The 72,089-nt window shown below is 40.2% G+C and overlaps 3 protein-coding genes across 7 annotated transcripts; 2 read left to right on the top strand and 1 right to left on the bottom strand.

Moving 5' to 3' along the window:
- Window positions 1-1,335: 1,335 nt before the first annotated feature.
- Window positions 1,336-7,322, top strand: LOC117243348 (solute carrier family 28 member 3-like). Of its 4 annotated transcripts, XM_033510741.1 has the most exons (12): window positions 2,995-3,024; window positions 3,292-3,354; window positions 3,614-3,776; window positions 3,843-4,002; window positions 4,096-4,261; window positions 4,874-5,068; window positions 5,138-5,299; window positions 5,364-5,457; window positions 5,520-5,679; window positions 5,759-5,927; window positions 5,998-6,337; window positions 6,400-7,322. In XM_033510741.1, the coding sequence occupies exons 1-12, from the start codon at window positions 2,995-2,997 to the stop codon at window positions 6,426-6,428; spliced, it is 1,731 nt and encodes a 576-aa protein (XP_033366632.1). In that variant the 3' UTR covers window positions 6,429-7,322. The 4 variants fall into 4 exon arrangements, with proteins under 4 accessions (XP_033366635.1, XP_033366634.1, XP_033366632.1 ...); XM_033510744.1 differs by lacking the exons at window positions 2,995-3,024; window positions 3,292-3,354 and adding an exon at window positions 1,336-1,779; XM_033510743.1 differs by lacking the exon at window positions 3,292-3,354 and having other exon boundaries at window positions 2,936-3,024.
- On the bottom strand, window positions 6,577-8,157 carry LOC117243376 (ceramide-1-phosphate transfer protein). Its single transcript, XM_033510808.1, has 4 exons — window positions 7,846-8,157; window positions 7,378-7,586; window positions 7,129-7,304; window positions 6,577-7,056 (listed from the first exon to the last, which is right to left on the bottom strand). Exons 1-4 carry the CDS (start codon window positions 7,971-7,973, stop codon window positions 6,934-6,936), a joined length of 636 nt encoding a protein of 211 aa, XP_033366699.1. The 5' UTR covers window positions 7,974-8,157; the 3' UTR covers window positions 6,577-6,933.
- Window positions 8,158-21,722: 13,565 nt separating this feature from the next.
- Window positions 21,723-56,198, top strand: LOC117243345. Of its 2 annotated transcripts, none has more exons than XM_033510735.1 (8): window positions 21,723-22,068; window positions 25,035-27,908; window positions 28,252-28,482; window positions 41,589-41,702; window positions 42,604-42,690; window positions 52,990-53,190; window positions 53,906-54,091; window positions 54,751-56,198. In XM_033510735.1, exons 2-8 carry the CDS (start codon window positions 27,599-27,601, stop codon window positions 55,455-55,457), a joined length of 1,836 nt encoding a protein of 611 aa, XP_033366626.1. In that variant the 5' UTR covers window positions 21,723-22,068; window positions 25,035-27,598; the 3' UTR covers window positions 55,458-56,198. The 2 variants fall into 2 exon arrangements, with proteins under 2 accessions (XP_033366626.1, XP_033366627.1); XM_033510736.1 differs by lacking the exon at window positions 21,723-22,068 and adding an exon at window positions 22,234-22,332.
- The last annotated feature ends 15,891 nt before the right edge of the window (window positions 56,199-72,089 follow it).

Below are 72,089 nucleotides of genomic sequence, written 5' to 3' on the forward strand. Positions count from 1 at the left end.
TTGGTAGTTCTAGTGTTAACAAATAGCCGTGATTAACAGATCACTTAGATCTTGAGTAATTGGATTTTTTTGTCAACTAAGGGCTTTCTTTAGCATATTCCTGTCTTCTTGCGAATCGATCTGAAATCGCATCTGAAATCAATTCTGAAGGTTTTCGAAGTTATATTATTCGTGAACCGATCTTTTTTTTTTGGAAAGACCTTCGATCGGTCCACGTGCGCTTAAGAAATCCGCCTCTCCCATTATTCGGGTACGCGGACAAATAAGCCTCGTTATATAATTTGATCGAAATCTCAGGCAAAGAAAAAAGGGACGATTGAAATCGATGGCATTCCGACTTACGCTCCAGGCGACATATTCATCGTAACCTTTCCCTAAATAAATGGGTGAAAGCTTCAACGTGCAGGAGTGACTAATTATCTAGTGGCAACATACTCGCAATCCTCTCGGAGGTCGCCGATAAAGCGTTTGTTTGCGCGAGTGAATATTTAACGCGCTGAAGTTCCGTAATACCCGTGTTTTTCAAATTTTACATAGATTAGTGAGCAATTAAAGGAACAATATTATTCTTAGAAGGTATTTGCAAATTACTTTTGTAATTTTCCACAATTACATAATACTTTAATTTTAGTATTAGAAGCTATGTAAAAAATATATGAAGATCACAGGAGAAAATATAATATTCTTCTTGTTGAATTTCTAATCCTAATATCGCCTTCTGGTTAAATAGAAGAATTTTAATACGACATAATTGAAAACTGATAGAAGCTGCTGCGTACAAGGATGTAAGTCTTTTGAAAATAATGGATAATTATAATCATTATCATTATTAACACAAACGATATTTCAATATTACGGAGAGCAATATTTTTAAAGTTTATGAGGAAGACGCATATTTCAGCTCCGTGATCAAATACAAATATAGAAAATCATTGAAATTACGAAAAATGCATCATTGTAAATCTGTAAAATTTCTGTTTAAAAATTACGAATTGATAACTTTATAAACTCTGATAATTCTAAAGTTAATATAGGATTTTAAGATGTTTCTCAGAAATTCGCTATTGTCCAACGATCTCATTACCTTGTACCATCAAAGAACGCAAAATCTCAAGAACGATTCTTGAAATCGACGTAACTCGCAGTGAATTCCCCTAATTCCTTCTCAATTATTCGCGCGTCCGTCATTAGGTGATTACGGCGAAGGTGATTTCCTTTTTCAAGGTATACGCCGTACGATTAACGCAATACTTCTCGCGCACGATAATTATTTTTATCGTCTAGGAAGCGCGTCTCGCAATTTCCTCCCGGTCAGTCATTACACGGAATGTCGTAGAATCGTCATGATCCTCGTGATTCTCGCCTGAAATCTGAATTGCGAGCAGATATCGTCGATTACGAGCACGGTTTTCCGGTTTGCTGGTGCACGCGGAGGCCGCCAACGACTTGTGCGTGGCTAAACACGGCGGAAGAATTTTGATGGACCACGCAAGAGAAAGTATCGACAGCCGTCGCGACGTTCACCCTGTTAAATTGCGTTTCGCGTCCGCCTTCACCCACGATCCGTTACAACGACGCGTCGTCACGTGACCGACAGCTACGTACCAGACTCGTGTGAAAAAGAGCCAGGAATTTTTTTCGACCTGTCGCCGATACAATTGCCCTGTCTCCTCGAAATTCACGGGTTCTTTTCGAATTCAGGGCTCGTAGGGCTCGCTGGATGAACGAGGCATTCGAATCGACTCCTCAGGATTGTCGCCCTTTTCTGTTATTGCGCAGGTAATTTTCGAACCACCGAAAATTCGTGGCTGTCGGAAGAAATTCGCCTCAAGGTATTCTCTCGTTTAGGTAATTTTCGAGCCATCGAGAGAGAATTCATAGTCTGTCGAATTAACAGACTACTGAAAACTCGTATCCATTAAAAAAAATTCAAGTTGAAAGAAATCTATTTCAAAATACTTGCATATAGCGGTGGCCATCTGTGTACGTAAGACCGCTTCGTAATTTTACAAAATAAACAAGATTAACGTTTCCTACAGATCACTTTTCACAGATCAAACTCGATGGTAATAGTATCGTGTGGCTCTATAGTGTAATTTTATTTTATTTTTGAATCTATTACGGTTAAAAATGAAAAATAAAAATGATTCAAAAATTGCTTCGGCTACAATGATGGACTATGTATCGGTAGTCAATTTTAACAAGCATGTATAATATATAACATATAACGTAACAACATGTACGATAAGCGTGATACTCCATTGTCTTATCGCGCTGCAGGTGGAAATCTACAATAATTAGCGCGCTTAACCCGTGTCCCCTATGCGACACGAGGCCGATCGTATGAAACGAGGTCAATTGTAAAATCTTGTACTCGAAATTCATTGTTTCCCCTACTATCCATTGATGGTAATGATTAATAGTCATATCATCTTCAGTGATACAAGAGGCTTATCTGAGTGCACGCGTCCGAAGATATCGATGCCGTAGCATTTCTGATCCGTCGAGCGTTAGTATAGTAGAATTCTTTTCTTTGCCCAAGACGGATCGTGACTAAGAACTTTTGCTTACTTAACGTTCTATAATTTTACATTCAATTATTATTAAATTTGTGCGTTACGTATCGTAAAGGCTGTGATCGAATACGTGATATAATTTGATCGGTATAATTAGTGTTGATAAAAAGAACAGTTTACTCTTCTTTTTCTTATATATATATTTTTTTTCTTTTTTGTGTTTGGGTAAAAGTTATTTTTTGAAAATTAAACCATGTTTTGTGCGAAATTCGGCAATTAGTGGACTTACTCTTATCAGAGTTATCTGGTATCGAAATAAGCAATTATTGTACCACTTATCAGTTGCTCGTACGAGTAAGGTAACCCTGCTTCTGCAGAAATAATTGCCTTTTTTTCTCGATCACAATGCGTTAGTTATCTTTATGCCAGTTAGTTAACAAACTGCGCCTGACAAAGAGAGCACATTTCTGTTGGAAATATGTCTGGGACCCTAAATCCCGGGTTTGAGGTATTTTATATTTAGTTTATTCTGTTGAATCATTTCGAGTATTTCAGATATTTTATACTTCATTTCTTCTATACAATTTCCTATTATTCTCCATAATTTTTTCCCTAAAAATATTTCCTCTTACTTTAATTAGTTAATTTCTGAAAAGTATTATCGTAAAACGTTATTTCCGTATTATATAAAATATTCTATTGCGTCGAGATTTCAACTGAGAGTGATTAGTATTCCTCAAGCGATTATTTTTAGCAAGTTTCTCCGTTTTTACAGAGTAACGAGTTTAACACATTCGAGATTGAACATCTGACAAGCGAGGAAATGACAAGAAACGTGGTATGCGGCGCGTTTGTGTCTCTTCGTTTGTAATGACAATGATAAAAGATTATTAAAAGAATGCTATTGTTCAGTGAGATAAATTATTACATAAAAGTTTCGTCAAGTATTTATCAATGATAGTCATGTTTCTCGTTATCTAGAGTACTAGCGAAAACTGTGCAGAATTTTTTATATTCATATTTAGCGCAATATTATTTTCGTTATCACTTTGACTATAAAATAGACTTATATTTTCAACTTCTGTTTCCTTTTTCAGGAAATGGCAGAAAATTCATCTGGTTATTTGCGTGCAGGACACGATGCCTTGAACAATTTTTATTCAAAACATCAGCTACTGTTCAAGTGTCTGTATTTGATTATAGTAAATGCTGTGGTAGTAATTTATCTTGTTTCTGCCACATTATACTGGAAAAAAAACAGTGAGTAATCACGATTCTGAAAATTCGATTATTTCGTTATTTTTATTTAATCCAGACTTTTATCAGATGACGAGAATTACTTCAATTGGTGCGATGGTTACGGACTGCTAATCATCTTATTAGCGATCGCTTATGGCGGACTTTTTTATCATTACTTAGGGCACATAATTCTCAGATATTGTTGCCGACCATTCAACAACGTCGTCAAAAATCTCAACAAAACAAGGTAAAAATCTACTCGATTTAATAAATGCATGATCGGCCATGTTATCAATGATTCAATTGATTATACCGAATGTTCCATTTCTATTTTTGGTAGATATGGAAGCATTATTATTCAGACGGTACTTTATACCTGTTTCTTAATTGGAATCATAGTATTTCTCATTATTGACACTGCTAATTCGAGGGAGAGATTAAGGAGTGGACTTGGGATCATTATATTGCTCGCTATCGGATACATATTCTCAAAACATCCTGGTCGCGTGAGTAAATCGCATGTCAGATATTACAAAATTACAATTTAATACACACATTATCAATTCGATATACTACCGAAATTTTTCATCAAATTTTATTTTACCTTCACTCTGAGTAGATTATCGAACGGATATCTCGAGATATAATGACGAGCGTATAAATAGGATACTTATTTCTAAATTCAACGAGTTGTATTATGGAAGTTCCATTTTTATTTTTTCCCTGTAATGTAGGATTTAAAAGTACGCTTTTCATATTCTAAAGCGCTTTAAATATAGAACGGCTTTTTATCTTAAATAATGACAATATTGTAATGGTGTAGATATGTATTTAAAGAATATGTAAATGTGTAACCATACATAGAATGTACATGAAATGCAAAAACGTACGAAACATTCCAAGTAAAGTATTCATTATAGTATCTGATAGGTGAAACAAATTTTTATTTAGCTTCCGATTCTTTATTTGTATTCATAAAGGTATGAATTTGCACAGAACCCTTCCCATTTATATGCTCGCCGCTATTAAAACAAACGCTTAACATTACATGTTCTATTTTACATAAAAATCGGAAAAGTTTGACCAAGGATTGATATTTATTATCTTTACAAATTCAGGTCAAATGGAGGCCAGTTTTGTCTGGATTGATTCTACAATTTCTCTTTGGTCTCTTCTTAATTCGATGGCCCTTGGGTCGATCTATTTTCCAATGCCTCGCTAACAAAGTAGAGGGGTTCTTGAACTTCGCCAAGAGCGGTGCAAGCTTCATTTACTCCGACAAATTAGTCACCGATGGTGTCTTCGCTTTCAGCGTCAGTGAATTCCCTCTTTTAGCCCACAAAATAAATTATCCTCGCTAACTAAAATACTTTATATTTCAGGTGCTGCCTGTGATCTTTTACTTCAGCTTCTTCATCCAGATTTTCTACTATTTAGGTACCATGCAATGGTTCATTTTCAATTTAGGTAGAATACTACAGAGTGTCGTGGGAACTTCGATTTGCGAATCAGTAACATGTGCTGGAAACATTTTTCTTGGAATGGTATGAAGGTAGACCGGTATTTTTTTTTTTTTTTTGGATATTGTGACTGTATATTTATTTTCAGACGGAATCACCGTTAATGATCAAACCTTATTTGAACAAACTGACTACCTCGGAATTGCACACCATTATGTGTTCGGGTTTTGCCACGGTGTCAGGTGACTAAACAAAATGTTCGATTATTTCCCTTTATCGAGAAGATGCTAATTATAATTTTTAGGAACCGTTTTCGCCGCGTACATAAAGTTTGGTGCAAATCCTGCTCATCTGATAACCTCCACTTTGATGGCAGCACCAGGAACTCTCTGTTACTCCAAGTTATTTTACCCGGAAACCGAAAAGGTCATAGTCACTTCTCATAATGTTAAATTGGAAAAATCGTGAGTTTCTTTGCAATATAGCGTACTACGGTGATAGTACTTCAACGAAATGTTATTTATCATAGAAAATTTGTTTTAGGAAGGACTCTAGTTTAGTCGATGCTGCGAGCAAAGGAGCTGTGGCAGCGATTCCTCTGATTTTAGGCATAATCGCTAACATCGTCGCGTTCGTGTCCTTTATGGCGTTGGTCAACTCTCTGCTCTCTTGGATAGGGTCATTGGTTGGTTACGAAGAATTGAGCTTGGAAGTGAGGAAACATTAAAATACTCAGAATAATTTCATTCTTTCTGTTTTGTTGAAAGGTCATTCTTTTCTAGTTGATCCTATCGAAAGTATTCATGCCACTTAGTTGGATCATGGGAGTGCCCTGGGATCAATGTGACGACGTGGCTACTCTCATAGGTCTGAAGACTGTGGTTAACGAGTTTGTGGCCTACGAAACTCTAGGAAAGTATAAGGAACAAGGTCGAATTTTTGGTAGAACCGAGGCCATAGCTACTTTTGCGATTTGTGGATTTGCGAATCCTAGCTCAGTGGGAATCACCATGAGCATGATGAATTCTCTAGCTCCTGATAAGAAGGAGTCTGTGGCCAATGCTGTCATGAGAGCATTCGTGGGTGGCAGCATTATCTGTTTCATCACTGCCAGCATTGCTGGTAAGATTTGGAAGATCATTTTCCAGTTAAGATTTTCTCTACTGACGAACTTTCATTTTCAGGAATGCTGATATCCGATGACTATTACTAACAATGAGTGATCATATTGCCATGGACCGTGACTGACAGTCTAGTGATCACCACAATATCTATTGATTACCCAATTATCAGAAAACGCCATTGGTTTACCGTTTTGTAAAATATTATTGTAAATAGGTAGGTCAATAAGGAAGACTTAGTTTCCTCGACAGACTTAACTGATATTATTGCACAATATTATATTATAACATAAATATTAAAATCGACAAATAACTCCCGGCGGCTACATCGAGTTCTTTAAATCACTCTAAGTAAGTTTTGAAAAAAGTACGAGTAACATGGAAATCTAAGCTAGTGCATTTTGTACATTTTCGGTGATCATAAATGCGATCGTGTATAATAATAAGTAAAGAAATATCACAAAAGACATCGATATAGGTGCTATTCAATGTATGGGATTGGCAATGTATCACATCTTGGATGTGGAATGTTTGTGTTGTGTACTTTCTCGAACAACAAGAAGTGGGTGCAATATTATACGTATCCTAAATGCATTTTTATGGTAGACTGTGAAGTTGATGGACATCGTAGAGATTGTGTGTTCGATTGAATACATCAGTGGTTACCTCCAACATTTTTGGCAAAACATCGACGTTTCTTTGAACGTCTGTACCACAGACCTAAAAAAGAGATATGAAAAGAATGATTAAAATCCAGAATGGTCTATTATTTTTATATAAAAACATAAATACCTTTCTGAATAATAATTCTCTGGTAGGCATTGTATACATGGCAACCACCGCTGCCTTTCTGACTACCCATGGATGGTGCTTAGCTAATGTTTTATTGTAAGCATCCTGGCAACAGCTGGATGTCTTATCACTGTCCGACAATTCTCCCAATTGTCTTAAAAACTCTCTAATAAAATCTACAAATTCAGAAGATATTAGTGAATAGAACACAATACATCCTTGCAGAGAAACTTTCATACATTGTAATACCTAATCCTCTATGAAGTCTCAACAGCGTACGAGCACCATTTGAGTGATCTCCTTTGTCCAGAATCTTGTTTTCTTTCTCATATTCTATCATAGATTTTATCGTGGTATAATTCCGGTCATCTTTGTTCATTAAATCGTTCAATACCTGGATTTTTTCCTTCAAGTCAGAGGATACAAAACCAAAAACACTGCCCATCAATTGGAAAAATCTGCAAACAAGAAATAACATTACACATATGTCATTCTCAAATGTAAACAGATGGTAAGAAGTATTTAATGACAGGGATTTGTAAATTTAGATCAATAAAAGATATTACACGAATTGTGGACATTACGCATGTCATTGACATTACGACAATAATTCAGACTTAGGAGAAAGTTATGAATGACTATTAATTAGATGCAAAGTTTACTTCCAGCTGATTATAGGTTATAGTTAATAGAAAACACAATCTCTTGCCACCTTACTTGTAAAGTTCATTGTAGGCATCCAAATAGGCTCTGAGGTCAATATCGTCGTCTTGTAAGAGCGCTCGATCAAAATGGTCGTGAACTAGTCTAAGATCGAAATACAGCAGTTCGGAGCCTTCCGCCATTTTCGCGTTTCCGTATTAGGCACAGTAAATGACGACTAAACTCATTTGCCACTTGTTACTTGCCACGCAGGTAAAATTTAAATCATCTTATCTGATCAAAGATAACATACTAATTAAACGCAGTTCTGCTTTTATGCGTTCTGTTGTTCGTGCAAACTGAGATAACGAAACGAAGATGATAAACCGGACTGTAGAAGTCAATTTTATTCTGCTGTTAGACTGGATGGTAGTTAATTATCAATGTCGATAAATTTTAGTATTTATGTATATTGAACATTTTAGGAGATGAACTTCATTTATAAAAGTGTTATTTTGATAAACTTTATTTTCTAACCTAGTGATTATGGTATCACATTGCACATAAATTTTAGGTTTAATCCTTCAAACCGTAGAGGAAATAACAAAATATCTTTCTTCGTATCATCGAATATGAAATTTCTTTAGTTCTATCACAACCAAAATACAAAATAGATGTGACATGTAATGATTTATTGTATACAAGATTATCGATTCCTTAAGTAGTGGTAAAAGCAGAGAGATAGAACATGAATCGTTATAGAATCAAGCACACCCTACTAGTAAATTTTGTAATTAAAATTTGAAATTAAATCTTATTGAATCATTTTTTTGGCTGATACATTTCTTTGGTAACTCATACAATGAGATTTCAGAAGTACTTTAACCTTGATTATTGCTTCACTTTAACATAATTTGTTCTTTTTATATCATACCAACATATACCATAAAATATACCATTTATTGTTTTTTAGATAAGGGTAAGGAAGATAGAGAAGCGAGTTGCTCGGTAAGGTAGGAAATGTAACAAAAGTTGAACTCGTAAATGTAATTAAGTTATTAGTATTTTAATTTTAATACTCTACTATAAATTGATGGGTGCAATAATGTTGCGGTATATGAACGTAACTTGATTTTTAAATCGTTATCTATCAACACTGCAATCGGTAATTGATAAATAGTTTACCGATCGTAGTTTCTTCACAGGTTTCCAAACATCTCCAAGTGGGTCGCTGTACACTGTCCCTCTGTTTTCTCCTCTGCAATCTAATTCAATTGCAAACGAATGACCATTAAACATTTCAAACTTGCGCTACCGCATATTCATTCGCGTGAAAGCAAATGAATAGAAAACTCTGAAGGAACATGTACTTTGACAGAAAAATCTTCATCTCCCTTCTTTTCAATCTTCTCCTATCTTTTTGTAATATCAAGGAAGAATATTTTACAATTTTATCATTGCTACGTTTTATCAATTGAAATTGGCAATTCGCTAAAAATAATTAATTCGAAAATCGACCGTAATTTCCACGACCATGAACCTTAAGAAAAAAAGTCCACGACAGTAATTAGTATTGACCATTACGTAATCGGTTACGCATACGAACAATAGCGTACGAACAAAAGAGTTTGAGAATCTGACTGACACATAGATATACGTTGGTAACTGGTATCCCTGGGGGCGTTAAATAATTCACCGCAGCTGGGACTGAGGGTTAGGTAAGAGGCGAAGCTTGTGGGAGGGCGAAGGAGGCGAAGGTTGAAGGGCCGATCAAATATTCACGTCTACTTCAACGCGGATGGAGCTAAGCAGCGTCGAGTATGGAGAACGTAACCGAGAAAACAAGAAGCAGCAAAATCGAGATTGACCATCTCTCATATCCTTTTTCCTTTCGAAAACCTTCGCGCTGCTTACGAATCACCGAATTCAGAAATCCAAACATTCCGGTCTATGCCATATGTCTTAGCCTTTCTTTTTTTACGACGGTTACCCGTATTCAGTCAAGCGATCTCACGGGGGTTCAACTCGAACGACCAATCACGCAGAGGCGCATAAAAATGTGTCACTGGGGTGTTGTAACGTCCGCCGTCCAAGCTTGACAATAGCGATTTCACCAATCGTCTTGATAGTTGCCCGCGATGTGCCACGAATTTGGTCAGTTTCAGCGTTTTCCCCCCTTCTTTGTATATCATTCGAGTAAGTGGATAAGTGTTCCATTGTAAAGGAGACGACGAGGTTACTTTTGAAAATATTTGAATTCCTGACGGATCATCCATGATGTGTCATAAATCCGGTCAGTTTCAACCCTCTTCTTTTCGTAATTCATAGTACAGAATATTTTCTATTACAACAGGCACATTTTTAGAATGTTGTTTTATCGTCAACTCGATGATTGTTCTGTTCTTTACTTCTTCAACTCATCTATTCTTCGAAAAAGGCTCGTTCTTTGAACACACTCCATGTGTTTCAACGTTTCTCCTTCTTTGTAACTCATCCTGACTTTGATAACTATCCCGCTGTTTAGCCTTTCTCCCCATACAGCTGTTGTGTTCGTGCTTTGAAAAAAGCCCAATTTCTTACGTAACTCGTCTATGACGTGCCACTAATTCGATATTTCTTTTCTTAGTTGCAAATGCAGAGAAGTCCTCCGCTATAACATAGACACGCTGTGGATGTTGTTTTTATCGTCGACTCGATAATCGTCCCGTTATTTACTCTTTCACCCCATTCAGTTCCGGTGACCCTTTGTAAGAAAGCTGATCTTTCGAAGGCAACATCGTCCGGATGAAGGGCGCCAGAAAGAATTGGTCAACGAGGCGTACTCCGCTCCTAATCATCATTCTAATTATCCCGGTAACCCAATCCGGTGTTCGTGTCGCGCCTTGGCTTCTTGCCTCCATTCCCTCCTCAAATTCTCGATTCTCTCGTCCCAGTCCGCACCCTGTCTAACAAATTTTCTACCCTCCCAAGCCGAGTTGTCGGTCGTCTCCATCTTCGTCGATCGTCATCGTTCCCTCCTGCTCCAATATCTAGCTTCTTCTCTTTCCTTTCAAGCTGTCGGTTCCTTGCGCTCCTTGGTCCCGCGACGCGTCTCCTCTCTTTTCTTCCGTCTGGAAGTCTAGCTGCGGGATTGCCGACGACCGCCCATCTAAGTTTAACAATTAACGGCCGACTAGGGAAAAATAAATTAATTGCGAACTAGCGCCGCGTGTCAGAAACACGCGGCCTAATCTATTGGACAGACCAGAGGCATTTTCTCCACTTCTGTTAGAGAGACTTACGAAAGCCCACGCGTTGAAGATACGCCGCCGATGATAAAGCGTTTTGTTGCGCTTTACAAACTAGTGATCGATACTAAAAGGAAGAAGCAAGAAAATAGAGGAAATAGCCGGAGAAGAGACAATTACATGTGTTATCAAAATCAACGTTCTGAATAGTTTCACTTGTACGTATAACCATCGCCTTCCTCGGTTTTAGTTTCCCACGTATAAAGCTATTTTTGCGGGTTTTGGGTAGATTTAGATTAGATTGGTTAATTAACAAAAAGATAGTGGCAGTTTATATAGAACTTTGTGGAGTGTTCTTATTAGTATTAATCTAATCGAACTCCGGTCTAAAAGAACACAGTGTATATGCATAGTATCAAATATACTTTGTCGTCTGGCAAGTAATACTAAATGAAAATAAAATAATTACCTCCTCTGTTTCTATAACTCTTTATCTTATCCCTTTCTATTAAATTTTCTAGCCCAATTTTATAAAACTCCGATGCTGAGAATTCTCGTTGTTTCAGACTCGACTCTCAGACTGAACAACCGCATCGATTATAGAACCAATCGAAGAAAACTATGTATCAGCAGAGTAGCGTTTTCCCGAGTGGGAGAGCGACTGCTGAGAAGTAGAAGAAACACGAAGCCACGGTGGCTGGTCGACAGACACCCTTACGAATCTTTTCTTCCCTCACAGTCTCCTTTTGTTCCGGTTGTCAAGGCTGACAGAGAGTGCAAGCAGTCGAAGACGAGGTATTTGTCATACGTCGATAGGCGTCAGGATTGACATACTCCGCGAGCGTGAAACGGAAGCGACGTTTGGGGCGGCGACGATTGAAGGGTTCCGAGGGGAAGACAGATAAATATTTGAGGAATTTGTCGTCGCGGAAGACGTCGGCATCGGGAGACCTATCGCTTGTTTACCAGCTTCGTAAAAAAGGATTTCAGTCAATCCCCGTATGCAGAACGTACGAGGGTGAACTACGGCGGTAGGGGTTGCTAACGTAATTATCGTGAGGAAACACGATCTTTTCCAATCCTATGTTACGCGAACATTACGCTATTATACTAAGAGACGCCGTTTTATTGAGATTTTGCTTCCTTCTTAACCCTTACGCAGGCAATCAAAGTACTGCGAAGCGTAGAATGCGTAATAATGTTGTAAGTGTAAATCAAAGTGCAAATCAATGGTTCGTAAAAGTATCCGAATGCTTGTAGAATCTTTTCATGAATATATTATGCAAAACATTTTGAAGATGTACAGGCACAGAAGTTACAAGTAAAAGATACAAACGACTTACTTTTAGAAAGTGTGTAAAGGCAATAAAGGTAAGGCGATAAAGACAATGAGCGGTTTTATTATATTTTCGCTCGGAAACAAGATAATCGTAAAGAATTACCTACACTAGGGCGGAATAAATTTGGAACGGATCGATGAAGTATAAAAAGATAAATGAATCACTAGTTGGATCATTGCATCGATCGGATTTCACAGAAAACTGTGGACGCTATAGCACCTGCGATTCGAAGAGGCAGGAGGGAAACAGGTCGGCTCGTTTCACGTCTGTCGATCGAGGGATACAGTTCTACGGTACATGTACGTCGGATGTAACGGATCGAGCGCGAAAAGCCCAGGTAGCCGGCGTAAAACGAGCCCGGGAAGTTCATTAATGGATTAAGAGTGCTGGGATCGATACGATTAGCGTGGCGCGCGCGAGCTAGAGCGAAGCAACACGCATCGAAACTTAAAACCGGTTTCCCCGGTGCCGATCAATTTTTCGCGTCGCGGCGGTGGACTCTCGAGTCTCTTGATTTATGGAAAACACCGGAAGTCGCCATGCTCTCTGCAGTAGCTGATATTATCGGCAGAGATAGATAAATCTGGATTATCAAAGGATTCCCTTCGCGGGCGAAGACATACATTCGGGGGTGAGGGTAGGACACGGTAAACGAGAATCGTGCGCCTCGCCGTCCTGACAAAGGAAAAAGAACGAGCAAGGCGATCTGTCAAACAAAGTCTATGAATACGTTCGCTGATATACAGATGAAGCTTTTGAAAGTCTCTGTTTGGCTAGCGAACGAATTTAAAGTACCTCCTATCGTACAACGGCGTCCAGAAGTATTAGGACGCCTGCTGGTTGTGCACGAAACGGCGACGATTAATCCAAAATATCGTGGAAACGATTGATCGATCAGAATTTTGTACCCGTGCAAGGTTCCAGTATAAGAATTTGTTGAAGCTATTTGGAAAAATTATATTTGGTAATATAATAAATTACAGTGGTTACGTGTTGATGGTGGTTTGTATAGAAAATTGCAAGAAGTCTGTTCGAAGCTTCTGTTCTAAAGAATCTGTGTTCCAAAATCCTTTGCGTATAATTTCTTAATGTCCTATAGAAGCCACGATGATCGACTGTATAAAATGCAAATAAAAATGTCGTTTACAAACACTGCGGGTGAAATTTTATCTTGAAACTTGCAATTGTGTATATTACTTCCTTCTGACTAGTAAATTCCTGAAAAAAATTCTTTATTGTTTAAGATAAACGCTGGTTTTACACCTATGAATTTTATTATATAAAAATGTAGTTGATCAGTTCGGCTTCTAAAAGTATCGTTTATAGACTTGGGTGTACGTAAACCTATCAAACAGTTAGTGGTTAGCAGTTTCGTGGAAAGAAAGTAGCATTTAAATGATATCACTGTGTTATAGCGTTATGGTAATTGTTTCGGGATGTTTCAGGGATCCTTCTGAATCCATTAGGTGTAATTCACGGAGAATCGCCGATAATTCCACTACTAGCCAAGGATGGTTTTCTATTGATCCCTCGGTTTGATATGAGCACCGTGTAGCGTACGGCCCCTTAGACCTCGTATGGGGATTGAATTTTAAAACTACCCCCTGGAGAGAAACGGCAAAGTTGGCGTCAGTCCGTCTTTTTGAATCAGACTGCTACACGCCCGGTCTCGCTGTTGCGTGAAGAAATACAAATCCCATAGGGCCGTGTGTCGATACTTCTGTCAGCGTCGAATCGACACGCTATAATGTTCAACATATGAGCTATCTTTCACTTTTGCGACCTAAAACATATGCGTAGAAAAATGAATATGACGAGTCATAGGTAATTTATTAATTACTGTATAGGAATACATACAGGATTTGCATAGATTTTACATTATACTATACAAATTATAATAAATTATTTGATATAACACATTATCGGATGCAATATTGCATTATTGTATATTGTACATTTTATAATGCAAATATAGGATACATTTATTCAACTATACCATGCAACGACAAACTCATACACAATTATTCCGTATCCCAAATTGGGATTCTCGATAACACCGCGCTCTTACACACTGTACAGTCGTGGACAGAATTAAGCAGACACTCTTCAAATCAGAATAACTTTTTTAAGATTGGGCCAGTCGATTTTTTCGTATTTTCATCCTTTCGATGTCTCAAATCGATCCTATATAAATATCCTCTGCGCATATACAAAGCATATGCTTTACATGATATGTTTTTCGTACAATTTCAAGTTCTCATTCTTTTCTTCTTTTTTTTTTTTTTAACTAGAAACAATTATTCTTCTCCGAAGAAAGAGGCGAATATTAAATCTGGCTGAACACTCGGAATCTTTCGAACACAGTCTCGCGGAGGCTGTGCTCATTTGCTCGGGAGGATGGCAGTCGCCGTCGTTGCTTGGTGACCTCGTAGATTAAAGACGAGCGGCAAGTACGACGGTCCCAGGCGACCCTTTATGTCGAGCCACGTTTCTACGCTGCTTGAACTATATAGAAGAGAAGATGGTGAGGAGAGCGAGGGGCGAAAGGTAGCCGGGTTGAAGATAGGAAGGCGACGGCTGGGTGGAAGGAAGCAAGGTGGTAAGACTCACGGCAGGATGGCGGTTGGTTGGAGGTTTCAAGGTGGAGCCGGGGCTGCTGTCGTGGCTCTAATAAGCTACCCCCAACCACCGTTCCACCTTACGACCCTTACATCCCTTTAGGGGCAAGCCTGGCTGCCCTGCAATTTGATAAACTGTCACTAGCGGAAGGCCTCGCTATTCGAAACTACTCCTCCCTAGCCCTATCACGTTTCTTCGACACGATCCATTCGATTAATCGTCTAATTTTTGTACTGATATGGTAATTTTGTTTACCTGTCGTAGGAAAGATCTGAGTTGAAGATTTATTTATTTATATATTTATTTATTTATTTAGCAGGTTCAACTGGAACCTTTAGCGTATAATTTATTTATTAAAAAGTTAAACTGGTAACCGAAGTGTACAAGTACTTTCATTCTTTCCTTCGATAGACAATGTATGGCTGACAACGTATGACTGGTTTGCATGAAAGTAATTACCGTAGCGCAAGTACAACGAAAGCGTCGAGAAGAGAATGAGTTATTTTATCAATTGACCGATATTTAATTGATAATATTTCTAGTTGTCAGGTGTTTGTTACTTACTATAGGAGTGTGTTTGTACTAAGTAAGCAAGGAAAATTTCGTTTCTCGTACAGCAAGGGAAGTACCTTTTTTTGCCACAATTCATTCGGTAAATTGTCTAATTTTTGTATAATTAATATCGTATCTTCTATTTTAAGTTAGAAAGGTTCGAGTGAAAGGTGGCGAAGTGAAAAATGATTTAATAACTATTTATTAAAGCCATTCGGCGGGAGCATCGGAATACAAAACTCATCTTCTTGGCCTTATCACTTGAATTATCATTTGATCTCAATGTCACTTTACTAGATTAACTAAGAGAAACATTTTTACGCAAAATGGCTGAAGGTGGAAAGAACAATATTTTAACACCATGACAAATACCTTTCTTTAAATTATTAAAAAGATGGGAAAATGTTTTACCCAAAAATCAAATAGAAGCGCAATGTACCGAATGTTAAAACTGCCGTCCCGTAAAGAAAAAAAAAAGAAAAGTAGAAAATGTAACCTATACAGCGTTATTTCCTTATAATATTCACTTTCCTTTCAAGCAATCGATCTGTTTAACAATCTAATTTTTATATTAATATCGTAATCTTTTCCCAGGTACCGTGGAACAGGTTCGAGTTGAAGATGTTCGTGAAACGAGACATCCCATTTCCATGCAAATCGCCGGGCCATAATTCCAGTAGGTTGAATCTGGAAAAAATTACAGCATCTGTAGTTAGTTCCGGGCGGAAGATCGCATTTCAAGAACGTTCCACTTGCTTCTTTCTTTCTTCGTGGAGGATATCACGTGCGGAGGGAGGGGGGAGGGGGCAATTCCATTATCAACGACGACTTCTGTCGCGGATTGTGTTCCTCGTTGCGTGTATCGATCCGCACCTCGCAGCTGGACGGTATCGTACTCGATGGAGCGAAAGGGCAGCTGTGCCGCAGGACCTTGAAGACCAACGGACCCCAGCCTCTTGGGAAATGATACCACTTTGCAAGGAGCGAATGGAAATGACCATTGAATCGCCTCCGGCTCCGGCTCGCCACTCTCTTGGGTCGTTCTTGGTCAGAGACGATGACGATTCCGAGGGACAGGGTAACAGAACTACCCTGATTAAGGAGCGGTCGCGTTCCGGCTATCCTCTAACCCATATAATTCTCCACATACAGCGGTCGCATTCTTTGTAATTGCTGTGAGAAGCGCGCGTTAATTTCTGTACTGCAGAAATTATACGTCTATTATCAAGTTCGAGGGTTACTTGCCGCGAGATTAGTGGACGTGACTTATTTGACAATTTTATTTGACGAATCTGTTTACGGTAGGACTATCGGTATCGTACTAATTAATACTAGTAAATTCGGGGAATCAAATTTTGCGAATGTGAGAATGCTTTAAGCAGAGATGCAATTGGGGAAGAATACAGGACGCGGAAAGAAGGAAAGGAAGGAAAAGAAGGAAGGGTGAAAGAAGGCGAAGACAGGGTAAAAAGGAAAAAGACGAAGGATAACAAGGGAAGGTAGAGAAATGGAAGGAAGGTAGGAAAGATGACAAGTAAGAGAAGAGGAGGAAAGAAGGAAGGGTATGAACAACCTGGAATTTGAATCAATTAGATCGATAATGATTGTGGTATAGGTAAAGAAATACTTGAACGTATCAATGTAGGCTAAGGTAAATCTATAGAGTTAAAGATTATTATACACTTAAACAGATCATTCTTGTATTTAATTGCAATTTCAAGCGTAATTAGCAAGTTCAGAGGAAAGATAAGGTTGATTCGTAGGAGGCAGAACTTTAACGTAACCGAGGTAATCGAAGGTTGCTCAGAAACGATGAGAAACTTGGCTGAAGAGGGTGTGTGGATGTGCACCCTTCGTGTGACGAGTCGTTTCTTGACGCTAACGGACCCTCGTTTCTACGTCCAACGCGACATTACCGTCGTCTACGAGACATTTTCATCGTGGATCATTCCGGCTGCTAGTCTAACTGCCAGGAGATCGTGCTTGTAATTGTCAAAGAACAGCCATGTAAGTGTCCAGTTCCTAACTTTTAGACTTCTAGAATATCGAAAAAAGTATTACACAGAAGAAAGAATCTACATGAATTATTTAGATTATTTCAGAATTTATTTGAAATAGAATTCGAATAGAAAGTATAACAAACGAGCGAGATATAAAAATCACAGAAATCTTCTGGAAAGTTAAGATACTCTATATTCTAATGATTCGTGTAGATTATTTTCAAAATTATCGGAAATTAGAATTAGAGAAGAAAATATAACAGACGACGACTCGTTAAACATCGCTTGCTTTAATTTTCTAACTTGTGGGATAAGAGGAAAAGATCGCGATTCTTCTAGAACTTTAGAATATTCTATAATCTGGAGATTCTTTTACGTTGTTTTCGAATTTATTTGAAACAGAATTCAAGCGGAAAACGTAATAGACGGCTGACTGTGAAACTGAACATGAAACTTTCCACACCATAGGATTAAAGCGATCAAGCTACTCGAATGGGAAAATTGTGTTCCCGTGACGCAGTCCACACTGCGGATTCCACCGACAAAAAGTCTTTTTAATTATCCTAAGTAACGTTTTTCGTAGATGCGTTCTCGAAGATCGCGCTGGTCATAATATTTAATCACTGTTCGCTTCTTCCCCTGGTCCTGTAAGAAGTTTCTTCGTTGAAAGATGAGAATAAATCGTCCATCACGTTAAAAGGTACACACTTCTTCGTGCAAACTTTTCACGTGAAAGGAAAATTTTACTTTTCTCAGACTTTCGTCACGGTGGTTGGAATTTAATTCTTGTGGTTACTCGTCGATGTAATTGATGGACTTTATCAATGAAATGTCAAGAGGAACGGGGCAGCAAGTTCGACAATAGATTTTCAGGCACTGAGAGAACTTCGAACCCTTCCGATCTTAAAGATTACGAAACAAACAAGAGCGCGAAGCCGGCGAATGGGGTGACGATGCAGAGGGAGAACACCACCATCCCCTTAGATCCCGCCCCTACCGATGTCTTCGCGAGAGACAACGATTTTCCGTAATAAGCTGGGAACGGAATTGATTATTTCTATAAAATTCTCGATGGGGATAAGAGTAGAAGCGTTCTTCGCGTAGATTTAAACGCTGAACATTACTGTTAATCAGTTGCGACACAAACTGAAAGCTCTGGATAAAAGAGGATAGAAGAAGGAAAAACGACTGTCTGAAAACCACAGAAGAAAATAGTGATAAATAAAATTCTCACCTTGTATGGAAAAATAATTGAACGTCAAGCGAAATATCATGATAGTCTTTTAAGGAGAGCAATCTTAAAATGTAATATCTTGTCAACAACTTACACGTCAAACATACCTCGTGATCATTTAACGAAGTATTGTTTTCCACGAATCATCGTAGATTTATCATCTGCTTCGAAGAGGTTCGCATCTTCGAATATATTGGTCTGTTACCTTTTTGAACTATTTTATAAAGTACATTTTTAGTTACCAAATGACAATGTCAGAAAACCGACAAAGATAGACTTGCCCTTAAATATTTGTATACCAATGTGGTCTTCATCTGGAAATACAGTTTGCTTCGAAAACATCAGTATAATTTACCATCGAACTTCAAGATAAAGATTCAGGAAGAAGGTATCCGCAGCCCCTAACCCGCGAAGAATCATCCAAGGCTGACTCCGTTACAACTGCAGCCCCTGCCACCATTCCGTAAGTTACCGTGACCTCATCCCCCGACGAGCGTCTGATGGGAGGGTGCAGAAAGAACGCGGTAGGGTGGCGTTTCATTTTTTGACACCCGGTGTATTTGATTCCACCCTTGTAATAAACCCCAGGGGTTGCCAGCCGTAGGTCCCTTGTCTCCCTACATGTCATATCGACACCTCACCCCGAGGGGTAGGTGACTGCTAGGTAATTTGCTTTCTTATTTTCTCCGCGACCTGGCTGTCTTTCTTCCTCCGGCCTTCCGTTTCTCACCCCAAAACACCACCGTCTCGAGCTATCGAAAAATGAGACCCCGCATTTTCCTTTGGCAATTTTCCTCCGGATACAGAGGAGGAACGCGTTATGCCGAGAAATCACGGTGTTGGGTGATTCTTCTAAGATTTAATGGTTTGGTAAAACAATATTCCACCGCTACTTTCATTAACTTTCGTCGAATGCAGGTCGATCGTTCGAGAAATGTAGAATATTTTATTTAATTGTACTGTAGTTTAGGTAAGTATTTGGAACATATGACGATATTTTCTATATTTTTATCATTATTTTTCTATATTTTTATATTATTATATCGTCTAGCTACGTTATTGTATATCTGTTATTTCGTCTGCAGCATGTATACGTGTGTCAGAACGTAAAGTATCAAAGTAACACTCGTTTAACTTCTCCAATGAACGAGTCGTTCAGAGACAATGTTGATCAACTGCGTAAATTAAAATGTAAAAAGAAGAACGAGAATTACAAGTACTGTTTCTTAACATTTTCTTCGAAACGTACAATTATTAATGCTATCTCCTTATGATAGATAAAACGTGGAGTTGATCAAATGTAACTATTAAGTGTCTTCGCACCTTACGATTGACAATGTATGTGACGTATGATGTCAAATATGATAAGAAATTATTTTTCTCTAACATTGAGAAATATAATTTCCGAAGAATATTCATAATTTTATATGGAGTTCAATGGCTGCAGAATTTTTCTAGTAACTGCGAGGTTCCTGCAACCGATAGCTTAATAATAATCAGACGATGCAGTTTCAGCGAGGTACGCAATGTCCACTGGTACCTGGTGAGAAGCCCCGAATACGCGTCTGTCAGCTAATGTGATTTCACCCACCTCCGGACCAACAGCTCCTTAGCGCTACTCCTTTGGTTTCTCTCGACAATCTTGTTACGTTGGATAAACGACGAGTTCGCAGCACGGAATCTTGTGCCGATGATACTTACACGTGATCCCTCGGGTCGAGTGACTTAACCCTTTCGAGACAGAATATCCAGAACGCTGTCAATCATATAAAGACAAGCCACATCCCAGAAATACTATGCCATTTTCCTTCTCTCTTATTAAATTTTACTTCGCAATACAAGGTGACATAATACATTGACAGTGACATAAACATTCTCTATCCTTTTTGTATGGTCACTTGATGATTGGTGGTTAAGAAGAAGTAAAAGGTAAATAACTCGATAGATTCGAAAATATAAGCCATTATAGAATAACATGAAAGATGTTTTCTGAGGAACGAATAATATGTTAATATTGGTCTGCATAATCAGTATTATTGATATTTGTTAAGCGTTCGAGAGTGTAAAATATATACTCAACCACGAAATCAGATGCAAAGATAGTTTTGACGTAGAATGAGCAGCATTCTTCATAAAAATTGTTCTTCCATAAAAGACGAGATCATAATTATTAACACCTGGACTTTTATACAAATTTATATTTTTATCGACACGACCAAGGAAATAGTACTTAACCAACCAGTTAGCTGTTTTCGACGAGTATACTCGTCGTCGTTTACTTCTTACCACACATTTTAGGTACACACGTTTCGAAGAGGTCGCAACAGCTAACTGGTTAAGTAGAGATTCATTTTACTTATTAAAACGTATAACGAGTATTCTATTTTAGATACGTAGTTTACATATTTTCCTATATTATGCCCCGTCATTTTTAAATTTCCCATAAATTTATAAAAATCCATAGTCTCGTCACGATTCTCACCTGTAGTCCTACTTTAATCTAATTTTCCAGAGCATCCGGTATATTCCGGTATATTCGAGCTCGCGACACGCGCCAGAGCTGAAACGAGTTCCACGATTAATGGATTCGATCGAGTCCGCGATCGACAAAAAGATTCAACTTTCCGGAGGTTCACCGAGACTGTCATCGTCCGCAAGCATCGTGTCCGCGGGTGCAACCCTTTGGAAAACGGCGTAAAGCCCGGCCACCCCCCCGGCGCGGTGGCTGGCGCGAGGCTTGGCGGAGGGTGGCGTGGTTGTAGGGGACAAAACTCACCCTAAGAAGCCTTTAAGAACGCCAAGGCGGCGGCAACGTTGGTGGGGTATAAAAGTAGCCGCATGCGCAAACTCGTGAAAAACTGCGGCCCGCCTCCGGCGCCGCCTCTATCGTTTCCAACCCCTTTCCACCCCCGCGACGATCCTCTCACCTACAAGGACCCCCTAGTCCCCCCAAGACGTGGCCGTCTTGGAGGACGAGCTGCGGCCTTTTTCGACAATTGGCCCCGTCTAACATGTGCTAACCGTGTGTGATTACCAGCGTTCTACAACTCAACCCTTCTCCTACCCTCTCCTACCCTTTCCCACCCCTTTTACTTCGTATTCCAACACGCGACAGTCTTGGTTCATGAGAAACATTCTCGTGGCCGTGAAAATCAAAGTGTCACGACACTCGTTAGTCGAAGAATCGAGTTAAGATGTCTTGTATCGTATCGTATCGTATCGTTGCGTGGACCGTTCGCGGATCGTGTTAAATTTATCGTGAGTTGTAGTTGGTGGAAGAAGTGAAGGATAGAAAGTGGATGAATGGAGGGTGGGTTCGTCACAATGTGAGTCTTCCGATCGAGATCGATTCCTAAATGTTTGTATCGGTCTCCACGCGTCCCTCCACTTTTTTTTCTCTGTTCTCTCTGCTTTGGAGAGTGCGAATTTTTCCCTATTCTTTCATTTTTTTTTTTTGTTTTTGGTTAACGACTTTTTCATTTTTTCGGGGAGCAAAAGTGGGGGCGGAGAGGGGAATCGTGAGCACCAATTATTTCTTGCCAGGCAGCGCGGGAACAACGACCGGCGTTGATCTAATTGGTCGCCAGTAGGTAATTGTTCGGTGTCGATAATTGGGCCAATTAATTTGTACGGAAAAGTGCGTCGATAATCGTCCAGCATTCACCGCCGCGATACCGATTATGTGGACCGTGTCGGATGCGGGTTATGGAATATCGTTACCGTCAAAAGGCCGAGAGCGACTCGTGACAAATAAAAAAATAGAGAAAAAAAAGAGAGAGAGGATCATAAAAATGAAGAACGAGGGAGGTGCGAAACGCCGGTCGAAACGCACCGGACACCGGTCACGTAATCGAATATATTTTTCTTTTAATTGAAAAATATTGTCGCTTGGCTGTTTCGGCTGGTAATTTTATGGAGACAGGATTTAATTACACGAAATCACGTCGAACCGAACAATATAATTAAATATCTGTTTTTTGTGAAAAACTGACGGCAGCGCGAGCCACGATTTTATTGAAATATCCGAAACCTGCTAAATATCCTATCCATCGCCTGTTTCACGCGTATCCCGCCAGTACTCGGCTCTTATATCTTCGATTCACGTTTTTCCACGAGGATCATACGCAACTTTGAAATTCCTTCGACGCGACGATTCTCCTTTCGAAATATTTCCTTCGTTTCTCGCGTGTCGAACGCGCAAAGAATTTTATTTTAGAACAACGCACGACGCGTCTATTCGATAGTAACATTTCCTCGGAAATTTTAAAGGAAAACTGAATAATTCCAAGGGATAGGAGGATAATATATTTTCCGCAAATTGATTTTCACACAAATTTGTATTTTTGTTCGTTCGATCGGTGATCATTAATTTTCAATTTTACACGATACGCGTATCATTACGAAATATATTTATAAATGATCGAACGTCCTCATTAGTCGACCAAATGACGATCGCGAAATTATTGCATTTCTTTCGGTTCACTGTATACGGTGTCGAAAATAACGGGTCGGGTAGAAACACAAAAAAGGCGATGTATCGCCCGGGGGGCCAAAATGTATGACGAAATGCATCTTGGGAACTCGACAATTTAGGGACGCGGAGGCGTTGCATTGTTACCCATAGGGGTGTAGGATTATATGGGGTGCTCTCTCCCGTTCAGGGATCCTCGTAACTTGCTACAGATCCGTCATGATCGATAGTCTTCTGTCGTCGGTCGAAAGAGAAACACGATGCCATTCTCGTGGCCCGTAGTTTAATTTCCAGTGGTGAGATTGCCTTTTGCTTTGAATCATCCCCTATCTACTGGTATTTCATTTCTTCAACCTCCTTTTTAACGATCTTCAAGTTCCTTTCAAACTTGTAATTAATTTTGGGAGAAGAAAATTGTTTTTCGGCTTGGATGATGCATTCGTGTATCTTTTTTATTTAAGAAGATATTCAAATTCTCGAACTCATTTTGTTAAAGAAATAAGTAATTTCAAAAAAAGGAAGATCATCCTTCAACTTAGATGGTGTACTCGTGTCTCGTTTGTTTTTTGCCTTTAATTTACTTCTTATTTTAAAAGAAGATTCCTTTTCTTCTAGATTATCTTTCACCTATTGATATTTAATTCCTCGAATCTATATACGAGGTTCCTTAAATTTCTTGCAAATTCGCGAATTAATTTTGAAAAAACAAAATTGTCTTTCTATGTTAACCAAATACAAATTGCCTTTTGCTTTCGTTCAGGTTATCTGATAGAGGAACGCCTGGACGAATTTGTAATAGAAATATATATTGAAGTAAGTATAAGTACAGCTATAGTGTATGCTGATCTAGATCCTCACTTTAGCATTGTTACATTACAATAGAAGTGATAGGGAGCATGTTGATAAATTTATAACAAAGGACATTACCAAAAAATTAACTTTGATGTGTAACTCTAACTAAAAGTTATAAGAAACAGCATAGCTCTTTTATTTATAGACCTTGTAACCCAAAACAACATTCATATTCAAGGCCACAATAATATGGGCCTCTCTTTTTTAAATTTTTGCTTCACTAAATTCTATTTTCTTCGTAACGACGGTGTCCAGGTCACGGGTATACAAAAAAGAAAAGAATGTAGGCTTTTCCTAGAAGTAATTACTTCAACAGCTATGAATTATGCTATGACACTATCAGCTAGTATTCGATTCCTCAAGCCTGTTTTTTCATGATTTTCAAATTTCCTTCAAACTTCCAATTTAATTAAACAAGAGAAAAAACAACGAAATTGTCTTTTCCACTTAATTTGTTTCTTACTCCAAAAATACAAAAATTCTTTTCTTCGAAGAATAAACTACACATCATTCCAATTCGTCATCGATTCTTAAGTTTCCCTAAATTCACTTTCTCAAAATCTTCTTAGTCGATTTATTTCCAATTCTACAAAGCACACAGATTCTACCGCCAAGAGTAAACTTCGCCCTCTTCCAATTTGTTATTAATTCTTAAATTTCCTCGAGTTCTATGTCACTTTATCCTCGTGTCGCAATAACGATAATTGCGACCACTCGAAGATCCACCCTAGCAATCTGGAAAGATTCGTTGCAACGGTCGTCGGTGCACGTATGACGGGGACATTAAGACAAAGTATTCCCCTCTTTCTCCTCGATACAGCCTTCCGTCCTGTCTTCGTTGCTCGCCTTGCTCCCTCGAAGAGCCCCCAAGCATCGCGCAACCCCCGTATTTCTCGGTGCTAAACGCAACTACACGAGGGACCTTTCTGCCGTCTTTGTTTTCCCTTTCTTCCCAGTGTCGTTTTGCAGTCTCGCGCGGGGAGGTCGTTGAACGACGGAAGCAGGAAAGACTCGACGAGGAAACGGCCGGAAAAAAAGACAATCGAACGAGAGGCGTAGAAGGAAGCCGAAAGGCAACCTCGTTATCGGTGTACCGGCTGACCGCAACGTGGAAACGATCTGGCCGACCCGCGCAGTAATTACAGACCAGGGAACGAGTTTCTTTTTATTTCGTTTCTTCATTTCGGGACCTCGAAACCGCGCTTGGCAATCGTGTGGTGTTTTGGATAAGCGTTCGCTGTCGCTCTGATCTACGGCACTCTTAAGTAAAGAACTCGAACTCTATGGACGACTTTGAAATAAGCAACGGAGTGATGTTACACGCAAGTGTCATTATGGAAAGTTGTAACGCGAGCAGGTGATATTATGAAAAGATTAGAGCGTCGAAGATGGTAATGTGCAGTTAAAGAGCCGTCAATTTTCACAAAGATGAATCCTTTTAACGATCTCAAGGATAGGAATTATTCTCAGTGCGAATTCAATGGTGTGGATCCTATAAATCGAGACACGCGGAAACAGACGAAGCTGCGATTAAATATGACCTCGTGACTAATCATCGTCTATAATGACCAAGTAAATTCGAATTTCGCTGAGAGGAGAGGCCGTTGGAAAGCGAAAGAAATTCTGTGTGTTCATCGGAGGGTATTTTTCGGGGCCAAAGGGATTTCTCCACTGTTCTACGAAACGCGTGACAAACGGTGAAACAGAGGAGAGGAAAAGAGAAGCAACGGGTGTTGTCATCGGGTAGTCGCGATCAGCAGGAGTATAGCATCAGGATCGTGGAAGAGGGTGCAGCAGGAGAGAGAGATTTTTCCCCACCGCTTGGAAAAACCAACCCCCACCAGTCGCTTAGTACGGCCAGGCGGTGGTGGCGGCGGCGTGGAAGAGAGGCACGGAGGGGTAGGTTAGCCAGGGTGGTCTCGGTGGTGGCTGGGGGCGGCAGCCTCAAAAATACACCGCAACCACACCGCGCGGCTCCACCGCAGAAGCCGCCATCTTCCACCGCCGAACCGAAACGAGACCGCGCGAGTTAAACACCCTATCCTACTTCCCCGTGGAAGTTGCCGCTGCCACCCGCCGAAGTACCAGCCACGAAGAAGTATCATTCGCCTTCTGGTCCCGTGCTTCATCGCTGACAGCCAACGAAACCGGTGGAATTTACAATTTTCCATCGTCGCGCCAACTGCAACCTCTCTCGTCCAAGAAACGTTACCGAAGAAACAATTGATTAATCGTCAGCCACGAAGAGGTGTCTCTCGAAATCTGGTCCTGTGCCTCATCGCTGATAGGCAACAGAACCGAAGAAATTTATAGTTCTCCCCTGTCACGTCATTATGTCTTGAAAAATGTTAAGAAAGTGTCATGCTGTTGAGAAAAGGATTGAATTATTATCGAGACAGCGGAAATGATCGTCGGCGAATACATGGAACGTATCTGGCGAGACTAAAGATCTCGAACTGATTTTAAATTCGTGACTATTATTGTTCGAAGAAACGTGTTGTGTAGTGACTGATTTGATGATTCCTATGTATAATAATGGATGCCTGAATCTTTCGTAAAGTCTTCGGAAAGTGGATCCCCGAATCTTTTGTCGTTTGAAATAAAACCTGGTGTATGGGAGTTAGAATTCTCCGGAAGAATAATGTGCGAACGTGAGGTTTGTGCCGCGGTTTGGCTCGGAGGATCCCGGGTGCAGAGTTAACACCTGTTAGATGGTCGGCCAGAAGTGCTGATGTGACATGAACGTGGAGTAATTTCGATCGATCGCGGAACACTGGAAGCCAGATTTCAGAGTGAGTGTATTATCGTGAATCGTTGTTATTCATTTATGAACGCGAGTAGCAGAAGAGATAGTCAAGGTTGGTTTCACTTCCGTCGAATCACGTAGTGGGGTGCATTTCGATCAAAGAAACGAAGAAACGAGGGACGACGTCGATTTCAATAAAACGAATTTTCCCCGCGAGTTGGCAATCGAGACGAGAGGAAGAATTTGCAAACGGATGCTCTTGCCTCGGCCCTGTCGCGGGATAATGAAATAAGGATCAAAGGATCCTGGGCCACGCGGGGCCGACCAAGTTGTGCGCGTGCCACCGAAGGAACCGGAAATTTATCTTTAATCAGCTGCTACCGAAATAATGACCATCATCGATCTACTCTATTAGTTCAATCTTAATAAAGAACTTAATTATCACTGGATACATTGCGTGCACACTTTGATTATAGAAGACAAAAATAGAAAAGATAAAAGGCTTGGCTACGTGTCAAAATAAAGAAGAAAAGAGATGCTGCTTTATTAGTTGAATTTTACCACGGAACTTAATTATCATTGGATATCGTTAGTCGTTGGATACATTTTCGACAATAACAAATAAAAATAAAGAAGATAAACTGTCGAATTTTTGATAGAGCGTGCGATGGATCGGAGTTAATAAAGGAAAGGCTGGCCGATCGAGTAGAAAAAAATTGAGTCGAATTCATCGAGGTTTGTCGGCGAGGAGGATCTTTCCGGAAAAGAGTCCAATGAGCCTGTTCTCATGACGAATCCTTTACGAGATGCACGCCCCGAGGATCGGCCTCTAGGCTTAGATTATCCGGATCCGAGATTGGTTCGAAACGGTCATCAGGACCATCAAGGGAACTCGACGCATCAGATCGGTGGCGGGAGAATTAGGAGAACCAGGACCTCGTCATCGAGGAGAAGAATGCACCTGGCCAACGAGGTCCCTCCACAAGGATCCACTGGTGGAAATAATATACCGGATTATGCACTCACCGCGGATCTGCTCGCCGAGAGAACTTTGGATGGCCTGTTTGCTGAACATCCTGGAGAACTTGTGCGAACAGGTAAAAAATATCGATTAATTTTCGTTTAGGAAAGTTTACAAATTCGTTGTCCAGTGGGTGTTTAGCTTTCTTAATTTTACTTCTTGTTTAATTTCTCGTAGGAAGGGTTAATAGTTAGTTTTTAAGATTAGGAGCATACTGGGGAATTTCTGCGTAGAGATAAAATTGAATATAATTTTTGTTCGAAAAATCTTGGCATTCTATTTCATTGGGTTTTAGTACTGTAGATCGGTGAAAACCTAGATCTTTTTAATTTAGTAATTTATTAATTTAGTAATTAATGTACGATTATATTTTGTGTTAGAATTTCATTTGTTGATGATTCGGCGATTATTGTCAACAGGCTCGCCACACGTGGTCTGTACGGTGCTACCGCAACATTGGCGGTCAAACAAGACACTTCCGGTAGCGTTCAAGGTAGTAGCTCTGGGCGAGGTCGGTGATGGGACTCTGGTGACAGTGCGTGCCGGAAATGATGAAAATTGCTGCGCGGAATTGCGAAATTCCACGGCGGTTATGAAGAACCAGGTGGCGAAATTCAACGATCTTAGGTTCGTCGGTAGAAGCGGAAGAGGTAAGATATTTCCATATTTTATACTCCTCTACTTCTTCCCCCATATAAGAAAAACAAATTTACGTCATAACTTAAGCGAAGAGGTATCGCAAAATGATTATTGGAATTTAATTCTCTACGTCTTCGACTTACCCTTTCTTAATAAATTCACATATGTTATGTTATAGATATATTAGATTATAACGCGTAAAATGTTCAATTTTGTTACGACTTTCTGATATTCTTTCTCGATAAATTTTCTTATCTTTGTAGATAAATCTGTATTATCGTACACTATTGTAAAGGTAAGAATTCGTATACAATTTAAATCCTCCTTTGGAAGTTACCTTTGAATATTTTCTACGGCTCAGTGAAGTATTGTAGGAACCTGTAAAAATTGGGCATCTCATGTATGAACGACGTAGAAGTCAAATCGATAAACTCTTTCATATAGTTATCAGTTTCACTGTATCCAGACACATAATCGATATTCAACACGTTAAAAAAGAATTCTCACTTTCATGAATTTTTTTATCGTAAAGGCACAGCATGAATAATCGCAAATTTTAAAGTCAATTGAAGAAAAATAGTTCTATCAATTTTCATTTCTTTTATGCATTCTGATTTATGGGGTTGATCGGCACGAGTGAGTCATATTATCTAATGGTAAAAAGAAAAAGTGGACATAGTCGAAGAAATATAACCCAGAACAAATATAGTTAAAGATCTCGTGAAACAGACGTGGAAAGAAAGAATTTTCAGAAATCTAGCTCTTAATTCTTCCAACTTTCCTTAAGAATCCCTCCGTTGAGCGTTCTTCAGGCGGGCAGACAATTAAGCGAGGGCCTCTCGAGGAAGAGCGATTGAAAAAATTCGATCAACCGTAGCCGATGCAGCTCGGCGAATCTTTCTCGAGGGGGGGTCGGCGTCTTAAATCATTCAGTAGTCGGTACATTAAGGTGGTGGGCCGACTGATGGCCTCGTTTTTCCTCGGACGCGAGGCGAGGAGAGCCAGCTGGCCCCTCCGTTTCATCCTCATTTTTAATTCAACCGGCAAACAGTGTCGTCGTCTCCGTGACTCTCGATATCTCGGCCGGTCGTCGCCGGAGATTTTTTAATTCTCGCCTCCCGCGACTCAATAATTCAGTCGTTCCTTCGACAAACGTGGAGAAGGCGGGATGAGGGGTGGGCGGTTGTAGAAGAAAAAATATAAGAAGGGAAAGAAAAAAATAATCAGAGGCCCATAGGTCGGAGTTGAATAATGCAGCCTAATAATCACTGCCATTACGGTCTCTTAATGCAAACGCTCTCTCGCGACCAAGGATCGAGCTAAGAAAGGAGAACGAGCAAGTTGCTCACCCTGCGTTTCGTCGTTCTCCCTTCGGACCTGGCCCGTTTTTTCCGGCCAAGAGGGTGGCGAGGATCGAGAGATACGAGTAACGAGGCGTCCTTTAATTCCTTTAATTCGACCGACTCGCAACGACGTCCCTTTTCATCGTCTTCTTCTTTCCTGATCCTCTTTCTTACCGTCGCGAGAGCAACTTTCAAGAGAGCAGTCACGAGCGTAGGTTAACGAGGGGAGGCGACTTGTTTATGGCAAATTGGGAAAGGAAATTGCGGGGTCTGCGCGATATCGACTCTCTTCCGTTCACCGTGACACGCACACATCGACGATCGTCCTTAAACGGTGGTTTAAATGCCAGCCGTTTTTATGGATCACCCCTGTCCCGAATCGTCGACGACGATATCGGCCAGCAGAGCAAGTAAATTTCCAAATATTTCCACCTTCCTTCGGGAAATCAAAGATCGAGGGCTGATGCCACTTTGTACGATCAAGTCGTTTCTCGTTTGATGCTTAGGGTGGCGAGATGTTACAGGTACGACGAAACGTTATAGAGGCAGTTTTTGCAAAAATTTGCTATTTGCGGCGTGAAAAGAGGTACAGAAGTTCGTTTCCTTTATCTTCTTGTTACTACAGAAATTAACAAAGGAAAGTATGAAGTTAACTAGCAAGACAGATATTTTGACTATTTCAGGAATGAGTTTTTAGTACGAACGAATAAAAGTTGAAGGCGGTTTATTCGAAGAAATTGAACAATTTGAATGGCCACTAAAATGATCAAAATCGATGTTCATATTCTTTTATGTCTGGAATATATGTATTTTAAGGATATCTTCGCCTCTTTTATTAGTCTTCTATTAAATTTTAAGTCTTCTTTCTTCTTATATATCTGTCTATTTATCCATTCGATGTATATAACCTTTTATTAATTCAACATTTTTTCCCTGCTATCTATTACCTATGTAACTTTCTGAATTTTTGATAATTGCCTCCGACATAGTGAGTTTAAAACGAGGAATACCTAAAGCCGGATAATAAAATCTTCCTTCTCTTGCAATTTACTTTCCAACTACGCAATTACCATCAAATCTTGTTCATATCGTGTACAAGACACGGCCGAAACACTCAAAGGTACAAGATAAATTCAGATTAAAGACAAGCTGTATCAACAGAGCCGACCAGCATGCAGAACTAAATTTCACTTTTCTCAGAAGACAACCAGCATCCGGGAAAGATGAGACCTCTTACTGCTTTTCCCTCGATCTTCTTTTCTGATACGCGGGGGAAAAAATGAACGAACCAACGCAACGTGGAGAAACAATGGACGTCCATGAACGGTTTTCACAATTTTTTCGCGAAACTCGTCGGATGAGAAGGATATCGCGGATATATAGGAAATCAGAGAATAGGACGGGTCAGAGTGATAGAGCGGGAGAGAGACAAAGGGGTGGCAGGGGGTGGTTGGGAGTAGAGTGGTTGGCTGTAAGCGGCTTTGGTTTCCATGGCAGTAAGCCCTCATTACTGTATTACGGGCAGCCCCTAACTACCAGCCGAACGCAACGATTTGCTTCTAGAACCTCTATGAGGGTGACGGATCATGCAAGATTGTTTTCCGCGTGTCCGGGAAACTCCGATATTCCAATCTGCCGGAAATATTCCCTTCTAACGTAGTTCCTCTTCGTGCACGCTGCGATACATAGGCAAATTTTCCTCCCTTCAGGTCCAAGATGTTAGTTATACGTGAATCTTTTTTTCTGATTTTTTGGCGGTTAGAATAAATATTCTTTGGCTTCTTATTGAAGAATGAAGTCGATAACTTATTGAAACTAGGATCGCATTAACGCAATGTATTATTTGCAATTTTTTAAAATAATTCCTGTTATTGAATTCTTTTCCCCGACGTTGTAATTGTGTAAGGCAGCTTCAGGAGTACGTTCAACATTTTTTTCATCATTATTTCTTGTTCAATTTAGATCCTACAGTTTTATGAAATTTCAGGAAAATCTTTTTGTCATGTCTTCTGCGAATTTAATTTTTTCTAACGGTTTTCTGTGAGATTACTATTAATGTAATTCGTTGTCCCTATTTCAATAAAGTAGAAAAATATTATCGTACTGGATCTTAGAAAATCTTCAGGTTCATATCTCCATTTTTCATGAAACTTTGCAATTTTGAAATTGTCAGATTTGAAGAATCTGGCTTGAATAATTCATTTGGAAAAATTGAGGAACAGATGGACCGTAGTCTGTTTTATCGAGTAGCTAATGTAGTTATAGACTCGAGCCTCTGGCATTCCCACTATCGTGTTTTTAAAACTGAACACGATGCCGGATAAAGCAAATATTATCATGCTTTTTACATCTTCAAAAGGAAATCGATAACAAAATACGAAAAAAGGGAAAGCAAGAGAAATGAAAAATTTGTAAAAAAACACCAGACGTTACTTCCACCTCAATCTGAAACAACGAAGCAAGGTTTCATCGAATAATCGTTCTCGTATAACGAATGAAAATTTTCGAATTTCCTGTTCCACAGAATAATTTCCACCTGTGACCGTGATATGTTCGTCGTACTTTAACAAAACGGTCGATGGTCACGCGTTTTTCAGGCGGTCTGCTGGAAAATATGCGATCACCGATCACCGATCACCGATAACACACCGATAACAATCGTTATCATCTACGGAGTCGGGTAAACAGATTTGCTAAATAAATGGAAAATTTATGATGTTTGCAGGCGAGTCACGTCGTGTATCGCGCATAATACCGCGAAGAGACGAGTCGCAGCGGCCGCTTCATATACGGATTCCGTGTACATTTTTCCCCGTTTTTTCGCCTCCGTTATTTTGCACGTGGCCCGCGCTCACTGACCATTTTGGGGTAAATATTTGTTCCGTGCTCGCTCGCGGGCTTCGCCATGCCAATTTAATACTGCGACTGCGGATGAGGAATGATTTTAGTCAAGGCGAGCCACCGAACATTGTTCGCAAAAATTCGAATCAGTCCTTTTAATCGATAGAGAAAGAATCGTTCCTCCAGGAAACACCTAACTAATAGTACCATTAATATTTTAGTATTCCCTGATACTATAGATGCCTGTGAATGTTCAAGCTTCACGCTAGATGATGTAGATATTGAAATTTAAAAAATATGAAAGATTCTTTATAGAGTAACCTTATCTCTCAAGTGCGTGTTATATACTTCGCAGCTTGAAATTGAATCTAAATTACAGTAGTTCCAAAACGTCACACATGTGGTGATGGATAGAAGAAAGTTGGAAACATTAGCAGTATGAAAAAGTGTGATAATTTTATATAATTGATGATAGCTATAAATGACTACAATATACAGGATATCTTTCAGATTCTTTAATATTATGTAAAATTGGTGGAAATAGATTCTTCTAAAAAAAGAATCCTTACATTTATTAGACTCAAGCACTTCTTTATAGAGAATAAAACGACACGTCAATTGAAGTATGAAAAACAATGTAGTTCCTCTTAAATATCGATCGTAATCGTTCTAAGCTAACTAAATTTGTAGAGAAGCACCTAAGTGAGATGTTAACGAATGCCAGAGTGAACTTTTGTGTACTATTAATATCCCAGAGTAACTATCATCAACCTAAAAAATAGAAGAGTTGATAATACCCCTGTATACATATAATATCTATGTAACAATGTTCTCGAAACCATTTAACAATCGACAAATGTACCTCAGATAGAGTTCTATCTTTTCACCATAATTTCCAGAGCTTTCAAAAGGGCCCGAAATCCCTTAACTTCCACAGTTAAAAATTAGCATAGAAGACACGCGTCATTAAATAATCAGTATACCGCGAACGTTTATGCAATTTCATATTTCCATGAACTTAACTAGAAAATTGGAGTCTGTATAGAAATTTCTTCTACCCACAAAATATTATAACGACCATATTATTTTACATATTACGCATATGTTCGCATAATACGTGCATTCTGCACACTTTTACACTTTCATATTCCCCATGGATGCACAAATATCCGCAGTCTACTAATCAGGCACGTTGGAAAAATTGAACAAAACTATCAAAGCCAACCGACAAATCGATGATCGCATCTCAAATAAATCTGTCATAATATTTCTCAAACATTCTTCCATCTCACCGTCATAGTTTGCAAAGTTTCGCGTATCTTTTAGCGGGTTCACGATTATTCTCGAATCTGCAGGTCTTCTCAAACGAATCTTAGAGTGTCAGAAAACGTGGGAGTTCTAGCGGAGAAAAGTCTCGTCGAGCACCCGGGATGGTAGTCGCGAAACAAAAGGGTGGTCCCGGTCGCTCGCAGGTGGAGACAGGGGGGATATTATCATAGCGGCGCAGAGGCGTATATCACTCGGCCACCCCTTTCGTTCCCGACAGGGATTAGCGCGAAGCTCTCTCTTGTTGCCTAGGAGAGAGTCACGAGGCGGCGGCGAGACGAGCGCGCGTGTGTGCGATTCGGCTGCCTCTGCGAGCCGGTGGCCAGCGACGCCCGTAAAAACGACGGACATAAATACCGGAGTTACCTGTGTTTTATGACGTGCTCGGGCCCCGAGCTGGAGGCGGCAGAATCCGAGGCAAAGCTCCAACTATCGACAGGCCAGATCCTGACCGATGTCCTCGCGCATTGCATTCGCTATTCGTCCTCGTTGCTTCCTCTTCCTCCTGCTACTCATACCACTAGTGTTGTTAGTGGGGCTGTTTTAGCCAGTGATTCATGCGATTCTCGACAACCCTTACTCGTCGATCTCATCATCTTCGAGCTGGGTTGCTGACTCGTTGCGTGCAAGGTGGTAGGGATCGTGGGTGCTAGAGTTTACTGAAGATTTCTTTGGACAGTTGTTATTGATTGGAACGTTTCCAAAAAATTCTTCGTATCGGTATCGGCGAGGTCATTGTCATTGTCGTAATGTTGTCGTAGATGGTTCGTGTAATTTGAAGTAATTCTGCAATTCGAAGAAATTCACAGTAGTATTTCTAGAAAATTTTTCGCTATTATTATTATTATGGGGATGTTTTAGATCGTGATTTAGGATAGCTGGTTCCATGTCTAGAAGGTTTTTTGGAGGTTCTTCGTACAATTGTCATTCATCGTAGAGGGTTCTCCATTATTACCAGTAATTATTTTTAGGCTAATTCAATGACTGTCGTGGTATAATTCGTAGATGGTTAAGTTCTCTAAAGATTCTTTATTTCCTGTTAAAAAGCTGAAAGATAATGTTTTTTAAACGTTCGTTTTTAAACTGTCATTCATTGTAACTTGTTATTTCAGATTGTGATTCATATTATTCTCGACAATCTCTCAAATAATTTATAGAGGCTAAAGTTTCCTTTATAAATTCTTCTTCCAATTGTTATTCATCGCAGCATTTCTCAAAAATTCTTTCAAGAAGAAAGTGGACGAAATATTCCTCTTATCAATCAACCTTCAACTATCGTTTTGTGGAATTGTAAAACACTCCTGTTGCTCGAGATTCCACTCTGAACGGAACTTTCATTTCATTCGACTATATTCCTCTGAACTTTCAACTCTTCAGCTAAGTTAGAGACGCGTGGAAATGATTTAATAAGTCGTAAAGATCGGTCGACGTTGAAGAGGGTCGAGGTTCTTTTTCATAGACCTCCAAATCTCGCCACTCCCGCGATCATGGAACAGCTGTTGCGACCATCGTTGCCGAAATTTCGCTTCGATCGTGCGTGACTTACAGCGCTCACCCTCTTATTCTAATTAATCGCCTGCCCTTCGTTCCTGCTGCCAAAGTAAATTCCTCCGAAGAAACTTGCTCCTTATAACCGACGGTTAGAAATATACCGTAGACCCAATTTCGTGGTCCAACTATACGCGAATTTGCTATAGTTCCAACTAGATGCGACTAAACAATCGGTTAAAGGTTGTTCTTATGAGCTTCTTTCTGGAAAGCTAAATAAAGTTTCAGCATCTTTAATTTTCGCACAATGTATTTCTGTCTTTATTTAAACACAGTATTCATCGTATTACATGATTTCTATGAATGTTTCTGCAAGTTATATCGAAGAAGAATTATGCCTCATTAAATCATAAAATCGTAGATTCCACGACAAACAGAATAGATTTTTATAGAACAAGATCAGATTTATAGATATATTCAAGAGATCGTTTTTTATAACGAGCCTTCCAATTTTTAAACTCAATTTTCCAAGGAGATGAGCCCCCTAATACAATCACGTCGTTCTTGATTTTCGTTTTACTTCGAATCATAGAATCATCCTGATTTCTCTTGCACCGCGAATTTAGACGTGTACCTAATCAGATTCGTATCGAACGAATAAATTTATAAGCCGTGAAAAGACCTGTCTGGTACCAAGAAATCGGCAGCGCGGAGCGAAGGGTTGGAGAAACGTCGTCGAAATTCACAGAGAGATTCGGTGGATTTCGTCGACCACCTCAGCGACGTTTTTTCCCAATTAAAAATTAAAAAATCCAGCCCTCTCTCAAGTAAAGGATCACGCAGGAGACACGAGATGGGAGGGCTTGGCCAGCGAGAGGGAGAAACAGTTCTACGGCGGATGACTGCACCGAGATTTTCTACCGATTAAACATTATTTTTCCTGCTGGTCTCCGCTCCTCTCGTCGTACGCGCCTGGACCCGGCCTTCTGTTTCTTTTTACATATGCTAATTCCACGCTCTCCACGTTTTTCCTGGCCCTTTTCAACCGTGCGCCGTGCTCTCGCTCCGATGAATCCTCGACTCGATGTCGACGTGTCCTGCCTGAGAGATTCCTCGCTCGCGCTATCGTTGCGCTTCGATTACCCGTGAACGAGGCCCAGCTTCGTCTCGTTTTCTCTCTTTCTCTTTGCCTTTGTAGCTTGTCTCGGTGTATATCTGCGCTCGTTTCCTCCTCGCGGATCGTTTCTAACAAACGCCGGTGTATTACGTAGCGTTGTTGGTAATTAAAGGTAAACTTCTTTACAAGTTTGAACGTCGGAAGATAGAATTCCGTGGATAGATGCGAAATAATATATGTGGATTGGAGGATCTTTTTCGAGCTTCAAATTAGAATCAGAACTATCTTTAATAGTTAGAGTGATTTGAATATTTCAATAATTTTCAGACTGGTTTTAAATTTTGCTAATATGATTATGATACACAATGAAATTTCAAAATGCTTCGCATAACGCATGTAATATGGGCACAAGAATTTTATACGGTAAATATTCACAAATATCTATCTCTAATCACTTTTAATTGCTATTTTTCGTTAATTTACATTCAAACGTTTGGTTCGCAAAACGGTTTAGCAATAGCTCATTTTCCAGACATTTTTCGTTCGAGAAAAAAGATCGCTTCGACTTCGATAATCCCGACGGAATTACTTTCCACGGAGTCCCTCGGCTTTGGTATTTCGACCGCGATAAAAAGAATCGCCGGCAGATTCTTTTCTCCTCCGACGGCAAGGAAAAAGCATAATGGCCGCGTGTTTACGGGCTCGCGATAGTCTACGTCCATTTACACGACAGGGATTTGCACACCGCGAGAAGACACGAGAGAACGTTCGCGTACACCCTAAGTTTGCCCAGGGATCATGCAGTGTTAAAAACTCCCCTGTTTACCGGCGAAGCTCGTAGCCGAGGGTGGCTCGGATCGTTATTTCAGAGTGTTTGTCGTGTTTTAAGATTCTGACGTTTTGACTGGCCGAATCGCGGCGAAATGAGGCTCGTGTGCGCTTCTATCGACTGGCCCTCTTTATATTCCCAACGAAGACTTTTCAGTCTCGCCGATCACTTCAGTCAGGGGAATGCCATTTTTCGTTGCAGTTTACGTTGCGACGTTTTTAAGAAACAACGATCTAATCGACACGTCGACGAGCCGTAAGATTAAAAAACAGCTGCGAAGACAATATGGTTCGACAAGTTTTTATATTTTTTCAGATTTCGAACTGGCTGATATTTGACTTCTCTCTTTTGTAATTCACAAAATTAATATTTACTTCCATTGAGTCAGAAACGCGAAGACTTATCCATTTCTGTTACTTCGTTAAGAATTAAAAATACTATTATTTGTATCAAAAATACCACGATTTTTAAAGAAATGGAATTTATTACTCGATCAGACATAATTCGAAAAAAGAAGGAAGATAATTTTCATAGACAATATGGCCTGAGAAATTGAACGCTTGGAGGATATGTAGGCTGAATTGAGAAATTATGCAGAAGGCTGCAACAGGGCGCAGATTGATGCGTGGAAAGGCAGCGTTTAGCACGTAACGAATTACGATTTCGGCGAGCGTAGACAGGTGGAGGGCAGCAGACCTCAAGGGGGAGGATCGTTCTTCCAGCGAGTTACACATAATGCCTCATAAACACCCTCAAAACGCCTGCCATCACCCTCGATTCGCGCCGCCACCGCCATCACGAATCTGACACCGCACCGGCAATAAACTTTGGCCTTGTTAGCCCTCCGCTTCCACCCTCGGAAATCTCTGTATTCTATTTCGAATAATTTTTTTCCTCACCCCGACTGTGTTTTTTCTATTTTATTCCAGGGATTAAAAGGCATCGATGAATTTTTGTCATCGCTTTTTACTCGAGTCGAAAGTTAAATCATTCGAAAGAGTATCGTATAGTGGATTTTTATTACTTTACTATTAGAGGAACTCCAACTAGAAAACTTTTTTCTTTTTAATTTAATTTCTATTTTTAATTCTTTCACTTAACGCTTTTAACGTTGTTTGTTCTTTTACTGGAATTGAAGGGCATGAACCAAATCTATAGTAGCAGAGTTTGTTAATTAATCTTTTTCCACGTCTTCTCTATGCACTGGTTTGTTCATATAATATATGCTGTAATTATTTCAACAACTACATCGAATTTTTATTTCTAATTGGAGAAATATAATGATCGAGAATGTACACGTGATTTTTGTATAGGTTTCAGACATTTTTGATAGCATTTAAGCGAGGAGAATTGTATGTGCACGAGAGCAATTTTATTTGCAGCATCGCTATTTATAAAGATATCTTTTTGTAAAACGAACTATGTGAATTAGTTCTGACATACTAAATAAGTCGAATAATATCGATGTGTATCCAATCTACATGCCCAGTAACAATTTGTCATTTATAATAACGTTATACCTAAAGGAGTGAAATTTCCATAACATCAAAATTGGCTAAATTTTTCTTGATAAATTATCCTAGTTCTGAGATTCGAACCAACTTGTATGATCTTATTATTTTGAAATATCACGATCCAATTGTATTTAAAAAAAATATGTTGCGAATGCAGGCTCGTCACTTGATCACAAATATTTTACGAAGCAAATTGAAGTATTTCAAAGGGTTAGAAACAAGAATGTTCGCATCACGAAACGGAACACGCGGAGAAGCAGAACGTTTCCTGGGTGACGTTAAACGTCCGGAGTTGAATATTTCGCTGGACGACGGCGGTAAGCCGGTTAAATGTCGTGGTTCACCGTAAAAACCCGGTCGTTTGCCGTCCAAGCCACGCCGCCATAAAATAAAACTGCGCAACCGCGTGCGTGTATGCACGCCGACCCCATTATAAGCCGTATAACTCGGCGCTCGTAGCATGAAAACTCGCGTAAGTGCCAGCTTTTATTTCATCGTTTAGCCTGTGACCCTCCGTCGATGTATCCCAGCTGATCGTCAAATCGACGTTAAAAAATCTTGGCTGAAAGTTGAAAATCGATGATCACTTCTTTCGTGTGTTTAATTTGTAAAATACTTTTATGAGTGAATGTTAGTGAATATTAGTGAATATTGGTACAGTGTTGATAGTTAACAGTGATTCTGTTTTATGCATACGCGTTCACTATCGATAATTTTATGTGGAAAATGTTAAATTCGAACTTGGATTCACAAACGTTCTTTAGAATTGGATTTAGTCTCATAATCAAATGAAATAATAGTTTTGGCGTGGAATTGGCTTCGAAATGGCTTTCCTACGAAAGAAGAAAATATGACTATCATGTTTCTCATCTGCGGTCTTCGCATGGTAATTACAAAAACACAGGCGACTCGTTAGTCTTGTTACAATATTTGAATTTTTATACTTCAGTCTCATTTTTGTTCTAATAAGCAGAAAAATTGTTAACGTTTTAAGAAAAGCTTTAGTATAGAATTGAAACGAGAAGTCATGTTATACTGTTAACAGTTCTTTCGTGTTTCGCACGAACTATAGATACTTTTTAACATTATAAAACTATAAAGATTAACAACTTTTAATATGTAACTAAATGTTCCATACATAAATCGGTATAATTCAAGCGACATTGATCGAAGTAAATAGATATTTTAGTTAGTTTAGCGACATGATTATATAGATTTATCATCTAAACATCATCTAAATAAAAATCAATATCAATATTAACAAAATCACCTGTATATTATCAATAATTGTAAAAAAGGAAAATCCGAAACTCCAATGGGAACACTTTGGCGCTTTTGGTAATTCTAGTGTTAAACTTCCATAAAAGCTATTATACTTTGCTCATTTTATCCAACAATTTAATTATCCAACACATCTCGTCTTATTAAAGAGTAGGAAAAATGTAGTCCTCTTTGAACATGCATTTCTCAACTTCAAAATGTACATCTTTTCTATCTCACAAAAGATACCTTTTACAAGCATAATCTGTTAATGCATCGGCGGATTCGAAATGTCGACGACAAAATTTGAGGCAGAAAAATCGAGCTGCCGCTGATTGAAGCGACAGGCTGCATCTCGACGAAGGTTTGACAGGGGCATCACGGCCGTGGATCGAGCGATCGAACCGGTCGACAGGCCGGGTATCGGTGGAAAAGGTGGAGAGGACGAAATCGCGCGTAACAAACGGCCGTGTACATTTGTCGGGGGGTGGGCTCGCGTTTAGCCCTCCCCCCTCGACATTAACATATTCCGGCCGATTCAGGGCAAACATCGACGCAGCGGCGCCACTCGTTCACCCCTTACTTCCGGCACATTTGTGTTTTGTTTCCAGCGAACGCACCCCGCGAACGCGCGTCGCCGTTTTCGCGAACAGTTGGCCGCGTTTCTCGCGAAAAACGCGTTGGCAAGGCGCGTGCTAGGGGTGGTTTTGTCGTTAGGGATGTTTGTTGCGCGTCGACGAAAGTCGTACAAGAGTATTCCTAGCTTTTTTTCTGAGCATTTCTCCTCGTCGGTGAATTTGGTTTGGTTGTGTGCTAATTTTTGGTGATTGTTCTTCTTATTTCAAGGTAAATATGTTTTTTAGTGAGAATGCGTTTTGCAGAGGTATATTATCATATACTTTAAAGTGAGTTTGTAGTTTTATATACTCATTTAATTGCGAATCATTTTTTATAAACTTCAAGTGAAGTACATCCATTTTGTACAACATTTTTATATCTTTATTCTCATATTTAAATTCTTGTACTCTTGTATCTACTTGTACTTGTAATTTCTTGTACTAATTTCCTATTTACTGTAAACGAGATTTCTTGTATTTATAACAATGAAACAATGTGAAAGCGTGCGAAGAATCGGTGTAAGTAGAATCGGACTTACAGAACAGACAAATCTTTGTTTTCAATAATTCGCTTTACATTCCGAGAATTCTCAGCTTCAGAAAGTTTATTGGATTTCGCTTTTGTCCTTTTTACGTTTCTTATCGTAAATAATAGTACTACATGAGTTTTTTATTATCTTTAGGTTCGAAAGAATTTGCTAGGAAACTGAGATGTGATCTCGTTTTACCGCCTGGCGATAATTCCGTCAACATCCTGTTTTAAGTTTCTACTTTTGTTCCAGGGAAGAGCTTCACCTTGACGATTATGCTACAAACATCGCCACCTCAAATAGCCACTCTGTCGAAAGCGATCAAGGTCACCGTCGATGGACCAAGAGAACCCAGATCAAAGACAAGTAAGTGTTACAGGGTTTTACCAGCAGTAGGTAACTCAGCTTTTAAACTTGAACAGACACAATAGATGTTTAATCATCTGCTTATATTTTTGAAAATTTGGAGTGGATTATTACGAAGTAGAATTTTAAAGAAGCTAATTGTTTGAAAAAAATTTAATTACGTTTTCGAATACTTCTATTCTCCTAAATATATAAATATGAATTTAGTTGGATGGAACATCTGCACTTAATTAGATGCAAATAATTTACAAACGCAAGTGCCAGTTAACTCACCAACTAACAAACTATCCTCCTTCTTTCTATTACTGAGCATACCTAATAGTTGTATTTCTTTTTAACGCCATTCATTTTTAGACGCAAAATTTCTAAAAAGAAGAGGAAAAGAAAAAATAGAAATCATCTTCCGAAATCACTGATATTCACTAAAACTCCATCAAACCTTAACCCGTTGCCTTACAATTTCTTTAGCTAATACTTTCCAACTTCAACTAATATAGTACGGGTCAAATCACTGGATGAACATATACTGATAACTAATTATGTAATAGTTATAATAAATTGTACTAAACTCATAGAGAACTCAAGTAACAATTATCGAATAGCTTACATCGTAAAAATATCAAATTTGACAGAGATATTGAGAACAGTAATAATCTACGAAGAGAATACAAAGAATGCAAGTCACTGGTCAATTAAAAATGTTAACAAACTGTAGTAATGATTAATAAAGAGCTCAGCTAACAAGTGGACAATTTACATCGCACGATGTTCAAACGCTGTTGTGAAGTTTGTAAAAAAATATGAGAAACGAAAGTCAGTGATTTGTCTGACCCCATATCACTTCAGATTAGAAAAAGAACACACGTTGTAATATACCACACGAATTCACGTTGCGTTTCAGGACACCAGGCCTTTCATCCCTTCCACTTCGGGCCCAGGCCGTTCCCTTTCGGCCACCCTCAGGATCCTCTGGGATTCAAGTTGTCCGGTAAGTGTCTGCCGATAGAACACTCCGTCCAGATCTGCTACCTGCCGGTATGGCACATAGTACAGCATCCACCTCGTAGCTCGTCTCCAGCTCCAACCGGATAACTAAGTTTACAACCCTGCATCATCCCCTTTGCCGATGTCGCGAAGGCAAGCTTGCTCCACTCAGTCTTGGCTTGCTTGGTGGCTACGAAGGGTGTCAAAATTGAGCGTCGGCAGGCGCCGACTCAAAATTGAGTTTTGCCACGGGGCGTCTAAGTGGAGAAGACTCTGATTAAGCCCCGGCCTTTCGTTTGTCGACGCCACTCTTCGCCGAAACTTTGCGCCCCGTTTGACGAGCGACTTCTCGCGCTACTGAAATTTCCGATCGTCTTCGAGGGAAACAGCCGCTAGGCCCATACTTTGACTTTCCTTGGCAGTTGGAGAGGAACGGAAGGAACATTCGGTGGTTTCATCGTCACGAGGATTCTCTAGGTTTAGATTCGTTTTGGTAAATTGTGGTGAAATTCGCCAGTGGCTATCAGCAAACGACTAAAATTAATATTGGAACTATCAAACTTGATTTTCTAACGAATTACTAAAATCCATATATTTCCAGACCTCTGTCATCTTGGGCCTCCAAAAAATCGAATATGGTTAATCCCGGGTACCACAGGTCTTCGTTATTTTCAACACTAGAAGGTTCCATCTCTGAAGCATCCATTTTTGTCAATTTATCATCACACGAGCAACCGCATCACAGGCTTCTATCCCGATCTTTAAAAGATCGAATATGATTAACGTCTTGATACCACAAGTCTCTATTACCTCAAACACAAAAAGTTTCATCTCTGAAGCATCCATTTTTGTCGATTTATTACCACACGAGAAAGCCAGAGCGAGCGGCCGGTTGCAGCGGCGATTTCCGGTGGCGGCGCATTCGACGAGCTAGTTTGGCGGCGCGGATTCCAATTCAAATTCGTTCGAAGCTCGAAATTTTGATGGGACTAGCCTCGAGCAGCGAGGGTCGGCTACTGATACTGGTGCACCGACAGTGTATTGTTTCGGCATGATAAGCGGCTTAACGGAGCTTCTCTCCCCTGCCTGCCCCCGGGGGTAGTGCGGAGTAGCAGTCCTGCCGTCGATTTCTCGTCTCTGCGCTCCTATCCATCCCCTTCTCTCTCTCTTCCTCTCCCTCTCTTTCTGTCTATCCACCCTTTCCAACCCTCCCTTTTGTCCTACCACCCCCGTGGTCTACTCAATCAAGGACCGCGCCCCCGTCGACTTTCTCCTCTTCTTCTTTCCTTCAGATTTCCCATAGTAATTTCAGCTAACGAGGACGGACGCAACAATTTCCAGGTCGGCTGCATAAAATTGTTCCACGGTAATCGCTGAGCGGAAGTGTCGCACAGTCTCGTGTCGTAACGCGGCTATACAGCACGGCTAAATCGAATTACCGAGCTGCGCGATGGAAGTTCGCCGCGTTGGATATTTTGCGGAGAACGCCGGCTGTGGCAGGAAAATAGAAGAGGATAGGGTACGACGTGCAGGAACAACGACTTCGTCAGTTCTATTTTTGCCATTGTCGAACTTGCTTGCCCTAGGTAGAATCAACTTTGTTGTAATTACTCTTGGTAAGGTTGGTCGTGCTTGTATTTAAGGTTTTATGATAGGATCGCTGTTCTCTGGTCTATCTTCGTACTTGTTTCAATATTCTTTTTATAAAAACACATTTGAGTATCGAAATGTACATGACGGACGCGAGGAACAGTTTCAACGACCACTTTACCACGTGTGCTGGTTTTAGCGTCGTCCTATATTAAAGATATTCTCATCCGAAAATAGAGTATAGCTACGACTCTTTGCATTTCTTTTGAAGTGGAGCTTCATAATCCACCATGTAGAAGTTCCACTTTTACCCAAAAGTTGTTCGCAGTAGTAATCTTCTACAGGAAAATTGTCATCATCTGAAAACACGATTACACTCGAGTGTTTTTATTCTTTTGCGACAAAACTCGACAACCAACTATGCGTGAAAAAAATTGTACTTTTGTCAAAAATCTCGTCACACTCGATATCCAGCTTCCAAAGTCTCGATCTTCCGCTTCTAGAAAAATATTTCTTCGATTTCTAACCAACAGAGTTTTCACCCTTGTACTTCAAGCACAACCCTTACGTACCACGAGGAAGAATGTTCGTTCGCTAGTTCCTTAACCACCCTTCCACGACAAATTCAATTCTCCTTCGAAGGAAACGCGCTGTCGCGTAACTGGGTCGCAGTCGCGACCGACATCACCCTCATATCGATCGGTTTATTCCAAGCTCGTGTCCACCACTTTTTCAACCCTTTCGCTGGTAGTTCGACGGTCAGCGCATAGGTTGCGCCTCTGTCCAGTTCGCCGCTGGGGTCAGTCGGACAAGCGTTTCAACTTTCGCCCACCCTTTGCAACACCAAAGGGGCTATAGCCTATCGTTGTTCGGATAAAGACGCGTTTCAAGAGCTGGTTTATTAGATATCCGCGTCCGGGGGTTGATAAGGAGAGGAAAGGGGAAAGAGAAGAAGCGAGAGACGGCTGGCTACACGGCGAGCCAGGGGTTGTTAAGGTGCCCATTGAGGTGTAACTAGGGGGATGTTATTAAATTTCGTTCGGGCCTAGCTCGAGGGGAGGCTCGAATTTTATGCTATCCCTGAGGACCATCGAAGTCCGGTACAGAGTCTGTCTTTATTCCATCCGTGAATTTTCTCTTCTTTTGTCCTGTTTCTTTGAAGGTGTTCAAGAAGCGACGTATACTATTGTTCGTCGGTATCTGGATACTTGTATAGCAACTGTGTTTGAATTTAACTCTCGCTTATAAGTATCAGAACGCTTATGAAGAGTGAGGTTAACTTTAGAAGTTACTAGAAAATTATCAAAAGCTTTGGGATTGTTATCTCGCTTTTTAATTGTTAAAAACTTTGAGAGCTATTATCTAAATTAGTTTTAAACTGCTAGAAAATGATTAAAAGCTCGCAAAGTAATTATTACTTGCTTGAGATTATAGAATGTCAGGCAAATGAAGAATTCGTATATTGGATGTTGCGATCAAACCTCTTTTCTACCTTCATGCGTGCTAAGATCGAATTCTTTCTTTCATTTATATCCACTACATTCCTTGATCACTGCTCTTGGTTAACCGATCCTGTCATCCATACTGTCAATTTTTCTGTTGTATTTGTTGTTACTTGAGCCGAGATTCTAGTTTGATTTTTAAGAGAACTTCTCTGTGTTCCTCATCTAATTCGTTCAATATTTATTCAATGCGATTAGAGGATCGTGAAGATCAACGTACGATTGTTAAACTAGTCATGTGCCTCTTATACTACTAGATTTTGCAATATAAATCGTAATAAACAACTTTTTCAAATTTCTGGGCGGTTATCTTGTATAAATGCAAATTTTTGTTAATTCTTATTAATTCGGATGAATCATCATATCTCATATGTAACCAGGTGTCTGTATATTTATAAACGAGAGATACATGTAACTGACTGTGTTTTTTAATTCTTCATTCGTCTTTGAATCGATTCCTCTTTCCTGTAACTATTAGCAGAAACGCGAAAAGTCTTTGTTCAAGGATTTATCAATTCGTCAGATGAAGTTTCATCGTTGAAATTAATTTTCACGCAAGAAGAACGTTCCAAACTTTAGAGGATTCTTAAAAAATAATCATCTTATTTCTAGCTAGTAATTATCTTTGATATTTTTCTTCGAAACTCTTTATCTTCAAAGATCATCGATTCGCGATCGGGTTGTTGCACAGCTGGACGATTGAATTTCAGAACGGGCAGCGACAGGATGGAGGAAACACGAGGAAAATTAATGTATTCGGTGAGTGGCAACACGCGAGAAGATCCTCGTTGAGATTGTCCGAAGAACGAAAACAGGCCGATCACGTGGCTCCCGGGAGGGCGTCTTTGTCAATCTAGCTAAGGGGATGAAAAATCGCGAGAGCAGCCAGGGATTCGAGTTAACAAGAACAGCTCGCGCAGCTCGATTCCCAACTCACCCCGAGTTCCGTTGTTCCACCTCTTTCTACCCTCCAGTGTCAATTAACCGCCTACCAGGGGTTGGGGGTTGCGCCGGAAAAATCGCAACCCCTGTTTCAATAAGGTGGCCTTTACCTCATTTGGGGGAGATTGTTAGGAGCGTTCAGTTTAAAACTGTCGCGCGCCTTCGTTTCACGGATCGTTTTACAGTAGATCTTCGCGAGCTTTCTTTAAAGAGGACCGCTCGTTTTCTTCTCTTTCCTTCATTTCCTCTCCCATGTAGTGCTTCTTTTGGAAATTCGATATGGTAAATTTTCTCGGAGAAATATCTAATCGATTGTAGAAAACAGAAGGTGGATCGTGTTTTAGATCTACGATCTGATTGTCAAGTTCGTTTTACAGATTTTGCAGTATGAACTGATATAAATGACTCCGTAAATCACGAAACAAGGAGTTTAGCGTAGATATACGTAAACGAATGTTATAATATACAAGGAGCTTTGTTCATTTTGGGTTCATTAATATTTTAGTTACTTGTGCGTTTTGATACGAGGAATTGTAGAGAAATTTAGTCGGTCTAGAATTGCAGTTAATAATATTTTCCTTCGAGATAATGTTCGAGACCATCGACAGTTTTTTCAAGTGAAAACATCGACGAGTTCTTTTATTCGTTGTATTGTACTCGTGTTCGAAAATGATTATTTGGAATGATCCTTTTAACTCCAATCTTATAAAATTCACTGTATGAACGTAAACTTAAATTTTGTCAATTTTACAATGAAACAAATTCCAACAAAATTTCACACACCTTTTCTACGTTGAATCTATAGAATATTATAGAATCGCTCATAGAATATTCCATAGAATATCTTAATTAGTTTATTTAGTTCAGTTCCGAGTTTCCGAAGAAACCAACCCCTAATCGAAAGGCAGGGTGTCGATTTTCAGACGGAACCCGAGTCCTTCTTAAAGGATCCTTTCACGTCCACGGAGAAGCGAGTAACCCTTGACGAGTGCGGTGCAGGATCCTTAAAGGTTCCCTTTTTAAGGGTTGCTTCTGTCCACCCCAGCGTCAAATCACGGCGGATCCTTTAAATTCGCGTCACATTTCACCCTCCTGCGTGTCTTGCAAGAGCCTCCTGGGGCGTCCCGTCTTTTAATCAGCCCTGGTGACCAGGAACTTTCGGTCGCGGCGACGGTAACTAATGATACCCTCTGTCCTTCTTCGTTCCCTAACTTCTATCGTTTCCTCTATCTCTTTTATCTTACAATGACACGAGAACCCGTAAACACAAAAGGACGGTAAATGAATTTAATGAATTTACATACGACCTTGTCAATTTCTAATTTACTTCTGCATAATTTCATTTCTTACGACTTCTTAATTCATTCGATATTTGGTGACTTACATGTTACTTGACGTCACTTCTAATTTTCAAATTGCAACTAAAGAAAGTTATTTGGTTACATCAGCGTCACCCAAACTTTTTTCGAGTTGTAACTCTTTCGTTATATTTAAATGACTTGCAACCTCCCCTTCTTATGCAGACGAATAATTTGGATACTATAATATTTCAAAATATAATTCTAATTCGGTATTAAGTGACTGAAATATAAAATTTAGCCAGCCTCAACTTCTTCAGAAACACCTTGCGCCTCTCTCCTCCTAAAATATCGAGGCTCCCCTAAGAGATTGTCACTCGTGACCCGAAAAAGTATTGGAATGGAATCGGTATCTCGAAACTCGTCAATTTCTATTTCCTCGTACATAACCGTATCTAGTCAAAGAACGAGCGAAGAATACGACGGATAGACGTGACTCGAAAGGGTAGCGAGGAAACCTGTACAATGAACGTTACGAAAAGTTGGCCGTTTTTATCCGTAACTTCAAAGAGGATGCAAGCGTAAATAAGAGAAGGAAACAGGCACCGAGGGTGAGAGGGGATGAAAGGTTGGTGTGCGGAGGGCGAGAGCGAGAGAGACAGCAATTTTCTCGTCCTTTCTCGAAATATCTCCTCGCAGAGCTTAGATCGGTGCCAGGGACCTTTCCAGGGTGGCATTTTAGGGGTTGCTGCGACGCGATAATGAGAACGGGCGCAAAGGGTGGGTGTGCAAAGACATCCGACCGTCGGTAGCGAGAGGCTAGGACGTGGGAAACGGGGGTTGGGGGTGGTAGGTCGGCGGCAGGTTAGAGGGACGGCGGGGGTAGTTAGAGAAGAAGCTGAAAAGAGAGAGAGAGAGAGGGGGGAGGTTGAGCGAGCAAGCTACACAAGGGTTAACGCCTTAGCAGTAAGAAGGGCGTTTTAACTCCTGTTTTGCATAGATTTGAATAGATAAGGAGGACAGGAAAATACGCGAATTAATTTATTATGTATCTCTGGCTGGTTGCCGCCCGGAGGGGTTTTAAGCGAGCAACCCGAACGGAACCGGCTTTACTCTTTACTTTCGAGCCTGCCCGTCACCCTTTAGCCCAACGTCTTTAAACGCCGCCCCCCTAAGTTTCCCGACGGCTCTCACTCTCCTTTCCTCCGCTCTCTTTCTCTTTCTTCTAGCTATGACAAACGTAATTCGCTTCTGAATCTCACGGCTTAGAGTTTCAGGGAAGATGGAAAGAATCTGGAGGCGGGTGACGTACTTTTTTCTCTTGTTCGTTTTCTGTTTTCTTAATCGCTGTGCAATTAAGGAAAGAAGGAGATTTAACGTTTTCTATTGTATTTTCAGTCATAGCGTATGTTCTATGTGGGTAGATTTTAACCGTATGTTCAGGTAGGAACATATGAAATGTCCCATTCTTAAGGATTCATATTTTACTGAGTTCTGGAAAGAACACATGTAGATGTTTATGTAAGTGTTAAGGGGTTAAAATTACCATTATTGTATTTCGAAATGATATATTAGATATGTTTACATTTATTTTGAGAAAGGGAAACATTTCGGAAATTGGTATAACAAGGTTATTTCCAATGAGTGTCTTACGTATCACCGATACATACTACTAGTTCCCTGGATACTTCATACGCGATAGACTACAACAAAGCTGTGCAAGCCGTTCTTATTATTTAGTAATTTATTACGCATAGCTATTTTCTGTATTAATATTTCCAATATCCGACTTTCAATATCTGATTTTCAATATCATTGATTCGTACTACTAATTCGCGGTAGAAATTACTTTTTACCAAGATTATCATAATTCTACCATTTTCAATTTTAACGAAATTGACTCGATCAGTATATTTCATTCACGATTCACTTTAATGAGACTGTCTGCGTTACCTGTCCTTATTATACAATAATTTATTCCGACTAATTATCTCTAATCGTTACTTTCAACGATTGTCTGCCATACCATTGACTCATACTACTAGCTGCCAATATAAGCTACTTTTTGCAAAGATTATCGTAATGTTTTCAATTACATCTTTTATTAAAATCATTAGACGATATTATAGCTCTAAAAATTAGTTAACCACAAGCTTCTCTGGCCAAGTTTCAAACACGACAAGTATCGAGAAATAACACGAACGCGTAACCCGACGTGTGGGGTGGTTAAAACAGCGGAGCACATTTTGAACATGCTGCTCGATAATACATCATCCCTTAAAGCTTCTGTACCCCGGTGGAAGGTACACATAAAGGCAACTAACCCTAGGGCCGTAACGTTTAAGCTTAACATTTCTCACCCCTTAAAGGGTAGCGGCTCCTTGAACCCTTTCAGCTCTCTGGCGTGGTTGTGTCTCTTTCCCTCTGACTCTTTCAGAGGCTCTCGCCTGGCTTCTCCCCTCATTAGTCTTCATTTGTTTTCGGAATTATCGCCCGCCACCCTCCAACCTGGCACGCGAACTCTCTCCCCCTCCGAAAAGGGTGCCAGCCGTTTTGGGGGTTTATTAAATTGAAAGTATGTTACGAGCTGGTTGAAACAGATACGCGCCGCTGTCAAATACCGAAACTCTCCAGTTCCGTTCTATCAGCGATTAGGAGAACCGAAATTCCCTCAATTCTAAGGGATGAGACGATTTCGCGAATTTTCAAATACGAAATCTTCCAAAGTGTCACATATAAAAATTTGGAAACTTTCGAGTATAAAATTTTGCAAAGTCTCAAATATATAAAAAAAAAAAATAAAATTTTGCGGAGTCTCGAACACAGAAGATTAGGAAAATATTAGGAATATAAAGATTTGGAAAATTTCAAGTATAAAAGTTTACAAACTCTCAAGTATACGATTGTGGAACCTTTTGGCATACAGAAATACATTCCTCGGTATGAAAGTTTCTATTAATACGTTCGAAGGTTTAAGGATATCTTCGTTTAAAATAAATATGAATTCCTGTGCGAAGACTCGAGGGTGGATTTTCAGAGAATAGGCAAGCAAAGTCGTCACTTACGGCGCATCAGGTACAGGAAACCCTTGGCCTCCTTAAGCTCGCTCACAGCGTAGCTTTCGCGCGCCTCTTATCGTTTTCTTAATCCCCTCATAAAGTAGCTGCATCCTACAACCTTCCACCCCTCTCTCTGTCTCTCCGTCTCTCTTTTCCTCTGTGAGTTTCCAGCTGGGTTGCTCGTAGTTCCACGACGATGTGGTAGAACGCGAGATAGTGGTGTCCTCTCTGGCAAGCTCGGCTTAAAGAGAGCTTAAAAATCACCCCTTCAACCCCTACCGAGCTTTTTCCATCCCTTCTACCAACCATACAACTGTTGGAGGGGATTCAATGGCAGCCAATAGCGATGGTCGCGAGCTATGTACGCCACGCCCACGTTCCAGTGACCAGACAACCCTCCCCACTCTTTAACAGACTTCCCCTACTTGTCACCCCCGTTGTGATCCCTACCCCTGAAGCCGGTGGCTTCGGAGCTTTCACGGAATTTTTAAACTGCCCCGCACAGATGACGGTATAATCTGCTATTGATCAAGGTGTTTCGAAAAACCGATACCATACCGATGACTACGGGCTTCACTTTTACTCCTTTCCACCCCCAAACGTCCGCCACCCCTGCTCGCGAGCTACAACTCGTTCCGCCGCGGTTTCCTAACTTCTTTACTCGATCGTTTCTGTTAACGCTTCCACTTCTCCTCGTTTTTATCGTGTTAGTTCCAAGATCGAATATTTATCTATTTTTATATCCTCTGGGGGATGAGTTTTTCGATGATTCGATGTAATAGATATAATTAGGATTAATTTCTTCTTTTTTTTTTTACCTTGGTTTTCGTCTGTTTAAGAAGAAGGCAATGGAAGTTTGGAGGAAGGGTAATTGCGTTGGAACAGGTTAAGCTTTGTGATGTCCTGAATTTAATTGTATAGCTGCATATGTGAACGATTCCCATGGTCACCCGGTATCGGCTAGAATTGAAATAAAAAAGAAAGGTGATCGATCGTTTCTCTATTCTCTGTTGGATAAATTTAACTGTCCATCCACGTCAAACGTTCGCTACGTCAAAGAGAAGCGTTTCTGTACCTCTATCTGTCATCCGCCGATCGTTTATCCACCTGACATTATATAACATTTCCACATCTCCTCCAGAGTGCGTTTCTTTTTCAGTCTCGTTGCTATTTATTGCGGTCGTTCCTCACGTTCTATATTCATCCTGGGCCAAGATTGATTCCTTTTAAAAGTGGCGTTCAATTTTTTATTGGATACGAAATTGTCTCTTTGAAAATACAAAAACCTTTAATTGATATAGTTTGAAAATAAAAGTATAACATGGTAATTACGTTGCGTAATAAATTCGTTCACTATCTAATCTATATTTTTAGCCGCGGCCTACGAACATATGATAATATGAACATATGATAATATGAACATATGATAATATGAACATCTCCTTCGTGGTACACAGTGCACGTTTACAATGTTCCAAATTATAATAATGGAATATTTACTGTACTATAAATATCGGAACATCAATTATCCTAATATTTGCAGAAATATTGTTCGCGAATAATCGTCGAATAATTTAAAGAATACCAAAATTCGTAAAAGGACAAAATCTTTGCGAACTAAAATGAGCGCAGTTTATAATTCGCTTAATCTACTTGCAGAGGATAATAGAACAAAATAATACATAGATACGTTTTCTCAGGTTCGTCTAAGGAAATATGAATGAATTTATTACACAACCAAATACGTCTGGAAAACTACAAAATTGAAGAATAATTTACAAAAAAAGAAAACAGCTTTTTCTCGTTTTGAGAAGGACTTTGGTCTTTATCGATCGAAGAAACGGTGGCCAAGGTGCTGGCCAAAAAGCCAAGCGACTGACAGACATTATTTTAGATCTCTTGGATTGCACAGGCTTGCAACACCTGGGTCTGGAGCAAGGAGCCAGCCAAGGGTGGGGTGGATTACCTCGGGGCTCTCTTCCGCCGCACTGTCTTCCGCCGCCTCCCGGTCACCATTCGCATACACATCCTCCGGCAGCTGGTGCGTCGGCCTTCAATCCCTTCCACCACAGCATCGAGCAAAGATCTCCTAGACTTCCTGGACCTAACTCTGGTAAGCCGTTTTTAACTTTATCGTCTTATAAATAAACTGCGGATCTTTATGTGTTTGTGGATTGTTGCAAGCTGCAGCGATGCACATGATATGCGAAAATATAAAGCGCATCTTTATATATTTATGGAATATTTAACGCGACAACGCGTAATATACAAAAATATACTGCGCGAAATAATTAGAAGATAGTTTGCTCCGTGTGATTCTGATTTTTATACGAACTATCTTTGCCTGCGTGTCCTTTTAATTGTTTTAGCACTGAAATTAGCAGCGCGATTTAAATGATCAATTCGTGGTATTCTAAAGGGTATTTTTAAAGACTTTTCAAGATTGCAATGATTTTGGTAAACTATATGGATGATGGGATCACTCATTATATATTTTGTATGATTATTCGTAATAGTTTATATTAATATCGATTATATCAATTATTTGACTTTTTTGAACAGCTCGTATAAATCCTTGTATATGATGATAAATTCATAAATTTGCATAAACATCCGTAGTTTACATAAAAGGCCATGTCATACTGCAAAAAAAAAAAAAAGAATTACCCTCAAATGATAGAAAGAATTAGATTTAATCAAATTATTTCTTCCAATAATCTTGTTTGTACGATCTGTAAAAAGGATATCAGACCTTGGTAATAGTGTCAGATGATTTATAGATGTTTGGCAAAGAGATGAAAACTGATTGGTCAATGGGTTTCTTAAAGAACCGTCCAGGAATGATTTGGGTCCAATCAGCGTATCCGTCAGGGAGGTGACCCCGACCACGTCACCTGGTAATCCTGGACCTGGATTACTCACGACGGCTACTGTTGCGGCACCAACGCCTCCGGCGGAACCTACCACCACCACTACTACGCCTAGCCCCTCTGGACATCATTCACATTTTCAAGGTATCGATTCGCTTCAACCAAATCTTTAAATTAACATTATAAAACTAACGAAAATTATTCTTTTAATCCTTTAAATCGCTAATAAACAGGGAATAAATAAAAAGTCATATAGTTTTAGATTTTAAACTTTCACGATGATTAGACGATCACGGTGATGGCACATTGGTGGTTCTTCGGGTTTCGATCGTATTTTCGAATGCTTCAGTTCACTTCCTCGGAGTCCCGAAGAAGCTGAGTTCGGTGGACATTCCAAATTACTTCTTCAAGGTACACCTAAAAAGGTGTACCTTAAAGCGCAACGTACTATTAAAGATACGATCGAAATTCGATCAACCAAAAATATGTCAATTATATAATAATATAATAAAGAGTTCGGATTTAACAACAAATTCCATTATAACAGTATGAAAAGAGCAACATGCCGAGAAATCGTATCGAAAAGAAGATATCTTCTCTGTTAGCGATTTGATCTGTTTTACACAAGTCGAGGATTACAACTGCCTATTAAAATATACTTACTGAACTCAAATATCACCTCTTATCTTAAACTTCGATCTCCAATTTAAATCTTATGCCTGAACTTCAATCTCTAATTCATCTCGATAAATTAACAAAAAAATGAAGAATTCATAGAACTGATATAATCACTTTAATGATAGGTCTTCATCTTCTGGGGGCCACTGGGTCTATCTTCGGATCGATATTCGCTCCGTTGCTGCCACAATCCTCTTGGCTCTACAATCCACTCTACCACACGCAGCAGTACGTCTTAGAGCCGGAATGGCATGCTCTAGCGTTAAGAATGGCCCAGCAACGGCTCCAGAGACCTGACCAGGCGCGAGTGGAAGAAATGAGGAAACTTCGTGGCAGCAGTAGCAGTCCAGAATCCGCGTTGAAGGAAGAAAAACGTCGAGACGACGATCAAGATGTTCTTCGTAGATCAGGTCTGGACAGTCCTGACGGAAGCATAGAAGTGGACGATAGGAACGAGAATGATGCAAACAGAGATCGCGTGAGGAGCGACGAGTCTCTTCCGGAACAGGATTCTCCAAGGATCTCTCCCATTAGAAGCGACCTGGAAGACACTACTGACGTCACATTTCAAGATGCCTCCGTTCACCTAAGACCTAGTATAGAAAATTCGAACGATCAAGAGATCACGAACGATGAGATTCCTCGCAGAGATCTGAAGATCCGTCTGGAAGGCACTGTGGATCTCAGTACAAAGAAAGGACAGGATAAAGAGAACGTAGGACAAGATCTTACCACCAGGAAGAAAGAAGACGATACCGACGTGGAGAGGGAAGGCGTGCGAAGCAGAAGAGAGAGAAGCCCTAAGCCTAGACAAGTCTGGAGACCGTATTAAACGAGGATATTCTTCATTCGATAGATAAATATCGAAATTTTACGTGATGGTCTTGTTGTAAATTTCAACCAGATCTGCCTCGATTAATTTAGGGTCTGTTTTAATATTAGACAGTCGTACGGCCAGGTGATTATAAGAGAGATTTGTATCGATGTAGATGAGCCTGAACAAGGTTCGTGGAAAGCTCAGAGCCTGGTCCTGGAACCAGGAATTATCATGGACTCGAGGACTAACCAGGGTTTACGTTCGTATAGTATGTAAATATATAAGCGGCGTCCAATTATTATTTAGGTTACTATTTCGCGTACGTGTGAAACGCTACCCACTGTCATTTCGAGTGAGATTAATCGATTTTTTCGAACGATCTTTATCACACCAGTCCTGATTTTCGTTTCAATGGACACAAGGTTGATAGAATCTCGCGAAACTTCAACTCCGACGAGTTAGGTTATTATCAAGGTCTGTGTGTGATAGGTATCGTTCGATTCTTTCTCGTCGCGGTAACTGTGAATCCGTGACATTGTAAATATTACTGACTTAAAGAGTCCAGGCCAGAGTCACGTGCCTCTAGGCTACCCCATCTCCTTTTTGTTTTTTCGCCTCTTTTTATGAGAGACATTAATCGACCGTCAGAAAGTGTACGTAACGAAGATCAAGTACGAGTCGATGTGACTGGCCTCGACGATGAGTTTCTTTCACTGTTTAAGTACATCATCAAATAAAGTAATATCATCCGTTCCATGAATGACCATCTTCTTACGCAGCATTTTCTTCGACACCAGCCTGGCCTGGTCTTCAAATAGTAAGTACTGCTTTTATCTGTTAAGCTCTGATATTTTACGTAATAACTCTTTGATTTTATAAGATACAGTTTTTAGATTTGAGATCGTGATTTTTATTATTGTAGGACTGTTTTGCTAGCAAGGAACAACGTTCCATAACAGTTCGTGTTTATTAACTTCTTAAATATTTTCTTGTTTCGGCCAAGGTTTGGAACATAGGAAATCTATTTACTTTTTAGAGATTACTTTTAAAACGTCTTTGACAATTACCGTTCGTAGGACACAGTGATCTATAAAAATTAGTTTCTGTTAATGTTTCTTACACAGTACTACGAAGGAAACTTTCAGAGTTTCAAAAAATCTCGAATTCCTCGGAAACTTAAAGAGAAGGGGAAAGGATAATTGGTTCCTAGTAAGTTTTAGCAGATGTCTTTACTTTCACGAGGTTTTGGGATAGAGAAAATTCGTTAGTTCCATCACAGAGGAAATTTTAAAAATTCGAACTCTTCGAAAACTCGAGGAAAGGGAAACGAACCGGGTCGTTTGGCAACTCTATCGATTTATTGGAAGATTCTTGATTAGGACAGGAAAATTTCGCAAACACCCGTCACGTTTCGCGGATCGATATCCTTTCCAGTGGAAGGGTGAGAATTGGCCGATTCGCGGGGGCAAAATCGGCGAAGTCGCGGACGCGCGCCAACTAACCCAACCTAATCCGGACGGACGAGATATGCAGCAGATTCAATAATTCGCCACGATTGCAATCGAGCGGGATGCACCGCACGCAAAAACGGCCAGGCCCGATATCCGCTCGGTGAAAAGGTCCGCGTGATTGATGGGACACACAAAGCGACCCCTTCCTCTCTCTCACCCTCTCTCTCTTCCTCTCTCTCTTTCTCTGTTTCTGTCCCTCTCTGCATATAGCTTCAACATTCACCAACACGCCCTTCGCTTCCAACCCTTGTCTCTCTCTCTCTCTATGTGTCCGTGTCACGTGGTTGAAATCGAGATAAAAAGACCGCAAAACAATTTTCTACATTATTTTCGGATGCGCCGCCCGATCAAATGAGCAATAATGCCCGGCACACCGCATTGCCATGAATCTTTCAAACGATGTATTCAACCGTGAGCGGCGTTGGTGCAGCGACGCGTTCCCAAACGATGAAAACGTCGCTCGTCCACGTTGCTAATTACGATACAGGTAAATATCCGCAACGAGCCCGGTAAAAATAGCACGGAGATTCGAAATGGAACGGTGAAAAGTCATTAGAGTTACTTAGTTTTCAATAGTCAATTGGCCATCGAATTAGGACCATCTAGCTTTTTAACTTTGAGTTTTAGTATGGATTTTTCGTGTTTTAATGCACTTATTATTTACCGTACTATTTACACGCTGTATTACTTATGTTGTAATGCATATAAAAGTACGACGTATTTTTGTTAGAATCCTACATACATATACATGTATATGAAATTTTACTAATTGCTAAGGTATTATACATATTTGTGTCTCGCCTTCCTATTCCTTGGTTATAGTTCGTATTTTTATCTACATGTTTATGCATTGTATGCATCTTATGATCTGATTATTTTATCAAACATTTTGAATTTTTATCTGCAGATCAAGTAATATGGTTGGGGACGAGTCTATAGAAATTTCCAGTAACATTGAAGTTGAGCGAATTACCTGATTATGGAAATATGCGAATATTCTTTCATAAAAGGAATTTCCTGGCGAATTTGGCTCTGTGACATGAGTTAATAATAAATGAATTAAATTAAATAATTGCTATGTATGCATGATGAAATAATTTGGACACCCAGCAATGGTTTCTATATTCCACATTATTTATTTCACATATAGGATGAAGTCCCATTAATGAATAAGAAGTGTAAATTATATGCACGCATAAAAATGGCGCGAGTATCATAGAGATGCGTGATACAGATTTTTTTACAAAATCTCTTAAACGATACTTAACGCCTAATATGTAACACAAGAAACGACAATTTTATGTAAAAAGAAATCTTACCTTTAAAGATTTCTATCACATTCCCGAAAACTACGACACAGTCTCAACTATATTCCATCCATCTGTAAAAAGAGACTAATACAGAAACTCCGGTCCTCTTCTCTCGATCTTTTCAGGACGTTTTATTTCTTTTTTTCTTTTTTTCTCCCTTCGTCGAAAGACCCTAGCGTACACGTCCATGCTGGTCGGGTTATCGTAACAAACTACCCCAATGACGACACGATTAAAATTTCACGGGGGTTGCGTGGCACGGGCGTGTTCTCTCTCTCGGAACAAACCGTCTCTCTGTATGATCCCTCTCTCTGCCGTGCCTACCCCGTCCATCGAGCCGGACCAGACCACCTTTCGATCCCCCTCTCGCTCACGGAGCCACCCCCTCATCCCCGTCGGGTGATTGGTACGCGACCGCAGCCACCCCCGCTTTTTAATACACCCGCACCTGCATACTCCACACCCGCAACCGGTGAGCTGCCACCGTACATACACCAGAGAGGGTGCATCCAACCCCCTCTAACCCGTCCCCCTGTTCTACTACCACCCACTAGTAGCTCTGCTCCTCTTCCTTCCTCTCTCTCTCTCTCTCTTTCTCTCTTTCTCTCTTTCTCCTTCAGCTACCGGTTTGGTGCTGCTGCATCGTTCGTCACGAGTGCTCGATCTCGCTCTCTCGCTCTCTTTCCCTTTCACTCTGTGTGTTTGCGTGTCGCGCTCTCGTTCCGCGTCAACGTCAACGGTGCACGCCGAGTGATTCATCGATCGAACACGTATTCGTGTCCCCGGCTCGTTCATCCCCCCGAAATAGCGACAAAGACTGGCCCTCTCCTCTTGCCCGGTGTGCGGACCGGAGCTAGCCCGTATGAAGCTATGCCCGAAAACCGCCGCCACGGCGTCGGGCACAGAAGCCAGAGAGACGGAAAATGCATTTCCAGAGTCGATGATTGGGGCCGTTCTTTCAATCGCGGTGTGGCCGCCTGCGGCTCTCGGCCGGCTCTCTTTCACCGATCTCGATCCAGACGAGAGAAACCGTGACTGGTCAGGGTTTTCCGCTTCAGAGGTACTAAACTTTGTCTTTGTTCCATATGGAAGACTGTAGCTACTGGCAATGAGCCTTTTGTGGATTGTATACTGTAAAATGCGACGAGGTGACGAAAGTTGGGAGACTTTGATAAATTGGTCGGTATCTGGTCATTCGAAAGATACTGTTTGTTGTAGAGTGTGCAATTGAAGCTGTACGTAGATCCGTTGTCTGGATGCGTTAGGATATCTTTTATTTCTAACAGAATATTACGATTTTATCGTCATAACTCTGCTTCGTTTGCTCTATCATTTTCGACTGAATTCTATTTTATTAACGTTAAGAAATATTTTTACAGTTTGGACAAAATATGAAAAGTGTGCATGATTACTCGGTTCAATTTTACGTTAAGTTTCTTAAAATATCAGAAATTCTTTTTACTGGCTGAAACAGGAGTGAGAATAAAATATAAAAGTTGGATGATCCTAGCAATGTTAATGTTAACCTAACATTGGTTAATTTGTTCATTCCCACTGATTTCGATATTTAACTTTATATAAACTATGTACCGAAGCGATCCACCACTATCAAAATCTAGCAGAAACACTGATCAAGACAGAATCGATTAGCCATCAGTTCTTCTAATCGCAGTACCTCATACATTTTCAAGACGGCTAAAGATTTCCGATCGCTAGTGATGCAGACGAGACAGTTGCGCCTGATTAAAGGGTGCAAAAGGCGTACAGGAAGGGTCAGCGAAGGAGGGATCAGGAATTATTTAACGCGGCTTCTCGACTTCTTCTGATCTTTTCCATCAGGTAGATGAACCCTTTCATCCTGAGGAGAGAGCATCGTAGGGTGGGTTGGCTGGCGATGGCGGGGATTCGAGGCAAGCCCCGATCCGCGACGATGAAAATTATACGCATACATAAGAGCAAGGTGAGAGACTGCTACGTTAAAGAAATTAGAGAGATAATTCCTCGGACGAATACCCAATTTACCCTTTCGTCCGAGCCCGAGCATCCTGGCCTTATTATCTAAAGTGCTCGGGCTGCGAGAGGCTGACAACGAACGAACAGGCAAGGGATAAAAAAAAAGAGGAAAGAAGGAGGGAAAGAGAAAAAGAAAAAGAACATGCACCCTTCTGACGGCAAGGAGAGCGCTGCTGCTGGGTTTGCAAGGACAAAAAGTATTAAAAGGACAGCTCCTCCTCGCGAACGTACAACCAACTGGTCGGCTGAAGGGATGCCCGCCAACTTTTTTCGGCTCCTATCATTTATTCACGCCGGAGTTATTTTCTTCCGGATGCTCTACTTTCCTGAAATGTAAAAGGGCAGATCTTTCGATCTCGAGTCTTTGCTGGTTTTTTAAATTAATGCCGATGTGGTTCTTAGGTTTGTATGCACGTATGATACAGGATGATAAATTGCCTACAGAGATGAGAAAAATGGAATTTCCCAAGGATACTACCAATGAATGTACTGTTTACCGCTAGTTTTCGAAATTTTCTTTCGATCGCACTAGCCTTGAAAATTTTATAAATTTTAGTGCATCAATCTCAGCGAAACGTTATTTCCATTAAAACTAAATCTATTCTGATGACGTGTGGAAATATGTTTATCTTAATTAAAAAAAGACACAGACATATGTATTTTATATATTACTTAATATTTACATACTTTTAATAATTTATGACCTAATATTTAAATATCGGAATATCGGAATATCGGAATACTTTCATCGTATAAAAAATTCTTTATAAAAAGACGAAATATCGTCGAAACTATCGAATTCGATGTATTTCAACATCACCGAACATATTTTCCCTAAAAGTCTTTTAAAAATTATTTTCCAAGAAGGTCAATTATTTTCCAAATATTTCCCAGAGATCTTCTAAGTATCATATTCCAACAACCCCAATAATTTTCTACGTTTCACCTGCGCGAAAGCTGCATTATAACAAGGAAACTTCGATTTCCTATATCTCCAAGTTTCCTTAAAGATTTCCGGAAGGATTAATGGAGGATCCTTTGGTCCCGGAAGCGTGACGCGTTGGCTCGATGCTAATAATAATAAACGATCGCAGATACAGTGGAGGCAGGTCGATGTAATTCGTACAAATGATAGTTTACGGCGATCACAGGGGTAGAGTATGTCGGTGGAGGGTGGTGAAGCTCGTATACATCGTAATGGCCCTGAAATTAGATCCCACCCTTGGCGCGGCTCCCGAGTTCGACAAATTCGGTTAGGTCGATGAAAAATGAATCGCTGTTACCACCGGCCTTTTGCTCTCTCCTCCATCGGCTTGGTCGGTTCGCATCTTCGATTTTTATCGGCGGACGTCCGGCACGCTTTAATTTATCGACATATAATTTATCGGGGGTGGCGGGATCTGTGGGTGTTTCAGCAAGAAAGGGATCAGCGTTCCAACGCGATTTTACCATCCGGTATGAAATGTTAAAGGTTCCGGAATTTGGATTCGGTTCTGTTGATTTTTCGATAGGTTCGCTGTTCATTTGCCAGGATTGTTAATTCATTCTCCGTTTACAATGCAGAAATGTAGCTTTGTTTTACAGATCAAAAGTACAAACACGTTCTTCTTGTTCGGGTTTGTATGTTTGCTTTTTAATTCATTTTGGAAAGGTCGATTCATTGTCCGGTTTTTCTGGAGAACCCAATAAATTAAGTGACGCGTCTGATTAGTGCCACCTGTTACTACTTACGACTTACGACCTTCCACAGTGCGCGTAAAAGTGCAAACGGTCCTATAAAAGTTTTATACGTATTCGTGCCATTTGTTGTGTGTTTAATTCGTTTAAAAGAGAGTGATTCAGTGTAGGCGAAGCATAGTGTCTGACCAGTGCCGCCCGTTACTACTTTCGAGTTCTTCGTACCACGCGTGGTTGCAAGTATGGCTACCGAATAATTCCTCTTGTAGAAGTTTTCTATCTATTTATGTTATCCGTTGTATTTTCAATTCGCTTTAGTATGGTGGATTTACTGTGTAACGCGCCTGCCCTGTGTTATATGATACTACTTGCGAGTTTCTACCACGTGTGGTTGGAAAGATGGCTAGCAAACGATTTTTCTTGTGGAAGTTTCCTATCCATTCGCCGCGTTTATCGTGTTTCTAATTCGTTTTAGGAAGGTAGATTTGCTTAGTACTGTGTCTGGCCCGAATAGTCTGTTACTTACTAGTTTCCATCATGAATGGATGGAAACATAACTAGTAAATACAAATAATTCTTCTATTCATGCTACTAATAGTTTTTTCTTCGTATCAGGATTTATGGCGCGTCTGACTAATGCCGCCTGTTACTACATACGCGTTTCGAGCATACGAAGCAGAAAATATGACTAATGAGACGATACAGGGACCAATGACTTACTTTGCTCGTTTCTTCCGTGATATTTTATTTTAATTATCTTGGTCAATAACGACAATACGCGTGTCCCATTTCGAAAATTGTCGCACTATCATTACACTACATATATTTTATAAATTTTATATTCCACTACTATTATGTATTCTAGCTAATTCTCGAATAGTGAAGTATTTCTCCGTTATATTTCCAATATTTCAACTGTGGAATCTATATAAACAATTGAATTCTATATAATTGCTAGTCTAAAATATTATTCTCTTCGCTCGCCAAAATTCCCCAAGTGATTTTTCAAGTATCACAAATCGAGAGACGAAGGTTACTGAAGTTTCTTCGACAAGTTTCATCGACAATTGTTCAGGAAGGCACAGGAGCCTTTTTCGAAAGGGATTAATCCGTACGCAGGAATAACTATAAGAGAAAAGGTTTGTTTCACGCATAGCCCGAAGCGTTCGTTATATTATGTTTGCTACTGGTGTTTACAGCTGCTCGTAACCCGGATGACAATCTCGGATGAAGGGTGGCTCGACGATAAGACAGACGTGCACGCATATTTGTTTCCAGCCCGAGTGCTGGAAACGCTTCACGGAAATGGAGGATCGGATGACGGTTCTGTCGTGCTTTTTCGAGGCTTCGCATCGTTTTGACTAGCTAGCTGACAACATATCGAAATAGTAGGGTTTCGATCAATTGCTAACGTCAGAAACACGATGAAATAGGAAAATATAGAATATAAAAAACATAAAGAAAGCATTATAGTCGAATCGAAAATCGGAGATTTTGTTTAAAAATCAAATACGTTCCCCGCTTTCAAAATTATTACTTCAGATAATAATTCTAAACGAATTAAGCTTAATTTGGTATGATAACTTTTCCTACCTGTGTTTCTCACTGTATAAATCTCGAACAGCGAATTAATTCTTTATTTATTATTGAAAGATGATTCAGTTTAAAAATGTAGCAGAGAATAAGTATCAAGCTCACTTTCGGACTTAAGAGAACTATCACAGAAATTTCTCAAGTATGGAAAAGCGTGTACAGAGTTAAAACTGTAATCGGTTATCGTGCAATTCCACCGCGATACTCGAGAAATGATCTAACGTCCATTGTGCAAAAACACAGAATGCTTCAACCCTTGGCGTACATATTCCAGCAAAGTTCCATAGTGTTCAAATTTTTTTCCATCCACAAAGTGTGACTACTTTCACGTCATAGTCTGACACAGCTCTCGAATCGTGAAGCAGCACGAAGTCGGACAAAGAGGGATCGAAGCCCGAAGACGAATCGATGAACGAGAGGAATGGGGGGATGGACCGAGGCAACAGCGTCGAAACTTCGCCAAAGACAATATAAAAGTTGGGAGGGTCGCGCGGGATTGGAAGTCGTAAATATCATCTGCTAAATAAAGCTTCATCCTCGAGTAGGATTCAAGCGGCGGTGAAAACCCCTTTGCACCGGCGGCGGGGGAGTTGGAGACAAAAGCTCGTAACGTTCGCTGACATTAAGGTATTGAAAGAAAGGGAGAAGCCCGTTGTGAACGGTGTCTCCGTTTACCCTTCTCAAACGATCAACGTCTCCGATCGTTTTGCTACCCAAGACGTTCCAGGCTGACGTCTTAACTATCCAACGAATAGGCAAATTTCAGTCTTTCGTTTGTTAATCGTTGCTACTACGAAACTTCATTCTTGAATTCGCGGCTATTCTGGATGCAACTAAACGACCTGAAAGTGACAATTTTATATAAAAATACTTTTAAAGATTTACTACCAACTGTTTCGTAGTTTCTCATTTGTGAATATATATTTATAGTAGATGTACTGGAATAGTAGTAGAAGAAATCAATTTTTTTTTCAATCTTCAAAAAGGGTTTTCTCAAACATTGAAAAATACGGTCAGTGTATGTTGACTTATTAACTCTGTTGTTCTCAGAGTGCTGCGAATCGATACATAAATCCTCTGTCAAGATTGAGAGAGTAGATTGAAGAAATAACTTGTAGATCAAAATAAAAAAGATTCGCTGGAAGTTTAATTGTAAGCCGTATGTTACAAAAATCCCTTTTCCCTGAAAAATTCAGGTTTTATTGGAAACGCACATAGAAGAGATTTGAAGAAAAATTTCTAACGGTAAGAAAAGAAGACCAAAAATTTGTTCAATGAAAAGTCACGTTTCTCTCTGAAAATCTCACGTCTCATCTGCAACACACGAGTGCTCCGTCAAAAATTAGAAACACGAACGTAAGGGGATGGCATCGAAGAATCCATAGGCTGGTATCTCCCTCTTGGAAAGCTTTGCGCGAACCATTAAGCAGAATCGTTTGGCTAACCGAGACAAAAATCCGGCTGCGATATTTTTTTATTCTCCGCCCCCTCCGGCGAAGGCACGGTTGGATTCCGTGCGTGCCAGCACGGACAAAAGACAAACGCCGTCGCCGTCTTTCGTTTGTTTCAAGCGTCATTTGTTTGGCGGACCGGTGGAGATGGGCTGCTGTTGCTGGTCGACGTGCCCCTGCTTTCCCCGAAACGTTTTCCACCGAGAGAAGGGAAAGGATGCGGGAGATATGGGGTTGCATGGTTAGAAAGGCCACATTTGAATGCCACCGGAAAGGGGCTGAGCGCTCTTTCATCTCTGCTTTGTCGTGCCACCTACGCACGACCCGCGAACACTCCAGAGCCACGATGGGACCTCAAACTTTCGATCCAAAGGCCGGATCCGGGAAATGTTGCGCCGAGAAATTTTTATCGCCGAGGGAAAGTCAACGTTGTTCTACTATCGCGTTGACGGATGTATGACTTAGAGGAGATTCTGCGGTGGATTTGTGGAAGGAATCGTTTTTGAAACAGCGTTTGTAAGGAAGAAAAAGAATTTTAAAAATATCTTGTATAGTAACGCAGCGATTGATAATATTGGTTAATTGACGAGTTACGCGGTTTAAGGTGCAGACTTGTCTTTTACAATTTTCAAATTTCATAATTCTACCCTTTAACAATCTTACAATTTCCTTCGATATTTCTCAGTAGTTTATAAATCAATTCAATAATGGAATTATTTTCTACAGGGAAACAATTTTTTTAGGAGGTAAGAAAATAACTACACGAAAGATATATTTACTGTTAACAGAAAAATACTTTTAGAGCAATTGGTGGACCAGTTCGAATAATAAGGCGGATTTTTCAAAAGTGCAGGAGATCTTAGAAAAGACGAATTAGATTCTCTATGACGGTCAGAGAGGCAATTGCAAGAATTTTCAACCGAAGAGACGTCTGCAGAGGAATACAAGGTGAAATAATATTATAAACAATTCATGACTTTTTCGATACTTCAACGGAGAGATTCCAAGTTCAAGATGAACGAAAAAAGGAAGAGGGAAGGGCGGAGGAGAAGAAGAAGGCAAAAGAGCAATCGAAGCAGAGAGAGGGTTTCTTTCATCAGAAAATAATTAAGGTTTTCTATGGAGATGATGGATTCTGTGGACCTGCCGTTCGCTCAGTCAACGTCAGAGGTTGACAATAGGTTCAATGGATGGAGCGTTCCTTTATTTAAAGTAGCTTTGTGTCCTCGCCGACCTCTTCTTCCCCTCCGTCCAGCCGCCGTGCAGTCGAATCTGGATCGTCCATTCTGTCCCTTTCCCTCGAAGAATCGAATTTCTTTAAGGGGAAGTTAATGAAAAAACGGTGATGCGGCAGGGATGGATCTACTGAAAAATCCTCTCTATCTCGATCACAGCTCAGAAATCCTCCAACGTCTCAGAATATCTTCAAAATACAACTCTCTGCTTGGAAAACTCTGCTAATTAAGTAAATATGATATTTTATTTACCTCTCCTATTTTTTAAATTCTTTTTACTGTTGGATTTAATTTTTAATTAATTAGCAAATTGGTGTATAGGCAGTGAGTGGTAATTGCACATGCTTAGAGGGCGAAATCAATTTCTAGTTATTTTCCCCAATTTCATATTTACAAATCGTTGAAATTTATAATCGTCACGACGATACATAAATTATTATGGCATTTCCTATTTCTCATACGAGAAGCATATATTGACAATAGGTAAATAATTATATCCAAGATGAAATAACTTTTCTAAAATCTTGCAACATATTTATCACAGCCCACCATCGTTTTCAATCCACAGCGAAAAAGAGTTAATGTACCATCCTTTCACATACCAAACATCCGCAAAGTTCGCCAACCTCTATTTATCGTCAAAGACTGAAATCAATTTCCAAAAGACAAGAAAAGTTCATCAGCATTCAACACGGTTATAGATCGATGGCGGGGTGTAGGGTGTCGGTGAAACGGAACGAAAACAAAGAAGATCGTTTAACGATATTGTCAGAGTAAGCCCCGGAGGGCCAGCCACGGTTCCTCCGAGACGAGCTTGAGGGGAACCAGCGCGGCGGATGTTGGGCGTTGGGTGCCGACTCGTTCGGGCTGGCTGGTATTATTCCGAGCCATTTGTCACTCGGCCAAGCCGACAACCCCTTTCGTTTCGCCGACACCCTCTCGCGAGACCCTCTCGCGCGTTTTTATAGCCGCGAATCGTCGCAATATGCCGACAAGGGGCTTAGCTCGCTTCGAGAGAACTCGAGGGCAGATTAAGGGGATGCAAACGCCTCTTTTTCCTGCTTTCTTTTCTCTTCTTCTCGCTCCTCTTCCTCGTCTAGTGTCTTACAGCGGATAGTCGAACGGATTAAGGTCGACTAAGACAGATCTCGCGACTGCGGGACAACGATTCCACAACTCCTCTTCGAGATTTGGTTCCTCCTTCAAATGGCCCCTTCTTTCAGGCAGCGGTAATTAATTCTATGGGGTAGAGAACGGAGGATGGAACATTCTACACGTCTTGAAACCCATCGAAGAGACGGTGGAATTATTGGGCGATTTTTGGGGAATTTTTAAGAAGATTATGGTAGGGTTTAACATATGAGAACTATATCGTTGCTTGGCATCGATAGCGTAGAACTTTCTTCTCGTTGTGCCAGTATCAATTCGAAGCAGCGATACGGGAAAGATATGAAGTTCATCTTCGTTGATTTCTATACTTCTCGATAGTTGAGAAGAAGTATTTTAATATTAAATAATTGAAGAAGACTTAGACAATGTTTAATCCGGTAGATTCGAAAAATTGTTCAAAATATTGCTCGTTCTAAAAAGAGTTTCCAGCTTTTGAGAAACTCCCGAAATAATAAAATTTTTATTTACGAACGAAAATCGCCAAATTCTTTAACAAAAGAATGTGCTAAATTGCTTGAAAAAAATACCTTAATTTTTCAACAAAAAAATGTAAAAAATCTCCAAATTCCTTAATAAGGAAAGTTCCTGGTTCGAAGGAAATAGATAACAAGAAAAATCACGTCAGAAACTGGCGCGAAGATGATAGAAGAAGATGAACGAATATCATGCGATGGTATATCGTCGAGATTGAAAAAGAATCCGCGGCTCTCGTCGTGACAACTTACGGAACGGCCAGCGAGGCGTGCGCGAAATCGCGGATCTAATCTGCTAAAAGTCTGCTTAATTATGAACGGTAGAAACGGGGTGGAGGGCGACAAGGGGCGGCGGCCGAGAAAAGGGGCAAAGCGAGGGGGTGGGTGGTACGCTTCTGTTTTCGGACTTTTCCATTAGCCGAATGAATCGTTAGTCTTTTGTTGACTTTTATTGGGGAACGCTGGTCTGGCACGGTCGTGTCTGCGAGCGAGTCGCCTTGGTTTATCCGGACGATCCGCTTGATTCGCACTGTCTGCCTCCGATTAACCCGTGTCTGCTTTTCCTTCGGTTTTCGGTAGTAATCGTTCTGTTCTTCCTTTTGTCTCAATGAATTCTGTTTTGCCTTATATACGCTGTTCCGCGACTAGTTCGATTTTCTGCGCGATAGTTGCCGCTTGTTCATGTTTTTTTCTATCATAAAGATCTTTATTTTAATCAAGCTGTGCCTTGAAGCTATATTAAGGCGGTATTAGGTTGTACTCTGAAACCACCGAGTTCTAGGAAGATGCATTGTGTTTGAAAATTAGAAATTTCGAAAATTAGGAAATTAGAAAAAATTAGAAAATTTATTTCAAACGATCTACGAAGGAATATCAAGATTCGATAAGAAAAAGGGTCTGGAACAGGGACAAAAAGAAATTGGATATTTCGTGTGTTACATCCTAATACTTTTACTAAAATGGTATCATCAGTCGCGAATATATTTATAATACTGTAAGCACAAATATATAAGAATTAAATAATCCAAGGTGTAAAGAGTTGAATAAAATGTGTACAGTAAAACTTTGTTCATATGAATTCTATGTACTTGAAATTTTAGTTAATACTCTAAAACTTGTGCTCGTTCGATTCATTTGTCTGGACACGAGCCTGATAAATATTGCGGAGAATCAGTGAATTCTATCGTATCAACTGCTTGTTGAAACCCTAAACCTGACAGGTACATGGAAATATTTTGAAACGTACCATACAACGTTGGTGATCTAAATCTTGCTTTTTACTAAAATCTAACAGTATCGATCAGCAAGATGATTAAACGAACGCGATAAATGCAGTAGTACCAACAACTTGATCGAAAAACGATTTATCTTCTCAACAAGAACAATTCGTATAACCAATAGAAACTTCCGACAAATCCATCCTCCCAAAACTCTGCTGCATCTTGAACTCCTCGAAACTCATCTCTCTCTCTCTCTCTCTCTCTCTCGCTCTATAAAATCGTACAGCGAAAGCCACAAGCGCCGTTTCCACGTTTCGACGAGCGCACCAACCCCAACAGCCTATCAAGAAATCAGTAGAATCGAAGGAGTCCCCATGGCAGCAAGGGGGACACGATAGCATTTTGCTGGACAAACGATGGCCTGATAGCGGAACCAGAAGGAAGGCTGCCGCCATCCAAAAGGGGGGTTTGGTCGATAATTCAAAGGGACCACGAGGTTTCGCGTGGAAAGTGGAAAAAGTCGAAGGCTTGACGCGAGATAGTCAAGGCATCGGCCTGTTCCGCTGGTTCGACTCCATCCGATCGACTGGAGGGTTAATTTTCTGGTCAGTTGGTCGCTTCTGGCTCTCCAGGGTTATAGCGGCGATCTCGAGGCCCGTAACAACCCCTACTTTACCCCCTACATAAATATCCGGAATTAGCCATTTCTCCTGACCTCTCTCTCTCTTTCTGCCTCCGTTTCGCCGGCGTTCACCCAGTCCAGGGTGCACACCCCTTGCCTCTGCTCGTTCTGTCTTCGTCTAACCGTCGGTCAGCCAGCCGAGCAGCCGGTTGTCGGGCGGAGTCTACGATCACTTGACCGATTAAGGACCGAACCGGAGGGCTTCGATTCGAGTAGTCGCTCCGTTACGCGGGGGTCGTGAGTGGATTGACGTAATTGAGGAGAAAACACGACGCGAGCCGTCATGTCACGGAATATTCGACCGAGCCACCCTTTCCACCGCGATTAATCAGACCAACCCGCCGACCGCCAAGTGTCTTTCACGATTTTTAAGGTAATCGCGGACTTTTTTGTTGCTTGAGAGCTTTGGCTCGTTGAGCTAGCAATAGGCTATGGAATTTTGGAAGCTGCGCCGATTACAAATACAATTAGGATGCCGCAATAAATAGAGATATTACGATGGACACGGTCTAATCTATCGCTTCGTCGATTTTCTCCCTTGCTGTCAATCTTCGTTATCACGATAGGAGGTAAATATTAACTCCTCCTGCACAACAATTTATCGACTAATAATGTTAATTATAATTGACAAGTTATAAGTTACAGGCCACGGATCCTGTTTGATAATGCTATCATTTCTTGACCTCGATACTTTTAATCTTTATTATCGTTTCGCTTTAACTTGCATAACTATTCCTCAAATTTTTCATCATCCATTCGATACTATTACACAGAACATTTCATATTTGTAACATATGTATAGCGTATACGTGATATACAGGTAAAAAAAATGTTGACGACGTTCCGTAGAAGACAGAACAGGTGATGGAACAGATGATAGAGCAAGTTTATTAATAGAAAAGTTTATTAATCAGCAAGCTGAGTAAAATTGGCATATCACGTAGCCATGGGGATTGTAGCTGTGAGTATTAAATAGATGTAAGTAAAGTTGGCTGGCGTAGATGCCGAATACATTTAAATACCAACTGCACCGCTCCATTACATGAAACAAAATTTCCATTCAAAACGAAAAAATATTTTATATAAATGTGACTTACGTAACTATAAAAAAATAATCTATATCAATCAATAATCTACGATTATTTATATTATTCATTTGTATTATATATCGTTAATCTATTATTTATGAAAATCTATAAAAGCTCGAGTCTGATTTATTCCCGGATTACAGAAGAAAGAAGAAAAGATGAGGAAAACGGATCTTTGAATGGAGAGGTGCTGTCAACTTCCGGTTCTTGATCCTTAAACCGGCGGCGTCGTTCAATGAGAGGGATTTCGCCGCGAATCAAGGACCAGAAGTGACTGGAGGGCCGTTGGATCTCCTCATCTCGTTTTTACTCACTCCGGATTAAACAAAAGCCAAAGCTCCTTAAACTGCGGTCTCGGCTAAGCTGGATACATGCGAGGGTCCTGTGGACTGGCGTTGCTCTTTTATCTGGATCGCGTGATCCTCTTTGCTCCTCATGAACTCCCCGACGTAACAACAACTCGATACGACTGAAAGCCCCGGGGACATTTATGTTTCGTTTATTTCACGAGCCGTGTGCCTCGAGCCACCCTCTACCTGCGTTTCCGCCTTCCAGTCATTCCAATTCCGTGTTCTAAGGTGTCTTTCCTTCGTTTGATTTCTCTGTCTTTGGTCCTTGTTACTCAGTAGCAGAATAGGTCAGAAAAGACTATAGAGGTAGATTTTATTTGAAAGTTCGAGTGACGTTTGAAACGAAGTAAAAATAAGCGATTTCTATGAACGAAGTTCGGACGAACTATTTGGAATTTTCTGAGGCAAAGATCAGTGTGTTTTAAATAGTTCGGCGCGTTGAAAAAATGTTTGAGTCTCGGTTATTTTGTTGAGATTCAGAATTCTCTAATTCTCAATCTTTTTTTTTTGCCGTGAGGTATGAGAGTAAATGTGCGAAACTCTAACGAAGAATAGAATCTTAGAAACTGTAGAGATGAATTATATTCGAGACCGGAAAGAATATTTCGTGTTAAGTAGAGGCAAAAAAATCACATTGGTCAAGTTTAACCAAAGCATCTCGAGCCTGTACCTCGAGTATTTTTGCTTCCTTGCAGGAATTTTGAAATTCCAGTTATTTTCCGAGTTTCGTGATTCTCCAATCCCCGGCCTTCCTTCGAAAAAGTCCTGTAAATAGAATCCTATAAAAAACTGTCCATAGGAATTCTAAAAAGAGGCGCATTCCAGCGACCATTTCCTTCTATTAAGAGCCAATTCTCGCACAAAGGAGCCAGCG

Source organism: Bombus vosnesenskii, unplaced genomic scaffold (genome assembly GCF_011952255.1).
Source record: "Bombus vosnesenskii isolate JDL3184/JDL3185 unplaced genomic scaffold, Bvos_JDL3184-5_v1.1 scf7180000013265, whole genome shotgun sequence".
NCBI lineage: Eukaryota > Metazoa > Arthropoda > Insecta > Hymenoptera > Apidae > Bombus > Bombus vosnesenskii.

Coding starts and splice junctions, on each gene's coding strand:
- LOC117243348 (XM_033510741.1), top strand. CDS start 2,995: ATGTCTGGGACCCTAAATCCCGGGTTTGAG. Junction 4,003..4,095: donor AAAAATCTCAACAAAACAAG/GTAAAAATCTAC, acceptor TATTTTTGGTAG/ATATGGAAGCATTATTATTC. Junction 5,680..5,758: donor AATGTTAAATTGGAAAAATC/GTGAGTTTCTTT, acceptor AATTTGTTTTAG/GAAGGACTCTAGTTTAGTCG.
- LOC117243376 (XM_033510808.1), bottom strand. CDS start 7,973: ATGGCGGAAGGCTCCGAACTGCTGTATTTCGATCTTAGACTAGTTCAC. Junction 7,587..7,845: donor GCCTACAATGAACTTTACAA/GTAAGGTGGCAA, acceptor TCTTGTTTGCAG/ATTTTTCCAATTGATGGGCA. Junction 7,305..7,377: donor GAGACTTCATAGAGGATTAG/GTATTACAATGT, acceptor CTGAATTTGTAG/ATTTTATTAGAGAGTTTTTA.
- LOC117243345 (XM_033510735.1), top strand. CDS start 27,599: ATGACGAATCCTTTACGAGATGCACGCCCCGAGGATCGGCCTCTAGGC. Junction 27,909..28,251: donor TGGAGAACTTGTGCGAACAG/GTAAAAAATATC, acceptor TATTGTCAACAG/GCTCGCCACACGTGGTCTGT. Junction 41,703..42,603: donor AGAACCCAGATCAAAGACAA/GTAAGTGTTACA, acceptor GTTGCGTTTCAG/GACACCAGGCCTTTCATCCC.